The sequence below is a fragment of the Dermochelys coriacea genome, chromosome 26 (genome assembly GCF_009764565.3).
Source record: "Dermochelys coriacea isolate rDerCor1 chromosome 26, rDerCor1.pri.v4, whole genome shotgun sequence".
NCBI classification, from domain to species: Eukaryota; Metazoa; Chordata; order Testudines; family Dermochelyidae; genus Dermochelys; species Dermochelys coriacea.
In genome coordinates, this window is record NC_050093.1 from 11,511,414 (window position 1) to 11,583,068 (window position 71,655).

Genomic DNA, 71,655 nt, shown 5'->3' on the forward strand with positions numbered 1-71,655 from the left:
AATTATGCCCAGCGGGAACAGATTCCAATCTGTTGACCACTGATTCTGAGATGGCTCAGGTGATTTTACCTCTGTATATGGCATTAGTGAGACTGACACTAGAATATTTCGTCCAGTCATGGTGTCCACGTTTTTAAAAAGGATGCTGTAAAGTTGGAGAGGGTGCATAGAAGAGCCATAAAAATTATTGAAGGGCTCAGGAAATGCTGTCAAACAATGCTATCAGCATCTAGTTTGTCACACAGAAGATTGAGAGGTGACTTGATTACAGCGTCAAAGTATCTTCAAAGACACTTTAATCCAGTGTAGAAGCTAAACAAATTCAAACCAGGAATAAGGCACACATTTCTGATCAAGTTTCAGAGTAGCAGCCGTGTTAGTCTGTATTCGCAAAAAGAAAAGGAGTACTTGTGGCACCTTAGAGACTAACAAATTTATTAGAGCATAAGCTTTCGTGAGCTACAGCTCACTTCATCGGATGAGCTCACGAAAGCTTATGCTCTAATAAATTTGTTAGTCTCTAAGGTGCCACAAGTACTCCTTTTATTTCTGATCAAGAAGGTGATTAACCACTGGCCCAAACTACCAAGAGAAGTAATGGATTCTCTGTCTTTTGATGTCTTCAACTCAAGACTGGATGCCTTTCTGATAGATATGCTTGAAGTCAAACACAAGCGAAAACAGGTGAAATTCTATAGCCTGTTTTACACAGGAGATTAGACTAGATCAGCGTTTCTCAAATACGGCCACTGTGGCCACATGTGGCCACAAAGGGTTTTTCTTGCAGCCACAGCCTCCTGGGCAGTGATGAGGGGGTGCCCCTCCCCTCCTGGGACCACCAGCAGGCCCTGCCCCCCTGGAAAGACAAATACCAGAGAAGCAGGCAGGCACTGAGTTCCTGGAGGCGGTGGGGGTCAGACTTCAGCCCTGGGATGGCAGGCAGCAGGCTCAGGCTGTGGGACTCTGGGCTCTGACCGCGTGGTGGCAGACTCCCGCCCCCAGGTGCAGGGCTTCGGGCTCAGGCCTCCGGGCTCTTGCCCCAGGGCTCATCCCCCTCCCATCGCCCCTTCCTACCCCCGCTACCTTCCTACTCACCTCCCGATCCAGGGCTTTATTTGTCCCTGGTCTTGCCGAGGCTGAGTAAATCTGCTGTGAAAAGTGATATCTGTATGTTTGTTAATATCCCTTTTCACAGCAGAGTTAGTAGCTAGCTGGAAGGCTGTCGAAGATGATATTAACATACAAATATCACTAGCATGTTTTAGAAAAAAAACAACTCAAAAAGCAAAAGAAACAACAAAAAACCACAAGAATGTGCAAAGCATCTTATTTGTGTTTCTATTCTGTTTAGGTCCAGTAAAGAATAGAGACAACTGTACATTATTTTTATTATTGAGTCTTCAAAAAAACCCTATATAAATAAATTACAATGATTTGGACATGTGTATGTCCATACTTATTTGTTTTTCCTGCACTTAATTAAGTATTTTAGGAAAAATTGTCAGAGCGACCACCAGCAAGAGGTGGTGGCCGCACTTTGAGGCCACCAAAAAAATGTGGTGGGGGAACCTCTGGACTAGATGATGGTCCCTTCTGACCTTAAGATCTATGAATGGTCTAAAGTGCTTTGAGATCCAGTAGGGAGGAGAGTCAATGTGGCAGACAATTCATTCATGGGAGAGCTACACTGCATGAAACTGGTTCAAAGACTAGTCTAGTCAGTACATTTTGAGGGCATTACTCAGTGCTTTAGCTTCATGAACCTCATTGGGTTTAATGAGGATGACATGGCTCAAAACTCTGCACAGTCATTTGAGACGTTTATCTCAGAAGTTAAAAGGCGACTATACTGATAGGCCTCGGGGATAGAAATATGTACCCATAAATAGACAATGCAGCAACACAGCCAGTGCCCTGACCTTTGGCATAATATTTATCTTAACCTAAAATCATACATTAAAAAAATAAACAGGGGAACTTCTTAAAACTCCATTGGTTGCTCTAGACTGATTGATTTTTTTATTCAAGGTGCAAACCAAAAAAATCTAGCTGGCTTTTTTTGTGCAAGAGATTGGTTGGGGGGAGGGGGTTAGAATGAAAAACTCAGTGTTTTTGCTTTTCCTCATTTTCACATTTATAATCCAAAATAAACACACGGCTGGAGTCTTTTATGTTGGGCAAAAACACACAGCTCCCGTGTTAAGTGCTGCTTGGCTACAGAGTATAGACGGACTTTTTCTTTTCCTGCCACTTCAGCATATTTTAAACACAGATTACAGGGAGTTGTGTCTTATGGAGGATAGGTCCATCAATGGCTATTAGCCAAGATGGTCAGGGATGCGACCTATGCTGGGGGTGTCCCGTAGCCTCTGACTTCCAGAGTCTGGGACTGGACAACAGGGGATGGATCGCTAGATAATTGCCCTGTTCTGTTCATTCTCTCCGAAGCATCTGGCACTGGCCACTGTCGGAAGACAGAATATAAGGCTAGATGGACCATTGGTCTGACCTAGTATGGCCGTTCTTATGTCATGAAAATTGAGCAGCCGATTGTCTTTGAGGGTTGGCTCTTGTAAAGGGTGACATTCACCCATGTGCTGAGAGCCAGCCCCACGGCACTGAATCACGTCAATTATATGCCCTTAAGTGGAACTTAAGCAGCGCATAGGCCTTGTGGTGCAAAGAACACAAGAGAACAGTCAGAATAGGTGACATTTAGCTCATATCCTCAACCCCCCCTGCCATTAATTTGATGTCTTCTCACATGTGCAAAGAAGCAGAATAATATCACTCTTACCTCCACATTGATAAATCCCATCTGATAAGGTTTAAATGATTAAGGCATCTGTCTGTACAATTGAGCAGAGAGCAGTTTAGACAAAATCTTGGCCTCTGCATTATTAATCTCTCTTCCATATGAAGAGAGATTAATAAGACTGGGACTTTTCAGCTTGGAAAAGAGACGGCTAAGGGGAGATATGATAAAGGTCTATAAAATCATGACTGGTATAGAGAAAGTAGATAAGGAAGTGTTGTTTACTACTTCTCATAACACAAGAACTAGGGATCACCAAATGAAATTAATAGGCAGCAGGTTTAAAACAAATAAAAGGAAGTATTTCTTCACACAATGCACAGTCAGCCTGTGGAACTTCTTGCCAGAGGATGTTGTGAAGGCCAAGACCATAACAGGGTTAAAAAAAAGAACTAGATAAATTCATGGAGGATAGCTATTACCCAGGATGATGCCCCTAGCCTCTGTTTGCCAGAAGCTAGAAATGGGCGAGTGGGGATGAATCACTTGATGATAACCTGTTCTGTTAATTTCCTCTGGGGCACCTGGCATTGGGCACTGTCGGAAGACAGGATATCGGGCTAGATGGACCCTTGGTCTGACCCAGTAGGGCCATTCTTATGTTCTTATGACTGTAATTAGTATAAGACTCCAGAGAGGCCCCTTACTTTGGACATAGAGTAATTGTCACCCGATAGCAACTTTGTGGGGAATGTCTCCTTAAAACTCTCCAGAGCAAAGGAGCCACCCCCATTCATTTCAGTATCCAGTTCCCCATCTGTGAATTGGAGGTGATACTACTTCCTTTCCTCCACCTCTGGGCTATAAAGATTGTATGCATTTCCAAGCAAGGAATTCCTCTTGCCACGTGTATGTACAGCACCTAGTGCAATGGGGTCCCAGACTCAGTTGACGCCTCTAGGTGCTACTGTGATACAAGTAACGAATCTCATCATTCTAAAATTGCTTTCCTTGTTTTTTAAACTCTCTGGGGAGAGTCATGGGCTCACTAGACAACAAGGTGGCAGTTACTTTTGGTCTCAAGTTTGTCAGCATTGAAATGGAACAAACCTTTGAGCTAAGTAAACTTTGTCCTTAGGTTTTCTCTTACCTGTTGAAAAGTAGTTGCTTGAACCAAGAAACAGGAACAAACCATGAACAAAGTCATAACTCTTTGGGAAGAAAGCTGAGATTGCTTCTAGCCTTTCAGTTAAGACTTGCCAAGAACTGGGGAAAACAAGTAAATAATTGTTCACTGCTTCATAATAGTCGGAAATTGTAAAAATCCAAAAGAAATGTAAAAACTAAAAGGACTGCTCAGGTAATCAGAGAATCATAGAATATCAGGGTTGGAAGAGACCTCAGGAGGTCATCTAGTCTGACCCCCTGCTCAAAGCAGGACCGATCCCCAACTAAATCATCCCAGCCAGGGCTTTGTCAAGCCAGGCCTTAAAAACCTCTAAAGATGGAGATTCCACCACCTCCCTAGGTAACGCATTCCAGTGCTTCACCACCCTCCTAGTGAAAAAGTTTTTCCTAATATCCAACCTAGACCTCCCCCACTGCAACTTGAGACCATTGCTCCTTGTTCTGTCATCTGCCACCACTGAGAACAGTCTAGATCCATCCTCTTTGGAACCCCCTTTCAGGTAGTTGAAAGCAGCCCAGTAATGGGCTACGGTGCCTTGAAAGTCTTGGTCTCTGGGTCAAAGACAACCCAGACTGGTACTCAGTCAAACTCAGGCCTTCAGAAGCTTTGCAGAGTCCAACATGCAATAAATCAGTAGTTTCAGTTCAGTCCTGAGCAGGAATGTGTTAGTGTCAGAAACACCATCTCCAAAATTGGCAGGCCCAGCAGAGAGACTTGAGTGTAGGCCATGGAGCCTGAACTTCCCTCTGTTTCCCACTCTGCCACTGACCTGCTGTATGACCTTGGGCATGAGCGCTCCCCTGCCCCTGTGCCTCAGTTTCCCCTTCTATAAAATAGGACATCTGATACTTACCTTTTGTAAAGCACTGAATGCATCTGATGAAGTGAACTGTAGCTCACGAAAGCTTATGCTCAAATAAATTGGTTAGTCTCTAAGGTGCCACAAGTACTCCTTCACCTTGAGATCTGTGGATGAAAAGTGGTGTGTGAGAAATAAATATTATGATTTACACACACAGACAGCAGCTAGCTTTACAACACTTTCTGCCCAATCAAAGCCCCATTCAACATATCATTCCCATACTGTGGAGGAGGGGGGGATGCTTTCCTCATCACTGCTGGTTATCAAGATATCTCCCCCAGCCCACCCCTCCAAACAGCTTTGCTAATCTGCCCTGATTCATTCAGTATTGCTCAGTGATTCTGAGGCCGCAACAAGCACTTCCGTGAATGAATCAGCCCAAGAGAGGGCGGCTGATTGCAACGGAGGAAGCTTCTATTTACAAATAAATTGTGTGGCAAGCGGCATGTGTGAGAGGGTAGGGGCTGCGAAGGAAATCAAGGGGGAAATAACATAACGGTGTTTGCATGCGTTTTAAATGCTGTTACCAGGGTGGTTCTTTGGGCTTGTCTGCCAGTGGCTAGAAAGTTGAGCATCGGTTGGGCAATCCAGCACAGAGACATTTCATATCTCGGCACTGCCTGGGGTTATCTCAGTGGCGTAATGGCCACACTGTTATCAATGTGGAGAAACAGACCGTGACACAGAGGGGACTTCCTTGGTATTGGTAACCTCCAAAGTCGCCCCCAGCAGTCACACCTTTCCTCATGACTTGTGGGATTTCACCAAAGGAAGAAATGGAACACGGCAACATACTACGACTAATAATAATTTTTAAAAAGAGGGTGTAGGGGTTGGAAAGCAGATCCTTGCAATGGGAAGTCATAGGGCCAGCCCCCCAATGTTTCAAAATTCTGAGTCAGGCCCACAAAGATCTCGAATTGGGGGAGGGAGGATTATTTGCCTTCTAGTTTCTGAGACTTAAGGGTTCACATTTACTGGCTTTTCTGCATAGCCCTGAGGCCTAGAAACTCTCTTTATTCTTTATTTACATGAAAGCTGAGATTCTCTTGTAATCACACGATTCTAGGGGCTGAGGCATTAAGAAAAACACCAAATATCACAAGTTTTGTCAGAAAATGGCTGGAGCTGGCCATGGCGTGGAAAGGAGGTTTCTCAGTACCCCGCATGAGGAGCTGGATTCACACAAGATGAGACAGGCCAGCATGGGGCACCCCAGAAGAGAATTCACCCTTCATGGTGAGGGGGGTGAAGGATGGTACTAGCATTGCTGTTAGCAGTGAAGTACTGGAGTTAAGGATAACTACAGGTTTACCCACTTCTCATTTGGGGAATATGGAGGTTAGGTTAGTTTACCTATTTCTTTCTTTTTTTTTCTTTTTTTACCATTACGTCACTGCAGGTGTTACTCCTGGACTGTCCCCAGGAGAACATACTCTTGGGGGAACATGCTGAACCAGCGCATCCCCTCCCCACGCCGGTTATGCCCTTTTTTTCCACCAGCACCATCCAGTTTGGGAGTAATGCAGGCAGCCTGCAGGGCTCCCTGACCAAGGGGAAATTGCAGCTTCTTTTCACTCCTACAATCTCTCAATCCAGCAGGCATTTCGGATGGACTTTGCTGCTGGAATCTTGTAGCTCCTGGGCTGAATTGATCCAGTGCTGGATTTGCTATTTGCCCTGCTTCACTAAGCTGACTTAGATATTATATGCTAGACAAACACAGTCTATACCAGGGGTGGGCAAACTTTTTGGCCTGAGGGCCACATCTGGGTATGGAAATTGTATGGTGGACCATGAATACTCACGAAATTGAAGGTTGGGGTGCGGGAGGGGGTGAGGACTCCAGCTGGGGGTGCGGGCTCTGGGGTGGGGTCAGAAATGAGGAGTTCAGGATGCGGAGGGGGCTCTGGGCTGGGGCAGGCGGTTGGGGTGCAGGTGGGAGGGGGTGAGGACTCCAGCTGGGGGTGCGGGCTCTGGGTTGGGGTCAGAAATGAGGAGTTCAGGGTGCGGAGGGGGCTCTGGGCTGGGGCAGGGGGTTGGGGTACAGGTGGGGGGGATGAGGGCTCCGGCTGGGGGTGCAAGCTGTGGGGTGCAGGAGGATGGGACCGAGGGGTTCGGAGGGCAGGAGGGGCATCAGGGCCGGGGCAGGGGGTTGGAGTGCTGGAGGGGGTCAGGGGTGCAGGCTCTGGGACCGAGGGGGTGCAGGAGGGTGGGACCAAGGGTTTTGGAGAGTGAGATTGGGGCAGAGGGTTGGGGCATTGGAGGGGCTCAGGAATGCAGGCTCCAGGCAGCGCTTACCTCAAGCAGCTCCCAGAAGCAATGGCATGTTCCCCCTCCGGCTCCTACGCAAAGGCGCGGCCAGGAGGCTCTGTGCCTTGCCCCATCTGCAAGCGCTGCCCCTGCAGCTCCCAAGGGCCACGGCTGCCAGCCAGCGGCAGCACTTGGAGCAGGGGCAGTGTGCAGAGCCCCCTGGCTGCCCCTACATATAGGAGCCAGAGGAGGGACGTGCCGCTGCTTCCGGGAGCAATGCGGAGTAATGGCACACGTGGAGTGGGGCAAGCCCCTGACCCCCCTCCCCGGCAGGAGCTCGAGGGCTGGATTTAAATGTCTGAAGAGCCAGATGTGGCCCCCGGACAATAGTTTGCCCACCCCTGGTCTATACAGTGGGGAGGCAAGTTTTAAAGGTAACTTGGGTTTGCACTGCTCAGAGCTTTGTATGTCGTGAATTTCACCCAGCAGTCAGTTGTCAGCCAGTAAAAAAAAGGTGTATAGATGATAGATGGCTCATCGACCTAGGACACAAATGTAAAACCAGATCCAGGGGCTGGCATTTGAAGCTGGAGAAGTTTAAACAAATATTTAAGAGTGAGGGTCATTAACACTGAAATAACGTACCAAGGGCTGGTGTCTTCTCCATCACTGGCAATTTTTAAAATCAAGATCAGATTCTTTCCTAAAGGCTAGGCTCTAATTCAAACAGGAATTAATTCAGGGAGGTCCTAAGGCCTGTTTTACACAGGAGGTCAGACTAGAGACATGTCTACACTTAAAACACTGCCTCCGCATGGCCGCACCAATATAGCTGCACTGCTGTAGTGCTACACTCTGAGGCTTTGTCTGCACTACAGACCTCACAGTGGCACAGCTGTACCGCTGTAGCTATATCACTGTAAGGTCTCCCGTGTAGCCGTTCTATGCCGGCGGGAGAGATTTTCACCCCCCTGAGTGACGTAGGTCTGTAATGTAGACCTGATGATCACACTGGTTCCATGTGGCCATATAAGCTAGGAAATGTCATGCTCTTGCCAGCCTGCCCCACGCAGAAGGAATGCAGCTGCTTTCTGACCTAAATCCGAGCTTCCAGGTGGCTTTCACGGCTAGGGCCAGCCCCAGCCCATTGCATTAGAGGTAACGAAGGCGTGGATTGCCAAGGTAAGAGCTGCCTCTGAGAGGAAGGGGCGTAGTCACTTGGCCAGCCCAAAATGAAAGAATGTTCTTGTGGCTTATGCAATCTGGGAGGCTTAGATCCGTGATACATACACAAAGGGAAGGGCTGCTCCCTGGTTTCCTCCTGATCCCCACCTCCTACAAACTAATCACAGCCCACAGAGGGCAAAGCCCTTTCAGTGCATACTCTTTTTCTAAGGACATTTGATTTGCAAGAGTCCTGAGCAAAGCTGAGTGTGATAGCTTCCCAATAACACATGCTTTCCTGAGCCAGGCTCATGTTGCATTTCTTATTTATACTCAGCGACTTCTGCATCTAAAGCTATGGTTTGTGATTAGAGCTGTGGCTCCTCCTTGTTGCAAGAGCATCATCTACCTTTTGGCTTTGAAACACCGTAGATGCATAAGCTTATAGCTCAGCATCATGAATATTTATTTGTATTACTGTAGTGCCTGGAAGCCCAGCCAACCTCAGGGTCCCATTGTGCTAGGGGCTGCACATACAGATAGTAAGAGACAGCCCCTGTTCCAATGACCTTACAATCTAAACAGACAAAGGAAATGATTTCTATTTTACAGACGGGGATCTGAGGGCCAGTGAAATGGAATGACTTGCACAAGAAGTCTGCAGCAAAGCAAAAAACTGAACCCAGATATTTTGAGCCCTGGTCCCGTACCCTAACCCAAAGAACTTCTTACCTCTCATTTGGTAATCTTAGCCCTTCATTCTTTGTGCTTTCTTGGGGGCCGGGCGCTCTCTGTCAGCTGCCATTCCCTCTGACCCAGGTGGACTTTCAAGTTTTCAGAGCACTTTCTGTAAGAGAGATGTAGGGTTTGTCTCTAGGCAAAATTTCCCCTCCACCCCACCTGTGCAATGTGTTAGGTGGCGGCTGGTTGCCAGAAGTGGCTGCATGTCTGTATATTTGCCGTGAAGCACGGTGAGATCATTCAGGATGAAAGGTGCTGCAGCAATGGAAGATGTGCTAAGATGAAGAATACTTGGAACGCAGTGGCACAATCAAAGCGGGTCAGTTTTGAAACTACAATTCGACAAATTCCATTGTCACTGAGCACCAGGCAAAATGAAGGCATGATAGTTATTCCTGTGATGAGTTTGCTAATACAGGGATATAAAGGTTGATATGTTCTTTGAAGGATATTTCAGGGAGGACTCATTGATCCCCTGACTCTTGTTTTAGGTCTCTATTGACATGTTAATGGTAAAAATCAATATAAAATCATTTTTACAACACTGATTTTATTTGTACACATCCGAAGAGATCGGACGTATTGGAAACCGCATTAGGACCTGCAATTCGCCAAGTTCAACCCTTCTAATTCTCAAACCTTAGGATGCATCCACGCATGGTTGGCTGCGGGTGAACCCCCTAAACCCTCTTCCAAAGGAAGGTGAATCGCCCATGTGCCAGGGCCAGACAGGTGGCAACACAACATTTTGTTGGCGGAGGCCAGACACTTTAACGCCAAACCGCTCACGGTGATCTGAAGTGTAGACAAGCCCTTAGATAGCCAGGTGATAAGTGCCTTGGCCATTCTAGATAGGCCCGGCTGTCAGAAGAGGGAGCAGATGAGAGGAGGTGAACATTTCTGACCCTCTCCTGCCGCCTAGAGTTCACGGCAGGATTCAGAGAGAGAGAGAGAGAGAGAGAGCTCTCGGGCTGATCAAACCATAGTCTTGAAGGCCCAATCCCAGCTACCCACAGGGGTCGTGGGAGGCAGCTCCCAGCTGCTCCTATCTGTGGTGTAATGGCCAGAGAGGCCGTGGGTGGCAGGAGGGGGAACCACTGGGAAAGCGATCACGGCTGCTAAAAATCTCCATGGGCTGGGCTCGCACAGCTGCCGGCCCCGGAGTTGCTGAACTTTGGGGCTCGTGGGCTGGCGAGGCAGCCCCGCTCGCTCTCATCCCGGGAGGGACCCGGCGTGCGCCCTAGCGCGCTGCGCCCCTGGGGCTCCCCAAGGCGGAGGCGCACGGAAGCCCCTGGGCGCGCCGCTCTCTCCCCCTTCTCCAGCTGCTAGCGATGTGGGGCCGATCTCCCTTCCCTAGCTAGGGCATCTCCCTGCTCCCCGCACCCACCCACGTCTCCTCCTCCTCCTCCTCCTCCTCCTCCTCTCCCCCGGCGCCTGCCCCTTCCCGGGACTCCACGGAGCGTCTCCAGTAGCCGCGGGTCCCGGGCGCCCCCCGCGCCCCTCTCGGAGGGGGCAGGAGGGTGATGGTCGGCTCCGCTCAGGTCCAAGTGGTTGAAAGGTGAATCCGCCTCCATTTCCGCCCGGCGACGGAGCCCTGCCCACCGCAGGGAGCAGAGGGAACCGGCGCACCGCCACTCCGGGCGCAGCCAGGCTGGGGTACGCCTGCAAAATGGTCAGCTCCGCCGGGGAGATTGCAGTGGTCGCGCTGGGTAGGTCGAGCCCCTTGGCGCTGGGCGCCTTCCTCTGCCTTTTGTTCTCTCACTTTCTCTCCTTTTCCTCACTTTCCCTCTCTTTTGCGCCTTCCCTTCTCCCTCGGTCACTTTGTCTCCCGCTTTCCCTCTCCTTCGTTCTTCACTTCCCCCTGCTCCTTCCCTTTCCCCCTGCTCCTTTACCCTTCCTCCCCCCCCCCCCCCCAACCCCGTTTGCTCGCTGCTTTCCAAACTCCCTTTCTCAGGTGGCATGCCCCGGTCCATGCCTTCGCTCCTGCATAAAGCCATAAACACACCCGCTTGCTTTGACTTTTCTCTGGTTCCCATGGAAAGAGAACTCTGACCCCAGCCTATTCAACTGCTACTCTTTTAAGGGGTGGGGGTGGTAGGGGGATTAAATGAATCAAGGGGACTTGTGGGTTAATTATATAAGCAGGAGAACAAAATTAAAACCTTGCTGGGGGGACCCAAGCTTTTGGGGGTGTTCTCATTTGTGGGGGGAGTGTCTCTCCCCCTCCAAATCCTGGAATTGCTGAGAGATGGAATATGGTGCTTGCTAATCACTCTATCTAGAAGCTCGAACTTTTTCTCAGCTAGCTACAATTTCCTTACCCCTCCCCTGTGCCCATTCAGCACCCCAAACCTTTATGTTCAGTTTGCAATGTGTGTCTCCGGTTGATGGCTTTTAAGAGTCTTCTCCTAATTGTTTTCTGACAAGGCTGAATAAGGAGGCTGGAATATCAGTCCAGTGTGTGAGAGCCCTTGTGATTCCCCCCCCCCCCCATCCCCCAAGTTTGTGCTTGTCAACAAGCAGTTGGCTGAGAATTTAACAATGCAAATACCTTTAGGTATCTTTTGCTTGCTTATTTATTTCCTGTGTGGCTTGCCCCCGGCATGTTTGCTCTCCACTGGGTCTGGTTGGCACTAGGTGATCAGCAATGTTAGTTTAAAATTTAAACTAGGTGTGTAACGAGCACTGGGCATTAAAGCAAGATCATGACACAAAGTTTAGTGTGTGTGTGTGTGTGTGCCACAAGAGGAGAGTTTTATATATTGAACATGATTGGTGTTGGCCCTGCTTTGAACAGGGGTTGGACTAGATGACCCTTGAAGTCTCTTCCAACCCTAATATTCTGATTCTGTGAACTGAAGCATGTGTTTCCTATTGCATTGGAAACATGTATGTATGCTTCCCTTGTAACTGAAAGAGAATCCCTGTGAAAAGTGGACTGTTAAGGTCCCAATCCTGTAAAGGGTTAACCCTATGCACGTTTACACTGCACAAGGAGTTCCTAGAAGTCACCAAAGCCTGCTCTTTGTTTGACTAGCGTCAATTGGGATTAACTGTTTTAAATCAGTGGAGTTGCTCAGGTATAAAAACACTGAACAGACTTGAGCCCAATGGATGTTCTGGCCTGCACTGTAGTCAGTGGGAGCTCTATGCATGGGTGGTTTCAACATTATGCTCTTAAAGGGGGGGAAAGGGGTCAGATTTTAATAGCTAGAGCTGTGTTCTTTGGCTGGGCCCACGCTTACTGAGGGTGAGTGTTCACAGGGGTTTGCGTACAGAAGGTGAAACACTGAGGAAATGCACGGGCAGGTTGGTCCCCATGGCTCAAAAACATTGCAAGTTAAAGCTTATCGAGTGGGTATGTGTCCTTCCCAGCAACTGCCTCCTGAGCAGAGCGGGTGCCTCAAATGTCTTCACAGCCATTGCACCTGCCCTCCTCTGTGGCAGGTCTTTGAAGGCTGAGGATAGACTGTGCCTAGAAGTCCACAAAGCCTGGAAACCAAGCTGTGGGCTGAGTGCATCCATCTACTTCTCCCCTAAGTGGGCCTGTAAGCGCTGTGATTCCCTGGCTGCTGTAGGGAAGGTGTTGTCATGGAAATTGCTGATTTCACACTGGGAAGAACTTTTCAATGAGTTGCTGCAGTTTACTTCATTCTTTTTTAGAAAACCTGTGCTTGTCAGGAGTTGAAATAACTTTCTTGCTCTGCCGAGGAGAGAAGTATTGCTTCTTATTTGTATTACCCTAGCACTTCAGAGCAGTAGTCGTGAACCAGAAACCCTGCTATGGTAGGTGCTGTACAAACATTGCCTCAGTTTACTTAGCTGTGTTGGGTTTTTACATCCTCTTCCTTACACAAGTGTAAATTGTGAATAACTTGACTGAGGTCAGTGAGGAAAATCCGGATCAGAAGCCTCTATGGACACTGTGTCAGATCTTGATATCGCATTTTACAGTGGTGTAAATCTGGAATAATTCCAGCCCCTTTAGGTTTTATTTCTGTGTAACTGAGACTTTGTCTACAGGAAGGATTTTTGTACCAGGGTAGCTATATCTCTGCAAAATCTTTGCGGTCAAAACCACGTCAGTGCAGAGTCTAAGCTGGACAGACTGTGGCTTTTGCTTTGATGATTTATCAAATAAGTAAATAAATAAATAAATAGCCAAGTGGTAAAAGGGGGACCTGATTTTTCCTCTTACTTGAGCTGTTGTAGGCCAGCGGTAATGGAGTTACACCTGACTTATACAGGGTTGAGAGAGAATAATTAGGACTGCTGTTTTGAGCCTGAATGCCAGTTCTGAAGAGTACTAAACTTAAACTGAGCTCTATTAAAATTCTGGGCGCACAATGAGGCGATCTTGCTTTCTTCTGAAGAATCAAGTATTGCCTTGATGGGTCAGCAGTTTGATCCAGGCTCCCTAATGATGTTTTGGTCGAGACTGGTTATTCAGAGGTGCTGATCGCTGGCAGCTCCTGTTTACTGTCAGTAGGAGCTGCAGGTGTTCGGCCCTTCTGAAAACCCGGACCCCTACATAGGGACACCTCTCTAAGGCCGTGCTCTGGGCTTTGCATGTTTTTTATAAGGTACATTGTGTAAGGATGGAAGTTCAGACCAGGCATCCATGCAATTGATAGATTGTGGTAGCCTTGTAGCAAGGAAAGCCAGCTAATAGGGTGACCAGACAGCAAGTGTGAAAAATCAGGACAGGGGGTGGGGGGGTTATAGGAGCCTATGTAAGAAAAAGACCCAAAAATCAGGACTGTCTCTATAAAATTGGGACATCTGGTCACCCTACCAGCTAATTAACTTTCTTTAAAAGTGGAAGAGGAAGAGGATAGTGGTCTTAGAACTCTGTTAGCAATCTGATTGGTCTGAATTTCCTAGCCAGAGAAACTCTCTTGCTCCTATTAAAAGGGACCATGAACTCTTCTGGCTGAGAAAGAGGAGCTTGATTCAGCCCAATGAGACTGTAAAATACATCCCATAACCATTCTGTCAAGCATGCAGTGTGTGGTGCTTCAGTCCACAGCTCTCTCTGCTTGTGGTGGCCAGGAATTTCCTTTGCACCTGCTCTGAGAAGCTGGTGTCTCCCTAAATGTGTTAGCGTTCATTTATCTTTCATAATTACAGCTGCTGCCAATGGGGCTGTGTTCTCCGGAGCTTAAAAGTAAAAATAGAATGGAAGCTAAAAAGAAAATCAAAGTTAAGTAAGTTTACCTGCATCCCAATGTATGATTAGTAGAATTACCCTTACAGATATTAAGGCTGCGTGTCGGAGCAGCGGGTCTAGAGATCACCCAGAGCAATGGAACCTCAGAGAGGTGCTGGCAATTAACTGAATAGCCTAGCAGCCACAGCCAAGGAGCAATTGGAGGGTTAATATTTTACCTTTAATCCTAATTGCAAAACAACATTCTATCCTCTGCCTCAGCTCAATTAGAGCTCAGTCTTGTGAGGTCCTGCTCAGCTTCCCGCAATTGAAATAGGAAATGCAGGGTATTCAGCATCTTGCATGAGGGAGCCCAGGCTAAGCTATGGAAAGATGGACTGTTTCAACGGGAATTTGAACTGTTTGTTTACCAGGGTATTATATGCAAAGTATTTCAGTTCTCTGGGGAACTTCAGGCAGGCGGAATGTGATTCTTCGCATTACAGTCTGGCTACGATCGAGGCTTCCTCACCCCTGCTCTTGTGAAAAGTGCTGTTGGTTCCTTTGGACACCAAAAGAGAGCCTTGTAATGCAAGTTTACATGCCTCTGAGGGAGAGGCTGAGAAACATCTTTCTGTCGGAATAGGTCTTAAATGCTACAATTAGAATTGTAGACTGTGATTCATAGAATTCATTCTAGTCCCAATTCTATAAGCTAAGTAATCTCCAAAATGCTGCTGTCTGCTATATTCTTATAGCACTACCAAAAAACGTGTTCCTGCTCAAATAAACAAGAGTTGTAGTATTATATTTGTCCACCGCTTTATTGATATAAACTTAATATAGCCGTTGCCGCGTAAGAGAAATCTTTCTTGAGGGTTAACCGCTAATTTAGACCCCATCATTTCAGATGTATCATTGGGGTTCTGTTTTCCAATATGTTACTTTGCACTTTACACTGAATTTCATCTGCTGTTTTCATTGCCCAGCCCCTAGTTCTGTGAGATCCCTTTGTAACTCTTCGCACTCTGCTTTGGACTTAACTATCTTTCCAAATTTTGTATCATCGGTAAACTTTGCCACTTCATACATGATCAGGAAAAAGAAGTAAACATTGAACAGTACTGGTCCCAGTACAGATACCTGGGGGACTTTGTCTCAACTCAGCTGTATTCCTTGTCTTCTATATTTTTCACCCTCTCATTTTAATACTTATGGAAGGAATCAATTTTGTACTGTCACCAATACTGCTGTTTAATGAAACTTAGGAACTAAAATTACAGCACCAATACACTGCTGTACATATGCCTGTAACTGATTGATTTTTCTTTTACTGTGGTGTATACTAAATATATAATAACTGAACAATGCACTTTCAAATAAGTAATCTGTAGTTCCTTAGGTTTAAGACCCAATAGAGACTTGGCTTCAGTCCCTTTCTGGGTTATTTGCTCAGCCACTCCTTGCTTGCAGGGATGGTCTTTGATGATGGATTGCTAAATAGAACTGCCACTCAGACTCTTAATTCATTGCAGTGCAGATTTAAATTAATTAGGGGTTGTTGTCTGCTTATAATTAAAAGGACAGGATGTTAATATCATGTTTCTTTACATGGGAACAGTAAACATGTTGGAATGACACTGTTTCTAGACTGTATCTGTATCTTCATCTTGAACTGGAGGCATGAGGTCTGGTCCAATTTCCACGGAAGTCAGTTGAAATACTCCTGGGCCGGGAATCCCCAGAGGTATTTTAGCTCCTAACTCCCATTGAAATGTATAGAAGTTAGGAGCCCAAATACCTTTTGGCTGTCTGGGCCCTGCTGATTTCAGTGGGATTTAGACTGGATTCTGAGGGTTTTGTGCTGATCTGCTCAAGGGTGAATTTCACCCTATGTCCTACTAAAGTTCGTAAAGATAGGCTAATGTTTTAATAAGTCACCCTTAACAAGAGTCGGTGAAATATGAAGTAAGAAATGGAGAAAGATCTTTTTGGTCCCCTGTTACTTGAGCTGCCTAAATACATAGCTTTATTACTAATCTAGTATACTTCTAGAGCAAGATTACCTGTGCTTGGTAAGACTAGGGCTGTGAGTGGGTTGACCCAAAGGGCACCAACCACTGGTGCAGGAGTAATCTAGAGTTCACCACATTCTTTCCTGCTGTTACCTCTTTCCCCCAGCCCTGGTCCTCTCCTGTATCCTGTCGTCCCTTTTTCCCAAAGAGGCAATACTCTTGTCTTAAATGATGGGGCCCAATTTTCAAAACCACCCAATTTAAAAGTCAATGGGACGTAGACTTCTAAGCCACTTGTTTTCTTTGGAAAATCTTAACTGATTGCTCTCACTTGTGATAGGGAAGGTAGCTCAAGCCAGCAAGTGGCTCTCTGCCATTTATGCTGAATGGAGGGAAGTGCCTGATTTCTGAGTGGTGGTTGCATTTAATTTCTTTGCTGTTTTAATAATCATTGTCCACAAGGGAGCTGAGCTCTACACTGGAGGCAAGACCCTTTCTAATGAGCTAGGCCTCTGAGAGTATGTCTACATTAGAAAAACTACAGCTTCCCTGCTGTATTACACACCCTTCCTGCTGCAGTTGCAGAAGGGGTTTTCCTGTTGCTCTCCAGGCGGCGGTAGCTAGGTCAACAGAAGAATTCTTCCATCCACGGTGCTGTCTATGCTGGGGCTTAGTCAGCTTAACTATGTCTCTCGGGTGCATTTTTCATACCCCTGTGTGTGGTGAAAGTTAGGTCAACCTAGCTACTAGTGTAGAGCAGCCCTGAGGAACTTCTTTGGGACTCGAGCTTAGTTTGGTTGTGCAGGGACCCCTGTAAATCATTCAGTAAATGATAGGTTGGGCTATTCATGTGCACTCACTTAAAATGGAAAACATAAGTGGATGCAAATAGGGAACCTCCTTTGCACAACCAATGGTGGCTAAGTCATAACATGGGGTTCCTCTTAGACCCCTCAAATGATGAGTTCTGGGGAAGGTGGCCTACCCTAGTGCACATCTCACTTGGGACGTATGTTCTGAGGGCCTCACCAATGGGCGATAGTCTCAGTATATCCCTAATGGCCATGTATCTGTGGCATCTACTTATTGCAGGTCATCAGTGAGGACCAATCCCTTCAGGACCAGAAACACAGGTGAAATTACTCCTTTGGCTCAAGTTGCAGAGACTTGTAACTTTGAAGTTGTAGGTCCTGGGTTCAATCCCAGCTAGCAACCAGCAGTGAGAGTTTTGTGTTGTGAAACTCAGTCTTTGTCTTGGGAAAGCTGCAGATTTTCCGCAACGATTAAGAGTGTTAGGTAACCAGATCCCATTTGAATTGAATATCCCGTTAGGCTGCTTTGAAAAGCCTGGCCTTGGTACTTTCAACTTTCTATCTAATGCCGATGTCCTAGCTAGGTGACTCTCTGCATGGGAAAGTGTGAGGATCCCACAGTAGATTGCATTACAGCTAGCACAGTGCACGCACCTAAATTCACTACCCTAGCTGCCATGTAGTCGGGTATGTTAGCCATAGTTTGCTCTAGGTAACCTAAAACCTTATTTACTCAGCTGTCGGGCTTCACTTGTGTGAATCGCTGACCTCAAGCAATCACAGGGTGACTGAACCTAGGCAGTCTGTGGTTAGTGAATGTAAGCTTTTGGATATTGAAAGGATAAAAACCTAACTTGTGGGAGGAAGTTGGGAAAAGTCCATCCTTTAATGAGAAAAAGGAACCTGTGGCCCAAGGTAATGGAGTCCCTGGCAGGTCCATTATTTGAAATCCTGGATGAGGTGTATTTACATCTCTGGTTACCAAGAGGGATTTGGTGTCAATATGGATAACAAGAATGTCGACAATTAGAATAGTGCTAAGCTTGTGCTGTCTGCCTTGGTATATTTTCAGCAAGGTGTGGCTCTGAAGCAGAGTGTTAGGGCCTGATCCGGTGAAGCACACACTTAACTTTAAGCACTCCTTGATTTCAGTGCCACTTGGGCATGTGCATCAAAAATTAGAGGTTTAGAAACCATGAGCTCTGAGGAAAAGCAGAAAGAATTGGCCAGTTTAGTCTGGGGGTGGAGGGGAAGAGTGGGGCTGGGGAGATGTGATAAGTCTTCAAATATGTGAAAGGTTGTTATAAAGAGGATTGATCAATTGTTCTCCATGTCCACTGGGGGTAGGGCAAGAAATAATTGTCTTAATTTGCAGCCAGGGAGATGTAGATCGGATATTAGGAAAAATCTTCTACCTAGAAGGATAGATAAGCACTGGAATAGGTTACTTAGGGAAGTTGTGGAATCCCCATCGTTGGAGGCTGTTAAGAACAGGTTAGACAAAGACCTGTCAGGGATGTTCTAGGTATAGCTGGTCCTGCCTCAGTGCAGGCGGTTGAACTAATTGACCTCTTGAGATCTTTTCTAGCCCTACATTTCTCTGATTCTATGCATAAGTGTTGTCCTGGATTGGGATAATTTTTTCAATTGTGGCTTAATTTATTTTTTTAGCTTTGGGGGCTTATTTTCAGTGTTTGTACAAGGGGCATACATAAACTTTGTGTCCTTAATGTAACTTGCAAGTACATCACAAATAAATAATGAAGCACAATACAATTTGGTAGAACCTGCCACCATCAAGCCAGACAAGTTAAAAGCTAACAATTCCCCACTTTTCCAAACCTGCTCAGGTTTCCAGCAGCTGTGGGAAAAGATGTGCTTTGTGACATGCCTCAAAAGTAATCATGTTGGGGCTGTTTCAGATGGGGGGGGGTATAGAATTCCAAAGCCACAGAGAATCTCCCACCAGTAGCCCCCTCTTGACTTTGAGTGGAATTGAGATGAGAAAATCAAAGCTGGTAAAAGGAAATATACTTTTTTCTGAACGGGGTAGATTGTGGAACTCATTGCCACAGGATGTTGTGGAGGGCAAGACTGAATCTTGCTGAAGAGGGACTGGGCAATAATATGGAGAACGAGAATGTCAAGAATTGGAATAGTTCTAAAAAGAGTTTTGGAAGGGATGTGAAACTTCATGCTTTGGGATTTAAACTAATCTTTAACTTCTAGTGATTAGAATGAGAGCATATCTTCCTGCTGTGGAATTTCTAGCACTTTCCTCGACAGCAAGTGGTCCTGGCCACTCTCAGAAATGGATATTGGTCTGGATGGATTATGAGCCCAATCTGATTTAGCAATCCCTATGTTCCTACTATCAAAGGGGACTATCACCCCACCTAATTGAAGAGTGGAGAGAGAAAGTGGGTGAGGTAATAGCTTTTATTGGATCAGCGACTGTTGGTGAAAAAGACAAACTTCCCAGCTACTCAGAGCTGCTCTTCAGTTACAAGCTCTGCATAGCGGGAGAGCTTGTCTTTCTCCAACAGAAGTGAAGGTGGACCAATAAGAGTCCCTCTCCCACCCGGTCTCTCTAATATCCTGGGACCAACATGCAGATACATACAACAACGCTGCAAACTGTAATTAAAGAGCAGTCAGTGGCACAGTGTTTCAAGAGATCACTGGCTGTCTAACATCAAACGTTTTTGGGGTGTGCGTGTATTCAACTGCCTTACAAAACTCCAGAGAGAAGCATCTATTTGAACTAGGTGGGATGATCAATTTTTAACAGGTTCCAACACCTGATCTAGCTAATAATTTTTGCCTGTTTATATTTCCTCATGGGAGTTAAAGCCCAGCCAAGAGCTCTGAAGGAGCTCCTGTCTGTATGCCAGCTTGAAGCTGAAGGACATAGAAATCCTTCTGCTCTTAAGTCTGCACCTGCTGGTGGCCTATCTCTGGGTCACAGCTCGACTTAGCTGGAGGGCGACTTGTGGAGTTGTTGGTCTATGAGCTAGTGTTCTCTCTTGCGCAACTCCATGAAACTTGCGCCAGGGTGAATTAGGCCCTATATGTCAAAACATAGGCACGTCCCCAAGACAAAAAGCAGAATCTATTGGGAAGCAAATCATGCAAAGGTGGTGCTGGAAAGGTTCCCAGCTGAGTTTGGCTATGCTTGTTGTTAACACTCTGTGTGCTGTCACTGGGAAGTCCAGCAGGCTGCTCCATCTAGCTGAAATTTGGGGAAATGCCAGCATTCCCAGGGCCATATCTTTAAACAAACATGTGTAACATCTAGGTGGCGGAGTGAGTTGCCCTTATCCTCATACAATTGTTCTTTGAATCTCTGCTTCTGTTTTTGTGGGTGCAACATAGCTCCAATCTCAACTTGGCAGCCGAACGTTCATAACTGGGCACCTGTTTGCGACGTTCCCAGCTTATCTGACGTGTGTTTTTCATTGCAGACCTAGTACTCGGCCCAGTCTCGCTAAGGGTTATGAGCCCTTTGAATGAGCAAGAAGCATTGAATGGTTTCTGGTGAGAGTCTTGGTGGGTTTGACTCCAACCAGCCGCACTAACTGGCTTCAGCTGAGTGTTGGTTTAGGTTTGGGGTTTGTTTTGACCCAAGACTCAGGAGGGTGGGGTACAACTGCTGCATGAACCGAAATCGAGAAAAGGTTAGAGAATCCTGCAGACTGGAAATGGTTGAGTTTCACATGGCTCTGCTTAATTAGGGCCCAAACCAGGACCTCCAATCTAAACCCCTTAATTTCAGGAAGAGGTATTGGCATCCCGATTTCTGGATCCCAGCTTGCTGTCATGGCCTTATTTCCAAGAGAGATTAAAAGGCAGTTCTAACGCTTTTTAAGAAAACAACTCCTCCCAGATGGGTTATCCTTGCAAGGAGACCCATCTCTTGATCATGTGATTCACTATTTAACCTTCTGCCAAATGAGCTGATCTGGTGAAATAACCACTATTTCAGCCTGAAGTCTCACAGCAAAAGCTCCCAAATCATGTAAGCCATCCAAACCATACCCCCCTCTTCATCCTCCGGCCTGTGATCTACAGGAAGTCAGACTCGATGATCTGGTGGCTCCCTTCTGGCTTTAAGTTTGATGGGTCTAACCAGCACTTCAGCCTGAACAAAATCTGGCTCCAACCTCTGTCTTTCCCCGGCTCAATGACCCGTCTTATTAGAGCAATGAAACCTGGCTTTGCATTTCCACTCTGCCTGCAGTTCCAGAAAGTTGAATCTAAATTAATCCTAATTGTTTTCTGGATTTGCTATTAGTTCTGCTTCTGGTGGTCAATTTCTTCCTCCTAACTCTCGGCATGGAAAAAGAATGACCTTCAGAAATATATAGTGTGTGTAGCTTTCTCCTCCCCCTTTAAATCCTCTTAAAACAAGGATTGTTTAGAATCCTTCCATTATATTCAGACCCATATGGCTCTATAGGCTTCTTGTTAGGATAGTGCTTCCATTGTTACCACCACTTTGCCTTTCTGGTGCACATTTTATTCATTTTTATGAACAGTTGTTTACAACTGGTAACATAAGAGCTGGAACTCTACTTATCTCAACAGAATTGGGGAGTGTGGAATTCATGTGATAAACTGGGTTTCAAATAAAAGGCTATTTAATTTAGATGGGGAATCTTTGGATAAGAGGGCTTACAGTACACACAGTTCTTTGTGTTTGGATAGATTTGAGCCACTGGTGGGAGCTGGGAGTCAGGACTCGTGGGTCCTTTTCCCAGTTCTACAACGGACTTGCCCATTGACCACAATGGGCACTGGATCAAACCCTAGCTGTGTGTGACCTTAGGCAAGTTGTTTAACCTCTGTGTGTGTCAGCTTCCTAATCTCTACCTGGATATTAAAAAATACCATGCAGGGGTACTGAGATTTAATATTTAAACCTGCTTTGAGATCCTAGGATGAAAGTTTTCATGGATGTTCAAAGTATGATTGCTGCTCCTACTATACGTTTTTGTTGGGAAAATACTTCCATCCATCAATACATGTATAGATCAGGTGTGTGTATCGATTGCATTATACATAAACTTGGATATCTTGGGGGGGGGGATGGGTGGGTGTGTGTGTGTATAAAGAAAAGGAGAACTTGTGGCACCTTAGAGACTAACAAATTTATTTGTTAGTCTCCAAGGTGCCACAAGTTCTCCTTTTTTTTTTTTTTTTGCGAATACAGACTAATGTGGCTGCTACTCTGAAACCTGTGTGTGTATAGTTGGAGATAATCCTTTCTGGCCTTAAAATATATGGATATGTCCCAAAAGCCATTGACTCATTTAAAAACCTGTAGGTCTCCTGCATCTTTGACTCTGCCCCTGCAGCTAGAAACTGAAAGATCTTCTGTGTCTTTTTTGACTGTTTTAAATCAATTTTTTGCTTGTTGTGTTGTTTCTGACCTGTATTTGAAATTTTTCCCTAGGTATTTTACTAGCTGTGTGCCATGCCTTGGAGAACACAACATCTGCCTTGAGTGGTAAGTTCACTGATCTAATGTATTTACCTTAGACCTTGCATAGTAATTTCAACCATATCTTCTGCATTCAGAGCTCTGAATTAGCTCTTGGCCACCCCTTCTGGTTTTCCTAATCATGCCCAGTGGTCCCCACAGATGTTCTCATCATGCCTGTACCCTGTTTCCTGGCCCTCTCCAGTAGTCCTCCAACTCAGATGTTTGGAAAATGCCTCAGCCATGGTGTTGAGATCTGTGCTTGAAAGTGCAAAAAAAATCTAGAAACATTTCTGGGGTTATTTTACTGCCTGTAATGTTGGCCTCTTCACCAGGGCATAACTTGATTCTTGTTTAATGCCCTACCTTCAATGTATTATTCTTGGCCATGTTAATAAGTGGATAGATCACATGTGTGATTTGGTAGGGCTGGTTTAAAAGGACCATGTGGAAGAGAGGTCATTTCTTTTCTCTGCCTTTCATTCCATCATATTGAGCGTGAAGCCATTGTGAGAGCAATAGTGGAGACAATTCACTTTAGTCTTGTGTGCTGCTTATCCAGCCCATGAAGGTCTTAGCTTCAGCCTGCTGCTAGCCATTTAAATAACCAACAGACAGAATAGCCTTTTCCTATGCCCTGGCTCATAACCATGTGCTGACTTGTAGCGTAGTGAAATAGGGTCTTCTCCAGGGTACGTGCTGGTTTGTACCCATGAGCAAACAATGCTGTTGCTAGCTCTTTGGAACCATGGCTGATGTATTTGTACAACACCCAGCACAATCCCAATTGAGGCTTTTGATAGCTACTGTAATGTTAATTACAGGGTCCATGCAGAGCCTTGCTGATCAGTGTGGATAGCATGCTAGTAGTTGTGTGTGTAAATGATCCCCCGGGATGTCACCTTATTCCATCGTATCTGTTTCTGGGGTGGGGCAAAGACGGAATTGGGTTGTACCTTCTTTTACATGAATGCATCTTTTAGTGGGCTGGCTAGTGTGTGTGTGTGGGGGGGGGGGGTGGCGGCGGCGGCTACCCTCTGGTGGATGGAATCATATCTGCTCAACTGCATGTCATAGTCCTCATACTGCAAACAGATTCTTCATGGCTCAAGCATTAAGTGCCTGTGTCTATATTGGATTTTAGATTTATACACTGAAACACTTGGGACCTGCTAGTGCCATTCCTTCACAGCCCTTAGAGTGGCTCTGAAAGGGACTGAGTTGTCAAGTTCATATCTGGGTCTGAACTTCCTCCAAGTTCTGGTGGAGCGTTGGATCCCATCTCCTGGGTCCAATACTGCCTAGTAGACCAGGATAACCGGTACATGGGAGAAGTGCCGCAAGCTACAGCTGCGGTTGTATGCACGCATGCAGTGGAACTCTCGAATGTGGTATTTTTGCAACACCTATTTTGCCTTGCAAATATGTGGAACGTGGGCCAGCCAGACACCAGTCCCTGTGTGTGAGATACTCTTGCTCAACAGCCACCTTTCCAAATTCACGACAACTTCTCCATTCCATTCTCTGCCTGGCTTTTCTCCCATAAGGCACTGGAGTTGTGCTAAAATTAGAAAGCTTATCTCTCTTGTGCAGGTATGTGTTACCTGCTCCCAAATTGCCGTGCCCTAGATACTAAGTGCATTATTCTCCTTTGTACTTCATTTTTTATCACCTTGACTTCAGTGGAGTTGCCCTCTATTTTATACTGGCGTGAGAGGGGAGTCAAGCCCTACATTGCTCAAATTGTCGTACCTCTCTGCTTTGTTTGGTCTCAGGAATTTGGAAAGGAAGCGTTTGGTGCCGGTTCAGTTGGTTGAATAAACCTCTTCTTTCATTCCACCCCGGCGGAATGGCCCAGGGATGAGAATGAGCTGTGGCTTTAGAATGACAGGGCTGTCCAAGCCAAATCAAAACTACACCCATGGTTTTTGTGCCGAATTCTAATCATTGGCCCTTCGCTTCTTTGGCTGTCCATGTGGGGCTCTTCCTTTCCCTTTACGGGGTCCCGCAGTTGAGGTGGGCGAGGAAGGAGAGAACTTCCTGTTTAGATGTTTGAGTCCACTATTACTTGTGTTCCCCCGTTTGTGGCATCCTCCTGTCGTCTTGATCCTGCACCTATTGAAGTTGGGGCAAAACTCCCATTTTAAACACTTTAGGTCAGGCATGCCTCTCGTTATATGTGTGTACAATGCCTAGTCCAACAGGATGTTTCTTGGGGCCTCTAGGCGTTACCATGAGGCAAATAATAAGTAATTTGATATAGAGATTCAAGGATCACTTATCTCTGAATGACCATTCATAATTATGGGCTCTATTCTATCTGAGAGCACCCTTTGCATGGCCCCACAACAGAAACACATACAGTGCAAAGGGTGGACTTTGGCTCTCAGAGGTCACCACGGGTGCGAGATGAGGTGGTGATTTGTTGTAAAAGATTTCCCCTCCACCTCCCCATTTGTAATGACCTCATTCTAATCACTAGGGAGTCCCGTCTGTGTCTAAGTGGCTGTTTTTTTTTTTCTGTTTCTGGTTAGCCTGACTTTCCTAACAGGGACGTGAGAAGCCGTGAAAGCCTTTAGAGTCAATAATGGCACAGAGATCAAAGCCCAGATCTAACATGCGAGAGGTAGTTTCTGGGCTCGCTTGGTAATAATCCAAGTCCCAGCCTTTTCTAACGAAGCTGGGGAGGGGAGGTGCAGATCTCATAGCTGTTGTAGTCATTCATTGTCTACACAATAGCTACGATCCTGCAGGAGATCTCAAACTGAATAAGCTGATTTTTTTTTTCTGGAGTTAGGATCCTGTAGATTTTCATATGGAGTGGAGGCAATTTGCCCCAAAAGAGACCAACCATCCATAGATCTCACCTGCCTGTGATTTGAAGCAAACTCCAAAATTTACCGTTTAACAAAACAACAGAGAGCCCCTTAAAGTTTGTGACAGCCTGATGCAGTCAGCACAGGGTGGCTGATAGGCAGCCGGCAGACTTGGGTGCTATTCCTGGGGTGAGTCACAATGTCTGTGCCTCTGTTTGCCCTTCTAGCTTGTCTGTCAGCTTCTTGGAGCAGTGTCTGTACAGCGCCTCGCACAGCAGGGCTTTGATCTTAGTAAGGGCTTCTGGGTGTTACTGTGCTGGAAGTAATAATTTAACTTGGGAGAAATGCCCTCTGGTGCATGGGCAGCATTTGGTCAGAAGGGAAGTTAGACAGGGCATCAGGGAGTCAATTCTATAGGCTGAAATTCTATTATGGGGGCTGCCTTGCAAGGATAAGGAGCATTGTACTTGGGATCCCAAGTGACTTAAGGTATGTCTACATACCCAGTGGCCGTCCCAGCCCAGGTCGATGGTGATGTCAATGGCTCGTCAGTGCCAAGTCGCTTTTGAAAATGAGACTTGTCCTCCTATGTCATTTTAGAGGCTTTTGAAAATTCCACCCTGACTCGCTCAACACTGCCACAATATCAAGGGAATGCAGTAGGAGAAAGAATTTTGTACCTTACCTGCCCTACTAACTCAGCCATAGCTTATTAAAACTGAAGGGATCTTAAAAATCCCAACCTGCTCGCTTCCTGTAGAGGTCTGAAAGTGGACATCCAGAACAGACTAGTCAGATTCACCTGGTGTATTGTCAGTTTCTAGTCCACTTTGTTTTCATTTTCACTAAACCAGGTCTGCAATGTTGGGCTGCAGAGGGACTGTTTTTGGCTTTAAAAACAAATGTTGCCACTTGAATGCAAGAAGAGTTTTTATGGAAATATCCCTCCCTCCTCCCCATCCCCCCCCCTTTTTTTTTTTAAATGTAAGTAAAAGTGTAAAGGCCTCATCCTCGCAGCCCCAACTTGATTTGTAGGTAAAATTAAATTGAACATCTTTCCTTTAGTGTGTGGTTTTTTTTAAATCTCTCTTTAAATCAGCATCTCAATTTTGAACTTAAATATTTTAGCATTGGTATTGTGGTAGCATCTAGAAGCTCCTGTCATGGCCTAGATCCCATTATTCCAGGTGCTGTACAAACCCAGAACACAAAAGATGGTCCTTGCCCCAAGGAGCTTGTTTTGTTTTTATTTAGCTTAAAAATTCTGAAGAAACCCTACAAACAGGGTTTGTTGTTTTTGGGTAATGGATTAGTAGCATTGTTCAGGAAGGGTGACAATTAATAGTAACACCTAGTTGTTACATCGTATTTTTCTTCTGTAGGTCTCAAAGCATTTTACAAAGGAGGTCAGTGTCCATATCACCATTTTACAGATGGTGAAATTGGGGTAGGGGGAGAAAGTAACTTGCCCAAGGTCACCCAGCAAGTCAGTGGCATGGTTGGGAATAGAATTCAGGTATACTAAGTCCCAGATTAATGCTCTATCCACTAGGCCATGTTGCCTCACCCCTCTCAAGAGCGTTTAGTCTCATGAACATTCTGGTCTGGGTTTGTCCGTAGGCTGGGAACGTAACAGTCTTTTAAAAACTGGTGTGTTGTTAAACTTGGTATTTTAATAAAAAAAAAAAAAAACCCATACACAGAGCTTGCACAAGCCCCACTGCTTTTCGGTCCTTCCAGAGCAATCTCCTTTGAGCTGCTCAGCAGACTTCAGATACTTTAAGGGACAAGGCACAGGTAAATCGAATCCTGACTATCCCGTTTTTAGTGTGAGACTTGCACACTCTGGATTTCAAGTCAGAATTGCAGGGGAGGGGAGGCTGCTTAGCTGAAATTCCCAGGTTTGGAAGGTTTGCTCATCCCTCATAATAGGTCACCAACAGCTATGCATAGCTAACAGCGATTGCAGTGTGCCGCCACCACCACCACAGACAGCTAGTGAAACAGCTTCCTTCGTTTAGGGTCAGGCAGGCTAGCCACAGGAAGTGCAAGTGGGCACAAGGTGTTCAGGGGTGGTTTTGTATTAATTTAATTGAATCCTTATGCTTAAGAATTGGAATATGAATCCGATTCTCCTGTTGTGCAACACAACTGATTTTTTCAGTGAAGCTGCTCCTGGCTTACACCTATCTACCTTACAGTGTGTTCATGTACACTTCAGCCACTAGGAATTCTTGCATCCCCAACCCCAAAAAAATGTATAATCCTTAAACTGTACCCAGTGAGTGGGGAAATCCTCATTTCATTACAAAAAATTTCACAAAGCATGTAAATCAGTTCCCTCCCCCTCCCCACCCTAGCAGAGACCTAATTTGAAGTGGTGTAGCAGCCTTCCCATCTGTGTGGTTTACCCCAGTTTGAAACCAGCATGAGCTGTGCTGGCATCTACACTAGAAGCTTGCGCTCGTACAGCCACCCCAAGAACTGGGAGCTTGAGACGAGCAAGGCCCAAGAACCAAATTCTACTTTCAGTGTGAGTCGAAAGCAGAGCTGGGCAGTAGCTGGCTTCACGGACTCGCCCCAGGCTTCTGAGCGAGAGTGAGTGAGTGTAGATGCGATCAGGAAATATGCAGAGCAAGGCTAAATGGACTTATGAGTAATCAGGTAAGGAAGGGGATAAAAATACAGCCAAGATTAAGACCATGTTAGATAAGGCAGCTAGTAAACACTGGCTGAGCGTGAGCGGTGATTAGAAAAGCTCTGCTTATGCAGAATACACTTTTTTGCCTGCCTGTACCTTTCTCCTGACACTGGAGAACAAATGATAGGACAGAAGAAATCCTAAGGGGTGGGGGGGTGATATTTTTCAGAGGTCCAGGTGGCCGGTAGGCCTCCAGTTCCCATTGGTGGCCAGTTAGGCACCTTGAAAATCTCCCTTATCAATCATTAGGCAAGACTAAGAAATCCGATCTCCCCAAAGATGATACGTTACCATGCGTGCAATTGGAGATCCCAAATTGAATGTAGGAAGGACCATATCGGATCAGACCAGGGTCAGTCTAGTCAGTGTCCTGTCTCCAGCAGACACTGGTTCTAGCTGCTGCAGAGGAAGGTGTAAGACTGCAGTAGTCAGTTTAGAATAACTTACTCCCAGGGGAGTTTCCTCTTGACTCCCAATAGTTGCAGTTTGGCCTGTGCCCTGATGCATGAGAGGTTGTGTCCTTTCTGCAACCTCAGTGTGTATTTTTAATGTTTATTCTTATAACTAGATAGACCATTTGAGGGCCATTGCCCTTAACTCTTTTTCCTGGGGCATGAAATCAAACACTTTATAATGCCTGTGGGTGAACAGCAGAAATATTTTTTTGTCTTCCGCTGCTGAAATCAGACTTTCTGTACCAGGTTCTGCAATGGGCAGTGTTTCGGAGCAAACTCAGTCTGGTCTCTGAAGATGGGTATTGGAAGCAGGGTGGCCTACTGCACAGAGCACTGGATTGAGACTTGGGAAACCTAGGTTGAGTTCCTGGTTCTGCCACTGGCCTCTTCGGTGACCTTGGGCAAGCCGCTGAACCACCCTGTGCCTCCGTTTCCCCATCTATAAAATGGAGACAATGATTCTTGTTTCCTTTGTAAAGTGCTTTGAGCTCTGCTCATGAAAGCTCTAGGTATTACTGGTTCCATTTCCTTGGCTTCCAAGACTGGGGTACATAGACATTATAGATAAAAAAAAAAAAAAAAAAAAATCTACTGGCCCTACTGAAGTTGATGGGAGTTTTGACTTCTTGGATATCTATCTCTCAAAATACTGCTTTCTCAGTAAGGAAGAAGGCCTTATAGTTATCAATTTGGGTCCCCAACTGGAGATACCATACAGGGCTCTGAATTTCAGAGAGTGAGTGCTGAGCACTTTCTAAAAACACCCCAAGCGTAGCCAAGCTGGCAAAGTCTAGCCATACGGCACTGCAGAGGTGCAGCCGTACGATACAGTTGCAGCACGTCTGGTGAAGATGCTCTATGCCAAAGGGGAAGAGCTCTCCTGTCGGCATAAAGAAACCCACCTCTGCGAGCAGCATGAAGATGCTACCTTAGGTGTAGTTAATCCACCTCCACACGAGGCAGTAGCTAGATGCACGCAAGAAGCCCTCCCATCAACATAGCATTGTCTACGATGTGAGTTAGATCAGTATAACGGCTTCGCTCTAGAGTGTTACACCAACGGACATTTGTAGTGCAGGGTCTTAAATTGAGCACCCACAACCACCAGTTTCTTTTGAAAATCATGGCAGCTGATTTGGTATCCACTGCCACCCTAACCCCTTAATGCGGCTGCCAAAGAACAAAAGCAAGCCACAGTGGGGAATGAATCCTCTGCTAGAGTCTGCTGTCTGCCTGCTTGCGATGCAGCTGAAGGAGGATGACACTGGCTGCCTTTTTAGGGAGAAAAGGAAATCTCTGTATAATGACCTGGCTCCAAGGACTGAATTGCTAGCCGTAGGATGTTGTGCATTAAATGCACTACGGCTCCTGCACGGTCTTAGTTGGCAGTGCCGATTTGCATTGTAACAAATCAATTTATGCTAGGTCAGTTGCTTCATTCAAAAAACTGCTACAATAAGCTGTGAAATCCAAAAACACTAAATGATTCTTTTCTCCCCCCACCCTTTCCCATTTGACAGAACCTCAAGTGGGTTTTATGAATGGGCTGGAGTAGAGTTTTAAAAGGGCTACAAACATGTCAACGCTTTCTCTTTCTGGCATCCTCTGAAGCTTAAGAAATACAGCTTGTGCACAGAGCACATGTGTAGGGGGTTTGTCCTGTCCTTTGGCCAGAATGATGGAGACTTAATGAGCTGGATGTCGTCGTCGGGTTTTTTTGTTTTTTTTTTTCATGGTTTACTTGTGTTCAAAGCCTGGGGGGTGGGGGTGGACTCTGGAGGGCTTGTAAGGGGCCAATTCATCCATACCTGATTATTTATCCAGTGCCACGTTGAAAGGCATTTGTGTCTCTTGGAAGTTATATTTGTAAATATCACTCCTGGCTGTGGAATAAAACCTCCTTTCTAGGCTGAAGGGATTGGGAGTCCAACTGAATGAAAAGTGTGTGTAAAAGGAAACTCTGTGCTCTGAGCAGAGGGGAGAGCTTGCCCCTGAGTTTACGTAGCCTCACAGTGAAATCTCACTGTGGGATAGATGTTGGCAAAGCAAAAATTTGAATCTCACTAAGAAAACAGTTTTTAAATTTTAGAAAGAGGCATGAACCAAATTTTAGTTTGGATCTGAACTTCACAGCTCCAGCCCTTCTCTGATATGGGTTGATCCAAAACCCTTTTCACAGATTTCCTTCTGGCCTCAGGCCCCTGTGGTCATTCAGTCTGACCTCCAGCGGAACTCAGGCCATAGAACTTCCCTGAATTAATTCTTGTTTGCGCTAGAGCAGAGCTCTTAGGAAAACATCCCATCTTGATTTAACAATTACTAGTGATGGAGAATCCACCAGGAACCTTTGTAAATTTCTTATCTTTAAGTTCACTTTATTAATGGCAATAAGCATGGAGTGGCTTATGTTGTGGAGTGGGAGGTTGTTCCTTTTACTCTTTTTTTAATATAGCGATGCTAATCTTAAAAAGGGGCGGGGAGGGGGCCTTGTGAGTAAGGCACTGGACTGGGACTTGGGAGACCCAGGTTCAGTTCCTGGCTCTGCAACAAACTCCTTGTGTGACCTTGGGCAAGTCACTTCACCTCCTTGAGCCTCAGTTCCCATCAGCTGAAATCAATAGAGCTGTGCTCATTTACACAGGTTGAGGGGCTGGTCAAAGGTAGTTCTGAGGTAATTGTTACTTCATCAGGAACCTGAGAGAGCCAAAAGAATGATCGTGTAGTTCCTGTGCCAGAGTTAGTTGCATGATGATAAAAGCCTAAGACCCATTCTATTCTAAACCCTGCAATGTCTCCCTTTGCTCTTAATCACAATGCTAGGCTCATTAAGAGCCTCTTCCATCTGAGGAACTCAAAATGATTTGCAAGCAACAGGTTCATCCTCTCCACCTCCATGAGTTAAGTAGTAATATCCTCTGTTGTACAGATGAGGAAACTGAGACACAAGAGCCGTGATTTGCTCAAGGTCATAGTCCGTAGCAGAGCCTTATGGTACCCATCTGGCAGAGAAACCATGATGTGTGCCACTTTAGGTGCCTCAGGATCTTAGAGGAAAACTGGTGAACATTCAGCTCTGATTAAATCTTTAGACAGTGATTTCTCCATATATGCCCCTTTGGCACTATGCAAACAATGTCAGTCATGGGAAGCCCCTTTGCAGTGTTGAGCAGATGACTTGAGGAAATCCCTAAAGAGGGGAAGCCATGGAAAGGTCTTGAAACTGCATACAGCAAAGTGGCCTGTTGTAAGATGTGTTGCATTGATCATGCAACCCACAAAAAATATTCAGGAGGGGGGAGAGAGAGAGAGAGAGAGAGAGAGGAATCCATTCCCTGACTGAGAAGTTATTGCAGAGGGGGCTAGAGGCAGGGATCAGATAGCTTAGAACTGAGGACTTTTCCTGGCTGGCCTCCATACAAGCAGACTGCTCATGCCAAGGATTTGTGATTTTAGTTTTGAGCTGGCAAGGAGGAGTGGGGTTTCCACGTGGGGGGAGAGGGAGAGAAAGAAGCAACGTTAAGCCTATTTTGGTACGCTGAGTTTGAGCCACTGGAGCCGGAGATGCGAGGGATTAAATGGTAGATTTGGGAATTGCCTATGTGGAGGGGTATTGGTGCAGATTGTTCATTGTGAGTAGTATCAGCCTTCCTCTGAAGCATCGGGTACCAGCTGCTCTAAGGCAGCTATTGGACTGGGTGAGCTATTTGACTTTATTCTAGTGTGCCAGTTCCTATATTGCTATGAGTAGCTTAAAACTAAAGGCGCAAACGAGGTCACCAAAGTCCTGATCCAAAATCAGTGGAAGGAGTCCTAGGTACTTCAGTGGAGTCTGGATCAGGTCCCAAGAAAGGGCATATTACCAGCAAAAGAAGGGAGAGGACCCAGCCAAAGGGGAAGGTGAGGGCCCCCTGGGGGGGACTTGAAAATAGAAAACTCAATAAGATCTCACCACTGTAAGGATCTTCCCCAGACTCTGGGAATCAGCCATGCTGTGGGTCAGCTGGAAAGGGGAGAATGAGGAGGGAGGAAAATTAAAAACAGGGACAGAAGGGAGGTCAGAAATGGGTGTGTGAAAAGCAAAGGTGGTTGGGAGCTGGAATACATCCCAGTGATGTTCCTCCTGCTGCTGCTGCTCCTCCCTCTCATAAGAGATGGTCTGGGAACGCTGTCAGCTGTGGGTACCTGGAGTAGGCATGCTGATCTCATTTTGCCAAGGGTGCAGGCTCAACGAGGCAAAGCCTCTTATTTACTCTTTCCCTGGCTGCAGCATTCTTGTAACACTGAAGCATCAAGGGCAACGCAAACGTTACTACACAATTGCAACAAACTGTCGGTCGCTGATGCGATTGCCTAGTATTGTTTGTCAGTGGACAGGCTGCTCTTTTGAGTGCTGAGCCAAAGATCCCTTCTCTGGGCACCTTTTCTATCACAGAGCACTTTGCAGCATCTTCAGGTCATAGAGTACTTTCTAGAGAATGGGCCAATTGTAGACTCCCCAGAAATTTGGGAGTCGGCAGCTGAGCTTTGCTTTTGGTTCTTCCCAATATATTGGGCCAATCCAAAGCCCTGGGATTTAGTTCTGCACCCTGAACTTTGGGAAGGTTTTAGATCTGGATGAAACTTTTGGCTCTGGCATGTCTCTGATCATTGCACCAAAGCTAACACCATGATTGCAGCCTGGATTCAAACCTAGTTTGACTGCCTAGCACAAGAAGGATCAGGTTCTGCTGGAACCATACTGGGAAGCAGGGGAGGGGGAGAGGTGATCTGAAACGTTTTGGTGCCAATCACACTGGCAGCTTGACCCACATTAGAACCCAGTTTGACCACAGCCTGGCTTACACCTCACTTCAACACTGCTGTTTTAAAGGCCGGTGTGGACAGCATAAAATGGACATTAAGGCAGGTTGACTCTTCTGCATTTCCCTGATCGAGCCCTTGAGTCTCTCTGTATTTAATTAAATTTCCAAACTTGTGGAGTCAGTGCCTAGGAGAAGTCTGTCCTGGCAATCCTCTCCTCATCCATGCCTCTGTGTGGAGGAGAGCAGAACAGAAGAAGATGAAAGGAGGGGGGGAATTACAGGATGAAAGCGTGGAGCATGAAGTGAAGGACAAAGGAGAAGATCTCTATTCTTTTTGGACCTATGGCAATGTAATAGCTGCTCTGATCTCTCTGCACCTCTAATTTCTATGATGCCGTAAGTATTCACGGAAGTAATGTCAACATTGCAAAAAAAGACCTGCAGCAGCGAGTCTCCAGGCCTTGATCAACTGTCTCAGGCTTGTGCTAGCGGGCTAAAAATAGCAGTGTAGATGTTCAAACGTGGGTTGGAGCCTTGGCTCTGAGCTCCACCCCTCCCAGCTTTGACGGGTGAACTTCTGAGTGCAGAGACCTCAGAAGCAGCTGAACCCCTGCATGCCAGAGGGCCCCAAGTGGGGGGAAACTTAAAGATGAAAATGAGAGAATCTTCACAAACACTGAAACGTGTAGACTTCCTGACCACACACAAGGAGGTGTGGAGGGCAACTGGTTCAAACTGGAGTCAACTTTGCTAAAAATTGCTCCTAGGACTTCATGTGCTATGGGTCTAGTGCTGGGAAGGATAAGAACAGACTTGGTGGTGCAGTCTTTGAGCTAAAAAATTTATTTGGGGGGAAGCAGAGCAATAACTTTTGGAAAAATGGTAGGCCAGTGGCTTCAGCAGTGATAAGGTGGCATACTTGGAGGCAAAGTGCGTTGTATGGCCTGTGATAAGCCATGCAGACTAGGAGGACAGGAGGGAAAGACGACCATCTGTAGACTCACCAAGGTAAATGAGAAAACAATGGGACATCTGAACGAGTTTGCTTACATTCCAAATGAATATGGTTCTATTGCAAACAAATGGTGACTCAATCAGCAAAATAATTGTTTTGGAAGAGGGATGAATGAGCAGAACCCAATGGAAGAATTAAGGATATATAAGCCAAACTGGGTCATGACAGTTTTCAGTCTCTCCATTTCCTTAAATGCCTCTGCATAGAAAGGAGGAAGCACCAGGGCCAGATGAAGCAGTAATTGGAAAAGGAAGGCTTCAAGTATCTTACAAGTTTGTTCAGTGTTCTTAAAGGGAAAATGCTTGATGGATTGGGGTAAAAGCTTGGTGGTGCCTATTTTTAAACATAAAGGAGATATTAGTGTGCTAATCATCCAGTTGAGCTGATGTTGCATGTGATGAAAGTATGGGAGAAGATTATTGAAAAGGGTCTGATCGGGATGGTTGAAATTTGGAAAGGTCAGGATGGATTCATGCAACTTTATGCTACCAGTCCTCATAGAGAAGTTCAGGAAAAAAAGAGATTGAGACCATACCCAGCCGCAATCTGCACCACAGCCAGGAATACAATCATGAGCTTCAGAAGAAGGCTATAAAAGTCGCCAACCCCACCCAGGGAAGTGGCAAGAGAGATTCTGGAGGGTGCCATACAAATTCATTTCCCTTACACCAGTCAGTGATGTGATCACACTGATGCATGTGGATTAGCCACTATAGCTCATTTCATATTATTGTGTTCATACTGAGTGTTTTGTGAGCAGTGGCAATATACAATTGCCAAAGGCTTAACGTAGTTCCTTGGCTTTGTGTGGAAGAGGGCAATCTCTGAGTGATTATAGCTTTCTGGCAACTGTTTTTTGTGGCTACCAATCTGCAATTTAGTCAATAAAACGAAAGCAGATGGTAGCTTCCATCCTACAGTCAGAATTGCACTGGTGTATCCAGGCAGTTGCCTGGGGTCCCAGTGAAGTAATGGAGCATTGGACAGAAATATAGGTCTCCTTGCATAGATGGCAGGATTAGGACATTCTCTTTTAAGAGTCCATTTGACAAGCTGCATCCCAAAATCCTTTACAGGAGAGCTGGGGGGGAGAAGGAGGCGGGGGGAGAGAGAGAGAGAAAGTGTGTGTGTTTCACTGCCTTTGTAAATGGACAAAAAAGCTGATACTAGACAAGCAAAGGGGAGCAGGAGAAAGACAGATGATGGGGTGGAGCTGGGATGATGTGCATATTATACCAATTATATTTATCTTGGGGGAAGATTTATATTTAGAGGGTTTCTTTTTGTGTTTTGCTCTTCAAAAGTTTGAAAAATCTTGTCTTGCAATTAACTGGAACACTTTTTTTGCATAAAACGTTTCCCAGTGGTGGGGATTTAGAAAAGCATCACCACACGCTTGCATGTCTTGCTGCATCCACAGCTGTTTGAACTGGTTAAAAGGGGAGCATTTCCTGACGCTTCAGAATGCTGTCTCCTTGCTAGCCGAATGTGTCTGGAATCGGACTCTGAAACTGTCCTGGCAGCGCCAGCTTTAAGCACATCCGAGCAACAGAAGTGGAAGATTGGATAAATGACCAGGGAGGAGTATAAAAATATTGCTCAGGCATGCAGGAGTGAAATCAGGAGGGCGAAATCACACTTGGAGTTGCAGCTATCAAGGGACGTTAAGAGTAACAAGAAGGGTTTCTACAGGTATGTTAGCAACAAGAAGGTCAGGGAAAGTGTGGGCCTCTTACTGAATGGGGGAGGAAACCTAGTGACGGAGGATGTGGAAAAAGCTATTGTACTCAATGCTTTTTTCACCTCTGTCTATTAAAGTTGATTTAGTTGGGGATTGGCCCTGCTTTGAGCAGGAGGTTGGACTAGATGACGACCTGAGGTCCCTTCCAACCCTGATATTCTATGAACACATTAGACCATTGTCCGTCTTGCTTTCCCAAGGTCAATAGATGAGTCTTATCCCCATTGGTTCCTACAGAGGCATGTGGCAACTACCTATGGAATACCATTTGAAAGATGGTAGACGAGAGCCTTGCAGCAGGCCCTTGTTCCACCACTCGGAACTACCAGTCTGCAACACGGTTCAAAAGAATCCTGAAGCAGTTGGTCAGCGAATGCTCATGGGGAGACTGTTCTGGTGCAAAGCTGGTGAAGCTAAAATAGAAGATTAAATGGCTTGGTATATGGATGGTTGTAACTGGGATGGGAAAAGCTCTCTGGTTCAGAGGAACAGAAGAAAAGTCCCAGCCTTTTGATGCGGGCTAGTACAACAATAAAAGTTTGCAATTGGTGCAGCTTCTTGAGGCAAGGTCGTAAACTGAAGCTGCCCTCAGTCATTAACTTCTTTGTAGGAAACAAAGGTCCATTAGGGGAAAGGTGTCCTGGCAGGGACTGCTCCTTTCTTGCTCCCATTACGCACGGGAGTAGATGTCCTGGAGTTTTGTTTGGAGGAGGGTGGTTACATTTAATCTCCATGTGCGATGTGGCTCATCATTAAGGGGGTTGATGGAGATGGCTTAAAACTGGACCCGCTAATTTTCCCACCCCTTTGAGGGGATCGGTGTAAAATGACATCCAGGTCTGCATTGCCTGTCCTGATTTTTTGCTAAACCAGGATGCTACCATCAAGGGAGACAGGAGGCTCTTGTGGGTAATGCAGGGAGAACAGAGTGGAGGGGACAAGGGTTCTCTTCCCAGCTCTGCCTCGAACGTTCAGCGTGATCTACAGCAGGTGACTTAGGCCTAAATTTTCCCAAGTGGCCACTAATTTTGGCTGCCGAACTTGACATTTTGGGCCTAATTGAAAGGTGCCGAGAACCCACAGTCCCCACGGATTCACTTAGCACCTAAAGGAAATAGGCACCTTAGAAAATCCTAAACTCTAAACTGGATAGATCCACAGTTGGCATAACTCAATGTAAAACCTTTGATGTTGATGCTTCAATCGAGCTACGTTACATCAACTGAGGATATGCCCCCCTTTGCTCTTTCACACCTTTCTAAACGAGAATACTTTTTTTTAATTGATCAGTCTTTCATGAGATGTCTAGGCGGAGAACACTGTAGAAGAGGACAAGATTTGTTTTAAATGCCTCACTCCAGTGCCTTATCTGACAGAAAAGAAGCATGACAGATTGATTAGCCTAGATCAGCTTCAGAGAAGCATCCAAACTGCAAAGGATGCTTGTGCTGCTTTGAGGGTCACGCATCTTAAAACCTAGTGCCCTGTTGTAATAGACTGCTAGTCATTTGAGAAGAATCCAGGCCACAGTGATGTTAAGTATTCTGCTGATTCACAGTCTATTTAGCCTCTCATCCTTTTGGGGGGAGGAGAATTTCTATGGTGATTTAGCTGGTGTTGGTGTTGGTCCTGCTCTGAGCAGGGGGTTGGACTAGATGATCTCCAGAGGTCCCTTCCAACCCTCATCTTCTATGATTCTAATACAAATAGCAATAATAAAAGTGTGTAATGAGCAGAGTTGGGCAAGAACTGGATATTTTGTTCTGCAGGAAAATCCCTGATTTCAGAATCTTGTTTTAGTCTGAAATGGAATTTAAAAACAATTTTTGAAATATTCCCATGAAATGAAATTTCAGGTCAGTTGAAACATTTCACTTAGATAAGTCAAACATTTCACTCTGTTTTCATGTTCTATTATATTAAAGATTGTGTCTTTATTTTTGACATGGAAAATTGAAACGTTCTGTTTCAATCTTTTTAAAAAAAGCTTCCCCCCTCTCTTTTCTTTCAGAAACTTTTTTTTTTTAAAAGTTCTGCTTCCAATGAGTCTACACTTACACACACACACTCCCTCCCTCCACTGGAAAATTTCTGACCACCTCTACCAATGCACTTTAGTTCCATGCTCCTTTTCTGAAATTTCAGTTCCATGTTCAGATGTTCCCGGGGGTTGGGGGTGTGTGTGTCTGAGCCCGTATTAGAAACAGTCAGGCTTCCGTACTGGCTGGGCCATGAGAAGGGGGTCAGTTTCATCACATCCACTGTTTTTGTTTTTGTTTTTTGTTTTTTTTAGTTAAGAGGCCAGGCCAGTCTCCATTCAGAAGCCCATTTGTGCTGCTTGCTGCTCAGTGAATTGCTTGTTGGCAAAAGCTGCTGGTTTGACTCTATAAAGTCCTCCATTTATCCAAAGAACTGTTACAGTATAGTCCAGGCCATTCATAGAATCATAGGACTGGAAGGGATCTTGAGACGTCATCTAGTCCTGTCCCCTGCACTCATGGCAGGACTAAGTATTGTAAGCTTCACTGTGCCATTCCAGTCTAATTATTATTGTATGTGTATTATGGCAGTGCCTTGAAGCCTTAATCAGAGATGACTCCACTGTGCAAGGTGCTGTACAAACACAGAACAAGACAGTCCTTGCTCTGAAAATCTTACAATCTAAGTAAAGTTTCTTCCCTCTGACTGTGTGGGGCTGCTTCTGAGAAGTCCGGTACAGTGGCCCTTTGCCTGCCAATAAGGGGTTTGCATTTTTTAAAGAAAACCCTATTTTATCATTGGTTACATATCTTACATTGGTTATGTATCATAACTTGCATGAACTTTGCACACCACTATTAACAGATCTCTGTCCTAATCTGTATGTAGTACCTTCATAAGACCCATTTGTGTTTGATCAACCTCTTATCTGTGTGTCTTTTTTGTTCAGATTCCAGAAACGGTAACCAGCTGTCGTACAATCTACTTGATCCTGATATGAGGCTGGCTGGCCTTTGTTTGCTTTCTATCTAAAGGCTTGCCCATGCTTTTTCTCCATGCCAGTAAAGTTGGGGGAGATCTGTCCCTTTTGAGAAAATCGGCTGTCACTGTGTTGGCTGCTAGTAGCAATGGAGTTACCAGTGGCCCCTTCTTCCGAGATGGGGATGCCCCTTCCCTAAAGCAGTCACTCTTGCTCCTTAGCTGACTCCTCCCCAGGACTCAATGAAGGAATTACTAGGTGGAATTCTGAGGACTGTGTTATACAGGAAGTCAGACAAGATGATCATTTTTGGCCCCTTCTGACTTTAAAATCTACAGAGAGCTTGTAACCCGTGTAATGAGACAATCTGGGCTGGAAATCTGATCAGTGTCTCCAACATGGCAATACTGGCCCACTGCTGCTCAAGTACCAAATCAGGCTGCCTGCCGCCACCTCGTGTGACTATGTGATTTGAACAAAGCCTTTTCTTTGCACAATATCCTTGATTAACACTCTAACTTGTTTAAAATCTCCCTGGGACCTGGAGCTTTTGAGAGATGTGGATTTAATTACCATGCCCGCCATAAATGTATGGAAACAGGAACCCGAAGCGGGCTTTGAAACAGAGATCAGATGTGCTTTCTATGAGTGCTAATCCAAAAGCAGGATATTGGTTTTCAGTATCAGCTGTGAACGATGATTTAAAACAGCACAGGACAAAATGGAAAACAGTGTAGCAATTAGGAGGGGCAGGAAAGCTTTTGTATTCTCCGATGGATTCTTGTGTCCCACTTCTCTTCCTCTGCTCTGCTTTGTCCTTACCACTGAGACTTTACTTCACAATGTTTCATTATATAGAATTGCCAGCACTGAGTTGGCTGTGTTCATCATGCTTGGCGGAAGAGGTCCCCTTTAAAGCAGACCCCCTTTCTTGTGAGTGTCTTCTATCTATATAGAACATCTCTGTGACATGCTCTTGTGGTGTTGGGTGATTTCGTAGCAAGAAAACAAATGGAAGAGTGCAGTGGGTCTTTGGCAAATACTCTCTAAATGCATGAGTCGTTGATTATTCATCAACTTCATCTAGGCTAAGAATTTTAAGTTTTTTAAGCTGTTTAGTAAATTCTTCTAGTGCCATAAAGGCTTATTTTGTGAGTGTATCAAAAACGATCCACTTTGGGCCCCTTAAACATATCTGCTGCTTGCCTCTGATTTTTCGTAGGGTTGGAAGAACAAATCCAGCCCCCACTCAATGGATAATCTCCTTTCCCTTTGGGCTCTCCTGACTCTCTTTTTTTCTCCCCCTCAGCCTGCAGTCTCGATCACTTTCATTACAGCTTCTGGGCCAAATTCAGACTTGGTGTCACCAGATGCAGCTCCTTTGTCCCATCTACACCAATCTGAATGGCAGGATTGCAAAGACCTACTTAAAAATCTAAAGCCTGCAGGGCTATTAGCGAGGTGTCTCTGGAAGGGGAAATGGAATTTTCTCTTCTCCTGCAGAACTCTTCCCTTCCTCCATGTTTCTAGGAGTCTATGGAGGAGGGTGTCTGTTTGGCTTAAGGGATTGGTAAATAGAGGCAAAGGGCTCAGCTCTCTAAGTTACCCACTCAGACCAACCTAGCGGTGCCCGAGTGTTCCTCGGGTGACATGCTGTCCTGTGTGAAAGGAGATGGGGAATTTAGTCTGGTTCTCCGTGGGTAAGCATCCTTCATGGAGAACGACCACCAAACCGTCGCTAAAACGCACCCTCTGTTGGCCACCTCAACAAAGAGGCCAAGAGCTGGCTGGGCCATGAAGACTGAACTCCCCTCTCATCCCAGAGGTGGGTCCTCCAAGACAGACTTGAAGCACCTTGGCATGAGAATTTTACTCTGCTCCAGGCGGCATCTCTCTTGTGGCTCCTTGGAGGATTTCTCTCTCTGGTGCTGCCAGTTGCGAACCCTGGTTTGTGTGGCCCCTCCTTCATTTGGAGGGGGGGGCATGGGTTTCTTCTGGTGGGCTCACTCCCACCCTTCCCCTCACCAGCACTAAGCTAATCTTAGAGCTCAAATCACAATGGAGGAGTCTGTTTGTGCAGTACCATGCATAATGCGATCCTGATATGTTACTAGGACCCCTAGATGCTATAGTAATAGAAATAAAACATTAGTAATAAGGGTCCTGCATGTATGGGAGAATTGCTTAAAGAGAGACACTGGGATTATTTTAAGCCACCTAAAGGATTTGGGTGTCCAGTTTCCATTAATATTAACAGGCATCTGGTATCTAAAACTCCTGGACAGCTTTGAATATGTCTAGCAAAACCAAGAGGGTTCTACAGAAATCTTAATCTTAATCTTAAACTCTTAATCTTCAGTGCCTAATATGGTTTTCTGAACTATAGTGGTGGTCCCCTTTTCTATCTGGTGGAATTCTGTGGCAGGGATACAATTATCTATTTAAAGTTTAGAGGATGGTTTGGGGTAGAAAAAACCCCTCCTAAAGAGGTTAATGCTTTTCTAGTAAACTCTTTCGGGCTTTACTGTATGGGTTATGAACGCTTGTGTGCTGTGCCCCTGAAACTCTGCATCATGCGAAATCTAAATCATTGCTGAGCACAACCCTATGGGCAGAGAATTGTCTCAGACTTGGCTAATGCACGTGTAACGACGACAGATCACAATAGTCAGCGGGTGGGATCTAACCTGGGGCCTCTGGAGCTTAATGAGTAAGCCTCTATAGCATGAGCTAAAAGCCAACTGACTCTTAGCCAAGGCTGTAGAGCAGACTCATTTAACTCTCTAAGTGGTCTCGGTGCCACTAGAAGGGACAGAACGCCACACCCAGAAGTTGTGTGCGTTACACCTGGAGTTAAAAATGTATCTTTGTTTGTTGTCCACCCCATCTAGGTCCCCCAGTGGCTGCCGCAGTCCGTTCCCATTTTAACGACTGTCCTGACTCCCACAGTCACTTCTGCTTCCACGGGACCTGCAGGTTTCTGGTGCAAGAGGAGAAGCCAGCATGTGTGTAAGTCTCTCTTCCTGTAACAAAGCGTTTTTTGTTTTTGTTTTTGTTTTTTTGCTTGTGTGAGCACAAGTGAAACTGAAGAGAAAGTGATCCACTGTTCCTCAGGGCAGCAGGCCTATGATAGTGCCCATTGCATTTCCCTTGGGATGAGAACTGGCACATATAACTTGTTGCATTATCTTTGGAGTCACAAAGAGGAAACACAGGCTGGAATTTTGAGCGAGAATGGAGTACCCACCTCCCCTTGCCCTTCATGGCACAAAGGGGGGGGGGTGAAAAAGTCAAACCTGGGTGCCTAAAGTTAGGCTCCTAAATCCACATTTAGTTATCTAAGGGCCTGTCTACACTGCAATTAGACACCCGTGGCTGGCCCGTGCCAGCTGACTGACTCACAAGGCTTGGGCTGCGGGGCTGTTTAATTGTAGTGTAGACATTCCCGAGCTCTGGGACCCTCCCACCTCACAGGATCCTAGAGCCTGGGCTCCAGCCTGAGACCAGATGTCTACACGGCAATTTTAAACAGCCCTGCAGCCCAAGCCCCGCGAGCCCGAGTCAGCTGGCAAGGGCCAGCCGTGGGTTTTTAAACTGCAGTGTAGACATAACCTTAAATTACTCACCTGATCTTCAGTGGTGCCCCCAGCAGGTCCCATGACTCAAATGGGTATTTGCAGGGGCTCAGCATTCTGAAAATCCAGCCTAGATAGATGGTTTTTGGAGGCCTGAAAACTTTGCCAAGGAGCTGCTGGCTTAGTATGTGCTCAGGGCTTTACCTTGCAGTTCTCGATCAGGTACAGTTTACTTTGACTTCAGTGGGAGCTTTGCCAGAGTAAGCTGCAGAACCAACCCGTTAATTGGCATTTGAAGTATTGCTAGCCTGTCTCTGTCCCGCTCTTTACTCTCAGGCTAGGGGACTGAGGTGGTTGACTGACTGACTGCCAAATGCCTTTTGAGAATCCCAGTGACTGGATCGTTATTTCTTGGGTGGGGCTTTTGCGCTTTCTTTTTTAATTCTCAGGTCTCTCTTCCTTTCACAGCTGCCATTCTGGGTTTGTCGGGACGCGATGCGAACACGCAGACCTCCTTGCAGTGGTAGCTGCCAATCAGAAGAAACAAACCATCACTGCCTTGGTGGTGGTTTCAGTGGTAGCATCCGTCGTCCTTATTGTGGCCTGTGTACTAATACAGTAAGTCTGCTTTACACGCTGTTGTGCCCCAGCTTACTACTCCTTTACTGGGTCTCAGTGAGATTTTGTTGGTTTGTCTTAGCTGTGCATAAGTATCCACACAGACTCGAAGTCCCGTTCCGCCACGTGTTACAGAACCATGGAAACGGGGGACTGGAAGAGACCTCGGTAGGTCATCTAGTCCAGTCCTCTGCACTGAGACGGGACTAAGTATTCTCTAGACCATCCCTGCTTGTCTACCTGCTCTTAAAAACCTCCAGTGATAGCGATTCCACAACACCCCTAGGTCATTTTTTCCAGTACTCCACCACCCTGATAGTTAGGAATATTTTCCTAATGTCTAACCTAGATCTCCCTTGTTGCAATTTAGGCCCATGGCTTCTTGTTCTGTCCTCAGTGGTAAGGAGGAAAATGTATCACCCTCCTCTTTAGAACAACCTTTTACATACCTGAAGACTGTTATCAGGTTCCCCCTCAGTCTTCTCTTCTCCAGACTAAACAAACCCAATTTTTTTCAATCTTTCTTCATAGGTCATGCTTTCTAGACCTTTCCTCAACTTTGTTGCTCTCCTCTGGACTTTCTGTAGTTTGTCCACGTCTTTCTCAAAACATGGTGTACAGAACTGGACACACTACTCCAGTTGAGGCCTAATCAGCATGGAGCAGAAGAATTACTACTTGTGTTTTGCTTACAATACTCCTGCTAATACATCCCAGTTCCATATAAAGCCTAAATTTAATTCTCTTTCAAGCAGTCTTTAGTTGTTTCAGAGCCATGGTTGGGAATTGGGATGGGATGGACCCAGGGTATTTATACACAAAATAATCTGAACCTCATAATGGTGGTTTACTGGTAGGATGTTTGAGTGCAGTGCTAGGGGAAAAATTTCTGTCTGAAAACCTGCTGACTTCTAAGGCTGTCTATTTAAATGGATGAACTGAAAAGCTAACTTAAAAACTAGCTGTTAGGTTCTTAACTCTATACCAAAATATGGGCCAAATTTACAGGTATGAAAGGGGGGGGCTGTTTACATCGGTAAACGGACATAAGGGCATCTATACTGTGTATCTTGCATACTACAGGACTGGAAGAAGCTGTAGGTTACATTAACTAGACTCCTTCAGGTTCTTCTCTGAACAGGCCCTATGCATGTAGACTGTGAAAATGGCTTCCATGGCAGCTGCTGACTCTAGACCTGACCCTGCGTGGTGCTGAGCCCCTGAATAGGATTGGACCTCGTTTTTGTTTTTGTTTTTTTTTCCAGCCAAAGTTGATGCCATGACTAACGCGCGAAATAGTGCATGAGATGAAGCTCGCTATTCTGTTTAATGTGCTAGTGAATGGAACTGTTTCAGGGGAAATGCAGACAGCTGTACTGCACTCTTAGAGGGCACAAAGCTTTCTGGTGGCTATTGTGATACAAGAAACATTATTTGTGCCAATGCCCGTTTCTGTGAATAACTGAAGTTCCACGGAACAGCTCATCCCTATTGATGTAAATACTTCAGTGTTAATTCTAAGGGCAGGTGGACAATATACTCGTGTTGCAACATGAGTATGTTAAGATAACAATAATGTCTTCACTGTGTAATTTAAAGGAATAGGTAAGTGTTGCTGTGGTTGATTTCCCAACTCAAGTGTCTTGTGTTACGAGACCTATTGCTTCACAGTCTCTCTGCATGTCCTAACTCTTCTTTCAGTTAGCTCTTAACTCTTCATTCATGATGGGATCAAATGAACAAACCAGTCGGTACAGCTGCAATAAGCCAGAGTGTTTGTCTTGCCCTAATTGTCATCTTCTCACGGCTGATATATACTTAAATGTAAATAAATCTTTCAACAGCACATCAATCGGTGCTATTGGCCGCTGTGTACAATTTGTTCCAAATTCACTGAGGGTTTTTATTCTCTCCAGTTGTCTGAGGTCTAAACCAGAGTTTCTGAGCACTTGTGGTTTATTTCTCTGTATTAAAGTAGCCCCGAGAGGCCCCAAATGAGATCAGGATCATACTGTGGTAGGATCTGTACAGATGCATAGTACCAGTCAATTTCTTACAATCTAGATAAAGGGTGAGAGAGAAGTAGTATCATCACCCCCATTTCACAAATGGGAAACTGAGGCACAGAGGCCCTGATTCAGGTGAGCATTTCAGCATATGCTGAAAATCAAGCACATGCTTATGTGCCTACCTGAATAGGGGCCAAAGACCAAGTAGGTGACTTATATAAGATCGCACAATGAGTCTGTGGCAGAAGTAGGAATTGAATCCCAATCTCCTGAGTCACAGACTGGTGCCTGTCAGGCTGTCCTTCCTCTCTAGATAACCCTTCCTGTCTAGACCAGATCCTGAAAGAGCTCGTGGCCCTTTTCCTAGGAGTAGGGCTTAGAGTCTCCAGTGTCGGGTTCAAATTCCAGATCTCTGGTAACTAACCAGATCTAAATTCATTCCTGTGCATCAATGGAGCTACACCAGGGGTGAGTGTGTCCCATTTTGCCTATCTTAAATTCCCCTGTTGCTTTGCAATTATTAGGCATTTCTTTTGTCCTTGCATCAAGACACTCTCTCGTGGAGCGTTGTTGGTGCTGTAGTAATGCCTGTCATTTCCCACCCCAGCGGGGGAATTGTGTTTCAGTGCTAAGTGAAGTGAATGCTGTATGATTTTTTTTCTCCACTTCTCCCCCCCCCCACACCCCTTGATGCTTCCCAAAGGAGCTGTACAAATTAGACTTCAGCACCACTATTCTCGTTAGCGTAAACAGAGGCAATGGACCACATACTACTCTTTTAGTCTGCATTGGCATCTTCACTAAAGTCAATGGAGCTTTCTGGGGGTAGCTGAGAGCAGAACTAAGCCCAGTACGTTGCTGAACAGTATTGCTGAACAATATTGATTATTGCTGAACAGTAAAGACATCTTCATTGTTGGTTTTTTCCCCTCCTTCACTGTGCACAAGCTATTTGCCTTGTCTCCATCCTAATACCCCTGCCCTAAATTGCATTTCAGTTGCTGTAGGATAAGAAAACATTGTGAGTGGTGCCGAGCCTTCATCTGCAGACACGAGAAGCCCAGCGGGCTCCTGAAGGGGGGAACTTCCTGTTGCCATTCAGAGACAGGTAGGAGGAACAACTGTCATAGCAACAGCTTCCTTCCAATAGTTAAATTGGTTGGCCGTGGAGATGAAGATCCTGCTAAGGAGCTGAGTTCTGTTTAGCTGGCATCGGTAGCAGGCAAAGTCCAAATAGATTCATAGATACTAAGGTCAGAAGGGACCATTCTGATCATCTAGTCCGACCTCCTGCACAGCGCAGGCCACAGAATGTCACCCACCCACTCCTATGAAAAACCTCACCCATGTCTGAGCTATTGAAGTCCTTAAATCATGGTTCAAAACTTCAAGGAGCAGAGAAGCCTCCCTCCAGTCAACCATGCCCCATGCTACAGAGGAAGGCAAAAAAACCTCCAGGGCCTCTCCAATCTGCCCTGGAGGAAAATTCCTTCCCGACCCCAAATATGGCAATCAGCTAAACCCTGAGCACATGGGCAAGATTCACCAGCCAGATACCCAGGAAAGAATTTTCTATAGTAAATCAGATCCCATCCATCTAATATCCCATCTCAGGGGATTTGGCCTATTTACCCTGAATATTTAAAGATCAATTACTTACCAAAATCCCATTATCCCATCATACCATTTCCTCCATAAACTTATCGAGTAGAATCTTAAAACCAAATGATCCCTTGTCTATTATTCTTTAACTTGTATCTCTCCATACCCATGGATGATGCATGAAGCCTGGCAGTAGCCATTATCAGATGCATCAAAGGAAGGTCCAAGGAACCTTGTGTGACATCCACCATCTTGGTCAACACACTGGGGACTTGAACCAGGGACCTCTACAGCTAAAGCATGAGCTGCTACAGTTTTTTGAGCTAAAGAGTCAAGGCTGCCTAGCGCTGCAACAGGCTCCTATCCTTGGTGGATCAGGCACAAGGGCGGACCTATGGTGGGATTCCCTCAGAGACCTTTTTTTTCCATTCAGCTTCTCAAGAACTCAGTTTGATTCCAGATTGTGTCGCTCGGGTCTCTTTATTTGGCTTCCAGCAAAGCTGTGCTGAGTTGATCAGATTCAAGCATAGGGGATGGGTATAGAGCATACCACACACCCGAAGTTACACAGAAAACCTCTTCCTTTTTGTATACATGTACACATGATGTTGCATTTACTGTTTTGGGATTGGCTTGGTTACTTTAGAGGTACCAATCCCTGTACAGTATGCTCTAGACACACACTGTCCATGTGTGACTTTTTTGACTTCCTCTTTACATTCCAGGCTTATTTTGTCCATTTTAAATGGCCCCCTGGGTGTTCCCCCCTCATTTTAGCTAGTATAGACATGGTCTCTTATCTTGCTGACCCATTAACCTATCTTAGTTTTAGCATGGACATTCTGTTCCCAACCTCCTGTTCCATTTACCTCTCTAACCTTGTCTCCCAAGAAATGGGGCCTCACCCATGTCTAATGACTCATGTCAAGCCAGGCCTACAACCTGTAACACACTTACCAGTGGATTATATCTGCAGTAGGCAGTTATGAGAGCAGGATCAATGGGGTCCTTTTGGAGATCACATACGGTAATGTGAACATCAGTACACTTCATCCTTCAGCGTCCTCTATTAGAATGGTCCTGTTTACCCCTTGGGATGCATCTGAGATCAACCTTTCATGCATTTACTTTTTTTTAATTTCATTCCTACCTTTTTTTGTGGAGGGGTGGGGTGGGGGGAGAGGAGGCTGACTTACCGGGTAAGTTAGAACTGCTGAGCAACTTTGCTTCTTAAGTGAATTTAGCTAGCATTTACAAGATGTAGGGTGATACCTAGCTCTTGTATAGCAATTTTCATCCATAGATCTCCAAGCTCCTTTGCAAAGGAGGTCAGTATCATTATCTCAAGTTTACACATAAGGAAACTGAGTCACAGAGAGGGGAAGTGACTTCCCAAGGTTACCCATCAAACTAGCAGCAGAGCTGGGAGTTGAACCCAGATTCCCTGAGTCCTGGTTCAGTGCCCTACCCACTAGGGAACACTGCCTAAGATACAGTGAAATAACTTACTTAATGTTGCCATATAAAATTCAGATTTTTAAATCCCCAAAGCATCAAACAGGGTGATGTAAAACAGTATTGGTGTAACACTGAATCAGGCCCCATTGGGTCTGGTCATGTGAGTAAGGATTGCTGGTTTAGATCCCATGCTGAGAGAAATGCAAATAGTGAAGATCCTAAAGAGTGAGAAGTAATAAAATTTAATAAATTTAGTCAACTTTAAGTGAGGGAAGATTTCAAATGTGCAGTGATAGCTAACCAACCTTTGAAAATCTCCCCATAAATATATTTCCCCAGACTCCCTTTTTATAGACCATCTGAATTTATAGTACATCTTTTGAGGGCTGAGTGATTTTTGCACCCTTTTAAAATTGATTTACAAACCATTTGGCATACCTACTTAGAGCTACAGCATCTGCGTGTAAACAAGTCCCATTGTGGCACTAAATGAGCGTTATTTGCAAGAGATTTCCAATGACACTGGAAGAAATTGCAACCTCTTTTAGCATCTCTGAAAATCCAGCTTCTGTGCTCTTGGCAATTTGGTACAACATATTCTTTGTCAGTGCTGGGGTTTTTTGCACCACGCGTTGCCATAAATTCAAGGTGACATATGACATACCGTCTAGGCAGGGGCCAGAGCTATTCTGGAGCTCTTCCTGTTTTTCTTTAATTTTGTCTCTGCTCTAATTATGCATCTTCGTCAGCCTGACTTATTCATTGTGCTCACGAAGGAGACTGAGAATTCTGTAGAAAGCATGTTCTCCTCATAGTTGCTTTTAGATTATGAGATCCATTTGTAATGGCAGCTAAGGTGCCTTTGTCCTGGCTTTATATAGTGATCTCCTGACTGTTTGTGGCTATATCAGGTGCTTCACATTGTACGGGAGGTGTACTTTTCATACAGTGAAGGAGAGGATGCTTAGACTTCCATAAAGAGACAGGGAGCCCTTATCCATAGATCAGGCACTGAAATGGCAATGTCATTTGAACGTGAACTTTTTTGAATGAGCAAGAAGGAAAAACGAGCTATCTACTACCTGCCCTAAATAGTCAAATTTGACTGACTAAGGAGTGATTTTTGGTTGCCCAAATTAAGCAGCCTGATCTTCAGAAAGTGCTGAGCATCCACCCTCTGAAAATCAGACTGTTCTTAAATGCCATAAGTTAGGCATCCAAAATCGTAAGTTATTTAGCCCCTCTGGGTTACTGCTGTAATGGAATTTCTAATGTGTTTAACCATGGAGGACAGGTCCAACAATGGCTATTGACCAAGATGGTCAGGGATGCAAACCCATGCTCTGGGTGTCCTTAAACCTCTGACTGCCAGAAACTGGACAGGGGATGGATCACTCAAAATTGCCCTGTTTTGTTTATCCCCCGTGAAGCACCTGGCTCTAGTCACTATCGGAAGACAGCATACTGGGCTAGATGGACCATTGGTCTGATCCAATGTGGCCATTCTTATGACTCACTTGCCTTCTGATGCTAGACCAGAGCCAAATTATGCCCTTGTTTGCTCCCATGGAAGTAGGTTAACCCATGTGGTGTTTGTTTTTTTGTTTTCTGCAGTGGTCTGAAGGAGAACTGGATCTGACCAATATATTAATTGCCATGGCCAGATGGGACTGCTGCAGTATAATAAAGGAGGCCTATCCCATTCCAGAGAAGAACATTTTTCCATGGAAGAAAATGCTCTGATGGGGGATTAGTATCAAGCATACACTACATTACCTTGACTCTTCATATGCATCCTGTATTATAGGCTGAGCTTTCGGAACCTTGCCAAATCGAGGGCACCATCTCCATGGGGCTATGCAATGTGAAGCCATGAAGGAATGAGTAGACCACCTCTCAACCACCATGGAATCTTAAACTGTTTTATGAGACTTCAGACTCGGACACAAAAGAACGGCACGTGGGTCAGCTTCACGTTTACGTAGATGTGACGACTTTGGGGGGGGGGTTTGGGCGGGGGGGTAGGTTTGACACCAGTGATTGGGAGGGGGGGAAGCTTACTGGAACTGTCTGTCGTTATCTGTCCTGCTTTGAGACTTTATGAAACCTACCTGAAGGCTGGGTCTTTGGTTCATGCATTTGTTACATATTTGACTCTTTAGGAGGAGCAGTTGCAGGTCTCTGTTTTTCAAAAGAGAGAACGCAGCCCTTTCAAAGGAATGTCCTATTTGCCTGACTGCGATTTTTTTTCCTTTGTGCTGCCGGGGCCATTGGGACATTCGCCCTGCCAGATGAAATCTGGGGTGGGGGAAATACAGGACGAGGTGGACTGGCCAGGGCTATCCTTTCCTTTTCTGATGATATTCAATTCTTCTTCATCAGGAGACAAGTTGCAAAAGAAAAATGGCAACGCGCGAGCCAGTGTGGCGGGAGGTGGAATGTGTTCAAGCCCCCGCAGTCCTTTGCGTTTTAAATGTGATGGCAGAAAATATTACAAGTTTTTTGAGGCAGAAAAATGTGTTTGCGGATTAAATGTCTTCGATGTACTTGGAAAGCTGAAAAAATGGAGCATGGAAATAAGCATAACAAAATGGCAGCCATTGGGGTGGTGGCAATCTGGGCATTTAGAGCCTGATCCAAAGCTTATTAAAGTCTTTCCAATGTCTGTAATGGGTTTGGATGAGGCCCATAGACATGTGGCTTTTTGCATTTCTTTATGCTCACTAGGGACTGTTCAGAAAACTTTAGGAGTTGCTATGTTATGACAGCAGGAAACCTAGGGCCCAATCCTGCAAACCCTTCCACATGGGAATAGAATAAACTCATGGGGTCTGATTTTGATCTTGCTTACACTGGTGTAACTCCATTGGTTACTCCTAGTTTACTCTGGAGTGAGATCAGAATCAGGCCCTCTTAAGTAAATGGGACTATTCCCTGGAGTATGAATTATAACTTGTAGGTAAATGTTTGCATACCCCTAGTCCCTCTTTGAGTCTGAGCGGATAAACCCACACCGTACATGATGTAATTGGATAACAAACTTGACAGTCCCACCTATGAAATATTCTTCTGAATGTTGATCTGAATTTTGCTTCCGGATCTGCCTGGCAAATACAGTCCTAGAGTCAAATTCACTACTATGGGCCTAAGTGAGACCTATCCCTCCACTGATGTCAGTGAAGTTTCCCCTGCTTACACCTGTTAGGAATTTGGCCCTAGGTCTGTCCTGATGATTGAAGAGCAGAATTTCACCCTTATTTGTTTAGAAGCAAAATGTTATGGGAGGAATGCTTGCAACTTTAACCCAGATCCATAGTAGGGATGATAGAAACAACGTTTTTCTTTCCCATTTATCTTGTATAGAGAAACCACTACCTTACTTATTCATTTTTCAAACTCTTACCTAAAAGAGACAACAGTCTTATGAACTTTTTCCTATAATACAGCAACCTAATGACTGGCACCAGAGGAAATTTTGAAATAGATGAAAGTGATGGTTTGTTCCATAATCTTAATTGTCAGAGATCAGCATGTTTCAACCCTTTGCTGGACCTGCACCTTGATTGAGTCTGACGCTGTCTTACAATGGCCCTGATTCTACACCTATTAAGTCCACTCCCCTTGATTTCTTATGGAGGCAGATTGACCCCAATCAAAAGATGGCTCTTGTCAATCTCTGCCCTTGATTTTTTTTCCTGCCCAACTCAGTTTAATTCTTTTTTGATTTATTTTTAAAGCTGATTTGAAAAATTTATTTTAAAATAGCAGCATCCCTGTGCCTGAGAGATCAATATGGATTATTGCACTTGGCAGTGATGCGGCAGGCACTTCGTCTTGAGGGTGTGGCAGCGTGGGGTATGGTCTGGTCAATTTCTGAGCTGTATGTGTGACTCCGGCAGTGATGCTAGGAGTCTGTCAAAGAGGAAAAGCCCAACGCATCTAATGTCCTGATTCTGTAAAGCAGCCCTGATCAGCAAAGCCCTTAAGCGTCTGCTTAAAGTTTAAGCAAGTGCTTAAGCACTTTCCTGAATCGGGGAGTAATTGCTGACTTACCCACATTTCTCTGATATCTTCTAAAACATCAGAGTACCCTCTCCTCTGTTGGCTCAAAACAACTGGAGAAGAAATATCTGAACTGAAGTACCATTTAACTGCCCTGCAGCAGGTTAATAGTTCTGCTCCGTTTCTGAGATCCCTTAAATCTTTTGTGTAGGGAGGGACCCTATTGGTCTGTTCTTGGTTTCTGAGCATTTCAGGAAACTTGGGGCCAAATTTCCTGCTGGCATAAGTGGCCATAAATTCTATTGATATCAGTGGCACTCTGACCATGTCTGTAGGTGGCAAAGTCAGCCATTAAGATTGAAGCGGTATTGCTGATGGCCATAATTACAAGAGCTGTATAAATTAGCTTAGTCCTGCTTTTTACAACATAGGCTTTAACCTCTAACCTAGGACTCCCAAGAAAAGTTCAACCTGATTTTTAGTGCCCTTTTTCACCTTAGAACATGCAGAATGCTCCAGCCATGAGGAGTGGGGACTGTGGTTTTTAGCATAGTTTTTAAAAAATCGCGTTCAAATGTCTTATGGAAGCTGTGCATTTTGGGCCCAATTCCACAAGGAGCAGAGTACCTTATAGTGCACTCTGCAGGATAGTGCTTTCTCTCTTTTTTTGCTTTTTATATGGGAATAAGACTAAAGAATTGATTTCTTGTAGCCTAAATTATTTAGGCTTCTCTTCACGCCTTGATGCACGGGCCCATTGGGGCGGTTATGCTTTATTTCACAAGCCTTGTTCCTGTTACAGGACCTGACCCTGCAGCCCGTTCCAACATCCATGAGCAGAGGGATCGATCTTGTAACTAACGGTTGGGTCATTAGTTCTCTGACCGCCCCACCTTGTCCTCAGACCTTCCAGGGAAGTTCCTTCTCAGGAAGCTGTATTGCCATTAACGCTGGGTGCACCACGAGAAGTTCATAGGAATTCATTCAAAAGCCTGGGTCAGATTGACTGTGGATGACGTTCTGACACTCTTCACCCCTTCCTAATGGTGGTACGGTTTTAAGCCTGTCTGCTGCTTTAACATCCCAACTCAGATGTTTTGCATGTTAAGGTGGCACTAACACACAGGTATCTGATACTCAACTAGGCATGTCTCAGCTAGGGGCAGCTCTGTCCCTCCATATTACTTGGAAATGTATTGATAGGCAAGAAGCTCACACATGCCTCCTGAGTTGACCCACTCGTGAGAATGTTCATGCAGCCACTAATTTGACCTTTTTAAAAACAAGGGAGACAGATCCTCAGCTAGTGTGAATTAACACATTTCTATTCACTTAAATGGCGCAATGCCAATTTACACCAGCTGAGGATCTAGCCTAGGCTTTCTGGCACTGAATCCTTGCTTCCTCCTGCCCCGCCACCCCGATTGCACCCTACTAAAGAGCAATTGGAAAGGGCCATGTGTATAGTCTCTCTCGTAATCCATTCCATGATCTGCTCCTTGCAATATTTGAACTTCCAGGATCTGATTTTTAAAATGGCAATGCTTTTAAGAATATACCTGGATATTTGACTCAGAAAGTGGGATCACATTTCATTAATATGGAATGTACTTTAAAAAACAACAACAAAAATTGCCTAATTGAAGAGGGATTGGAAAGGACAGGGAAGAAATAAAGGTTCATGTGACAATGGGTATTGGGTTCAGAATTTAAAATGAAGATCTGAATTCCTCTCCTTTCCCCACAATGGCTTTTTCCATACACACAAGTATAGACAGTCCATCCTGTGCCAGGTTGCAGGCTTTAAATTAATTGAAACTGTTTCAGGATAAGAGATTTAAAATTATGCTACAAGGTGCCACAGGACTCTTTTCCGCTTTTACAAAATTATGCTTGTTACTCGACTTTTTCTTTACTGTTAAAGTTGCAATGCAAGAAGAGGGAAAGCTAGGAGATCAAATAAATTGTGGACTTTTGACGGTAGGAAAACAAAAAGCTGCGGGCTGAATCCTTGCTGTCACTGAAATCTATGGAAGATTTGCAGGTGACTTCATTGGCGCAGGGATTCGGTACTATGGTTCTAAGGCAATCTGGAATTGTCGCAAAAGGGTCTCATTGAATGTAATGCTTTTCTGGTGACTCAGCATATGAAATCCTGGCCCCATTGTTTTGCCATCGACCTCTGTGTAGCCAAGATTAAGTACAAAAGAAGAAAGCATGGCCCAGATTGCGCTCTGTTAGACGGGTGTGAATTCAGAGGAACTCCGTTCATGGAGGAGACATTTTAAAATCAATGGGGTTAATCCAGATTTAACAGCAAAATTAGGGTCTATCTAATTTAACTACAACAACAAAAAATCTTATTAGAGCTGGCATTTCAAGATCAATAAATGTGATTGTCAGTGGGGGGAGGGGGGAGGGATTTTTAAAGTCACAAAGGATGGATAGGTGCCCAATTTCCACAGAAAGTCAGTGGGAGTTGGGCACCCACTTCCACAAGTGCCTTTTGAAAATCACCCCACTTTCTTTTTGAACATGTTTGCACCCATAATGTGTGCTGTTTCACCCAGTGTCCCTGATGTTCTGACAAATTGCCTGAAACTTGCACTTCCCCCGAATTTTGTATACTTTTCCCCAAAAACCTCCTATAAGAGTGCTGTTCAGTTTTTAAAATCACACATTTACTCAGTCTTGAAATTTTATGGTGCTAGGACAGAAATACCACCTCATTGCAGGGGCCATGCTCATCTGAGACAGATAATCTGTATTAATAATAAAATCAGCTTTAATTCTAGGAAACTTCCTCTAGCTGGTACTCTAACCTCCAGTTGAATTGTTAACCTTTTTTAGTCTCTCTCTCTAAGTTTATTATAAATAACCAACCTGAAGCTTTTTTTAGTCATGGTTACTCTGTCATCTGTATATGTTGCACTGAAAAAGTTAATATTTAATGTTTTAATTTATTTTGTGTGGTTAAATTAATTTTGATTTCTGTACTATGTTGTGATTGGCTGTTTTCTCTTTAATACCTGAATTCTAGTTACTTAGAGTGATAAAGTACACTTTTTTCAGAATTTTTTTGTCGCATTTTTATTGCTTTGAAGAGAGGTCCAGCAACCTGAGGATTACTTGAAACCTTGGCTATTCCTTGATCCAAGAATGAATGGATTTTCTTCTGTGGTATGAAAATATTAAAATTTGCTGTGAGGTCTTATTAGACAAGAGAATCATGGAGATAAGAGATGCTAAAGCTCTTTATCAACTTATCAGTCTAATGGTTCTCAACCTCTTCCTTGCTCTTAAGCAATGTTACATCAGTAAAAATAGCTTCAAGCTCCCATCTAGCCATACAGAAAGTGAGTAGCTCTAGAATTCCTCTTGAGACTTCAGAGCCCGTAGTCTAGTCCACACGCCTGGACAAAGCAAGATTGATCCCTACCATATATTCCTCCATGCTTCTGTTCACTCCAGGTTGAAGTGACCCAATGTTACTTCACCATTTCGTCCAAGACACTAGTCTACAGTGTAAGGGCTCCATCCTACAAGCACTATTGGTCATAGCTCTTTATACCATGAGATTTTTAGGAGTCAATAAAATTATTCAATGGGTTACATTCAACCATATAAGCATTTTTCCATTTAAAAAAACAAAACTCAATTCAAAGCTCTTCACAAAATTAATTGAAAACAGGTCTTTTTAAAAAAAAAAACACCCCAAAACCTTTTTAAATATGAAAAATGTTGACCAACTCTAATAAAATCTAGCAAAGCAGAAATTTGGTTCAGCAGCTGCTCCATGGGGCCATCCCTTTTGGACGTTGGTTCATGTTTAAAGGCAAGCTAGCTGTGAAGGGTCTACACTCTTTGAGATGCAATCTGAACAAGCTCTGTATTTCAATTCGATTTAGGTGAAGGTTTGGGGGTGGGATTTATTAGAGCCAGTTTGCAAAGGCTGGTGCAATCCCTTGGAAGATCGGTAAAGCACTATTCAAACACTAAGGGTTTTTATTCGCATATCCCTTGATCAGAATATGACGGAGAAGAAAACATGGATGGAGGTAGCTGTATGTAATTCTAGGATCATTACCTTCCTACCATACCATCATTCATAATTGAAAATCAATTAGTCCCTGGCTTAAATTGGGTCTAATTCCACATCTAATTCCACTGCTGCTAGTGAATGAGTGTCACAGGTCCCAGGCTGTGCCTATCCACAGAGGATATGAGTTTGTTACAGCCCGCAGGTAGAAAACCTTGGCTATTTAGGCTAAAGTGTAGTAGTTTATGCTTTTAGCTCTAGAGATGCCTAATTCAGTCCCTTCTGAATCCGCTATCATAATTGCACTGGCGTAACTGAGCGCAGAATTTGGTGCACAGAGTACAGGCCACTCTTACTGTGACAAAGTGGGAATGTTCTTTATGCTTTCTCTGAATACTGTGTGGGTGCCTCAGTTTCCCCTATGTATTTCTTAAGTATCTAGGTCAGGGGATAAGGGTGTGTGATTGTTGCAGAGCCTGAGAGGGCCAGTGTGATGGTGTCTACATAGAGAATGGCCAACACCCTGTCTCCTGGCAACTGATAGCCTGGGCCCCTCCCCTGTAAAGGTGCTGACTGAAGGTATTTGAGAACAAATAGATCAGGTGACCTCCTGGCCAGGGAAAGAGACAAAGGCAAGACGAGGGGCTGGAGAGTTTCAGCTTGGAGCTGGCTGGGGAAATGGAGGGAGGGCCAGATGGACCTGATTGAGGGTTCCTGTTCTCTGTACCTTAAAATCTTATCTCCTTCCTCATCCACACACTCCAAACGGGATTTTGAATGGGATCACATACAATCTGATATTAACGAAGAGCAGAGTTTCCATCTTTCTATACACCTGTAATGAAAAGCTGATCTGTTTTTCAAAGGGTACAGTGACACTGCAGCTGGGCCCCCGCTTCCCAGCTTAGGTAGACAACCGGCGCCAACTCTGCTCAAGCCAGCGCACTAAAAATAGCGGAGGCAGGGGTCACGTGGGCGTCAGCTTGGGATAGCTCTGGGTGGGTTTGTACTCAGGTAACTAGCCCTACCTGCCAACTGTGCTACGTGGCTATTTTTCATGTGCTAGCACAATGAAAGCTAGCATGCGTCTCTCTTCCCAGCTGCAGTGTAAACGTACCCGTAGTGACTTCAGTGCTGGTAGAAGGTGGCAAATGACCCCAGAGCCTTGCAGGAGGGAGTCCTTTGCTTTGCTGTAGTGTAAGTATCAAGGCCATAACTGCTTCTTGGGTCGGAGTGGATCCTTTGGGAAGATAGCCATTCTTCATTTAGAGACTCATTGGAATGGGGAGCCCACCACACCCCACGCCACAAAGGCAGGCTGTCAAAGTGAGAGCCACATGAATGGGAGAGATCTGAACCCAATGCATCCAAAGCAGGACCATACAACTTGGCCACCGACTCACATGTGGTGGAACTTGAGCATGTACCATTTGGAAAGCCTTCCGGTCCGGATTGAAACACTCCAAGCAACAGAGACTCCACCACGGAAGCAGGGAGCCTCCTTGATTGTCACTTTGAATACACCTTGTTACTAATGGTTGTCTACATCAGGGATTTTGGTCTCAGGATAGTGCAAAGCCCCAGGATAGGTGCAGTGCATGGGCCTAGCTGGCCCAGGGAGGAGTTACATTGCATCATTTGTACTCTACAATGCTGCTATGCTAATGTAGGCAAGCCCTTATGTCTTTCAGTCACAGGCTAACCTACGATGGCAAATGAAACAAGGACAGCCGCATACATTTAGATCTAGGCTGGGGGCAGGTTTGTAGCTAGAGTTCTCAACTGGTCACATCTTTAAAACAGAGACTAGAAAACAGCCTGATTTGTCACAACAGTGACTTTTCTCAAGTGGCAAAGCCAGCCCGTGGCTCCGCAGGAATTCTGCTCAATCCCACCGGCAGTGACCTGGGTCCTTTCTAGCAGCGCAGCATAGCAGAAGCTATGGGGGGGCAGAAGGGGGAGGTTTTTTTTTTTTTTTTTAAAGAGAAATTGGTAACAAGCTGTCCCTCTCCACAATTACAACCCAGAGCTTCCCAGCAATGGGGGAGGCCTCTGACATCAGAATCTCCCTTTGTTGCAAACAGTATCATAATTGTTCCTCAACGTTCCTGGCTGCTCCTGCTGAGACAGCTCATGGAAACTGGACACAAACAAAGCAGGGCAAAGATTTGCTGCTGCTAGTCTGTGGCTCCTCCTTAGTTATCGTGGGCCCGAAAGAACCGGAGACGGGCCAGAGAATCACACCAGCCCCGGGAAGAGGCAGGTCTACCTGATCGGTGACTCTCCACTAAGTTACATCACTGCATATGACCCAGGTAATTGGATAGTTTGCTCTTCTTCCCATGGGAATCAATGGGGAGTATTTTGAAATAATGGATGCAGGATTGGGCCCTGCTTCGGCAATGGTACTTTAGCCCATGCATTTGAGCAGATGTCTAATGCTAAGCATGTAAGCAAGCCCCCCCCCAAAGTTAATGGCGGTGCGCAGGTCCCTAAAGTTGGATGCTTGCTTAAGTACCCGATTGACCCATGGCCTAATGCGGTGAAGTGCTGAGCATACATCAGCCCCTGTTGGACTCCACCCCCCACCCAAGATGATGCCCCAATTAAGTTCACCCTTTTAAAAACAAAAACAAAAAATCTAAATGCCTGGCCAAACTTGGCTCCCTTTTATAGTCACATCAATGAGCTCATTGCAGATAGACAGAGTCTCATAAGCAGTAGCAAGAGATCCCTGCACCCAGCTCGGAGCTTGGCAGCCTTTTTAATTCCCCTCCCAGTGGAAGGTTGCCCTACTTTCTCTTTGTGTGCGTTATCAGTCAATAATTTGCATTATTGTCTAAAGTGCCAGCGAATGGAGCCGGTGGGCCGGGTGCTAGAGTCTGTTAACTCACAAGAGAGCTCGTTAGCATTGATGAGATGAGAAGAGCCACTGAAGCAGAATTACACTGGTTCCCGCTACCCCCCGGCTGGCATTCTGTTGCCATGGGGAGTCCAGGCCTAATGATGACAATACCATCCATATCAAGTGTACAGAGTAACATACAGGGCAGAGTTGTCTTTCCCTTGAGACTCTAAAAGAGACCCTGGGGGTGGGGAAAAGAAGAAGCAACTTTTTACTCTGTCAGGCGAGAGGCTAACGATGGGGGACTGGCTGCTGACACATTTACAACCAGAGAGCGACTAGGTGGGAAATACATTTTGAATCTGGTTAATTCTCTGCTGAGTAAGGCCCCTGTCATGCTACTGGCTGTCAGATGAGAAGCTGGGGGTGAGGTTTGCAGTGCCAGGGCACGGAAGAAGATAGGAACCAGTATGGATGCTGGTTTGTATAAAAAAAAATCTAAAAGGGCTGCAGTGACTTCACTTGAGCGACTCTGGATTTTAACCAGTGTAACTGAGCAAGAAGGGGGAAAGGATGATCCAGTAGTGAGGCAGTCCTGGGTTCAAACTCCTGTTCTGCCTCGGACTCCCTGTTTGACCCCGGACAAGTCACTTGGGGTAACGTCTACACTGCAATCAGAAAACCTGTGGCACCCAGGCTCAGATTTACCTAGGCTCAGGCTGTGGCGCTAAAAAGAGGAGCATAGAGGTACAGGCTGGAGCCTCGGCTCTGAGACCCACCCCCTCCTCATGGGGTCTCAGAGCCTGGGCTCCAGCCTAAGCACGGACATCTACACTCCTTCTTCTAGCCCCACAAACCCAAGTCAGCTGCCTCGGGCCAGCTCTGGCTGGGCTGTTTGTCTTTTATTGCAGTGTAGATGTATCCTTAGGCTCTCTCTGGGCCTCTGTTCCCCACCTCTAAAGGGGATGTTGCGAGGATCACCGGATGCTGTGGTAATAAGGCCCATATAAGTACCTAAGATAAGATAGCGAGCAGGATGGGATGTTTGAACTGCAATATTAAAGTAGACAGAACTGAATCATCATAGACAAGTCCAGGCAAAGCTCTTATTTGTGTTACAGGTGACTAGAGGGCGCAGGTCCCCATGGGATTAGAATCCAGGGCCTGCTCTTGCTCCCATTGGCAAAGCTTTCAGGCCCAGGACCACAGCGAGAGACAGTCCAGGGGCTGAGGAGTTTACAATCTAAATAGCCATGTTCAACAAAGAGTGGGAGGGGAAACAGAGGTGAAATGAGTGGTCCAAAGGAAGTTTGTAGCAGAGCTGGGAAAAATCATAATACCTGCCTCTTTGAAGCTCCTTCCATCAGTAGCTCTCAAAGGAGAATGGTATCATCACCCCCATTTTCCAGATGGGGAAACTGAGGCAGAACGCACTACAGTAACTTATCCAAGGTCACCCAGCAGCAGAGACAGGAATAAAACCCACATCTCGTGCCCCATCCATTCGACCACCTTGTATCCCATTAGGGCCTCACTTTACAAGCATGGATATAACTGACTTGCCGAGCCCCACGCACCAGTTTTAAGGTCTCTGAGCTCTCCCTTCCCTTGCCTTGAGCCAGTCTGCATCCTTCACCTTTCCAGTTTGTTCGTCCAGATCGTTACCTTGAAGATACATTTCCTGCTCTAGCCAGGAGGGACACACGCACCATCCTCCTGCAAAGGGCCAAGAAAAAAAAAAGTATATGGAAATAAAAAAACACAAGCAGAAACCTGCAGTTTCCTGTTGCACTTTGAGAATGCAGTACTGCATTTCGGTCAGCATGCAGCGCTGTCGGAGGCTAGAAATCAGCTGTGCTCACAGCCCACGGCTGTTTGACCTTCCGTTTAGCTGCGCATGGGTTCTGATTTCTCCTCTGCTCCTTGAGTCAGCAGGGAAATGCAATGTTACAGCTCATTCCTTCTGGGAGGGAGGGCTTCCCACAGGTAGGAAAGCCCCCAAATCTCCATTTCTGTAGCCTGGTGGGTGGGAGAAGAGAATGGAAACCAACTCTGCAGAGAGGCCTTCCTTTCTACCTCTCCCTGGGTTTGCTTATCAGGCTTCAGGGCAGGGCGAGCCCAATATAGAATTAAGACCTTTGTAGGTTAATGTGCCCAGTATGTGACCTTCTCCTTCCTCCACAGGTGTCACCATGCCAAGTCTGGGTGGTGTCACGCAGGGCCAACATCTTCCGTGGTCAAGATGAACCTTGACCCAAGGCTTCCCCCCCACCCCGGCTCTGAAATCTGGAGCCAAATTGTGTGTCTTCAACCCATTCCTAATCAAAAGGCATCTATGGTCAGAGGTGGACGTCAACAGCCATAGCAAACAGTGGAGCAGAATCAGTGGCATGCCCCCCCAAGGAGCTTTGCCCTTATTGGGAGAAAGAAAGGAAAGGTGGAGGAAGCAGACGGGCTTAAGCCAAGGGGAAGGAGAGTCAGGAGCCCATAACTAGTGTAGGAGCTAAGCAAGTCAGTTATATGCATCACATGCTTGTAAAGTGAGACTCCGGGGCAGTCTCCATGCATGGGTTCTAGCATCAGGGAGGTGGGCTCTTACAAATCTGCTGAGGTCCCAGCAATAGGCTCCATAACAGAGATAGATATCTGACAGACTAAGAAAGGGGAGGAGGTGTCAGGCTGGTAATAGGAAGCATCTGTATAATCAAAGGATGACCAAGAATAGCATCCAGAAAAGGAGAGTTTCTTGTCGAGTTCCCCTTCCTTCCCCACGCGCCAATTGGTTATTATTTAAAGGGCTACACAAATATGTGGTTTAGTAAATGGTTTGAAAAGGGGCAGGGAATCCGGAATCCTGGTTTCATGTTTCATTTTTGTCACTAACTTACTCTGTGGCCTTTTGCAAGGCACTTCCCATCTCTGTGCCCAGTTTCCACATCGGCCCACCACAGCTAATACAAGTTTTGAACCTCCCGGAGAAGTCTTGTGAGATCTAACGAATGCGTGTTCCTGGATCACAATTGCACAGTGGTTTCCTGTGTTCAGGGAGGTGTGAAACCAAATCCAGATGTCTGAATTCCCTGTTGGGAGCTGAATTTTGAAGCATGGTCTCATTTCTAGCAAACCGGAGTCTAATAAGAACATAAGAATGGCCTGACTGGGTCAGAACAATGGTCCATCTAGCCCAGTGTCCTGTCTTCTGATGGTGGCCTGTACCAGAGGCTTCAGAGAGAACAGGATAGGGCAATTATTGAGTGATCCAGCCCCTGCTTCTGGCGGTCAGATGCTTAAGGACAACCAGCGCATGGGGTTGAGCCTGTGACTATCTTGGCTAATAGCTATGGATGGATCTATCCTCCATGAATTTATCTAATTCTTTTTCAACCTAGTTATACTTTTGGCCTTCACAACATCCCCCAGCATTGAGTTCCACAGGTCGACAGTGCAATGGGTGAAGTACTGGATAATGTTTGTTTTAAACCTGCTGCCTGTTCATTTCATTGGGTGACCTCCTGGTTCTTGTGTTATGTGAAGGGTATTCTAAAAGGCCTCTAACCCCAAAATATTGAATTGTGATCAGCAACCCAAAGCTGCAATGAGCCAGCGAGGGTGAAGCAATTTGTTTTTCTCTGTCACTGATTTTTTTCCCCTTCAAATTTTGCAAAGGATGTGGGTTTGCCACTTTCGTATGCTTATGTGACTAAGGACCAGGGATTGTTGTAGGTGTGATCAAAGAGGTACATTCCTTATCTATGTCATTAGTCACTTTGATCTCATCGTGTACTTGGGAAACGTGAAAAAGTCATCAACAGCAGGGGGGGGAAAACATGTTGATGCTGCATTCATTTTTGACTTGTCACTGGGAGATGGGACTCTGGATACACCTTTCCAAAGTATCGGTCGCTCTTGATTCTGGATGCTGGGGGCTATGGAAGAGGCAGTGTGATTCAGCGGCTAGGATGCTAGACTTTGGTGGTCAGAAAAGTTTTGTTTCTGGCTCTGCTGCTGATTCACTGTGTGGATTTGGGCAAGTCACTTTGCCTTGCTGTGCCTCAGTTTCCTCATCGGTAAACTGGAGATAATGATACTGTCCCACTGCAATACAGCACCTTGGATAAAAAATGCTAACTAAAGGATAAGTAGTCATGCTGTGATGACCTGTGATTGCTACCATGCAGGTTCTGTCAGTCTGAAAGCACTTCCTAGAAGGCTCGAAGGAACATCAGCAGTGCAGCCAGGGGGCTCTGAATGGCAACTCATGTAGACGTACTCACACTAGTGTTCTCCAGCTAGCTCTCTAAAAAGATAAGCCAGGATGCCACAATGCAGGCTTCAGCGTGGACTGTGCAAGCAAGTATGTACCCAGGGGGGTGGGGGGTGTCAGGCTGGAGCAGCCCATGCTGACATACCTCTTTTGGCTTGGAGTCAATGGGAGCTGTGGGCTCTGGGCCCCTCTGAAATTCAGGGCCTGAGATTGCGTACTCTGCATTTCAAACACAGAGCAATGGTGCGCAGACCGTGTTTGTGCGGCCAGAAGAGACTTACGCAATCAGTGGAATCCCCAAGGTGCTGTCTGGACTCATGTTTGTTCCTAGCAGAAGGCGAAGGAAGGGCAGCGCCTCTGAATTCTTTGCCCCGTGTATTACTTGTTCCCTGGGCAGTGATTCAGCAGTGAGGGCAGGATGCGAGAGAAATGTGAGCTATGTGCACAGCGACTTCTCTCTTAGGACCATTCCCAGTGACACTCCACCTGCAGGTTCACTAAGGGACATGGCCCAGAACCTCAAAGGTCATTAGGTGCCTAACTCCCATTGGTTTCAAAGGGACTTAGGTGCCTAAATACCTTTTGAGGATCTGGGCCCACATCTCTAGGCCCTGGGAGAAGAGAGTGAGAGCTAAGAGTAGGGCTGAGTGAACTGCATTGATCCACAAAAAGAACAGGAGGACTTGTGGCACCTTAGAGACTAACACATTTATTTGAGCATAAGCTTTAGTGGGCTACAGCCCACTTCATCGGATGCATAGTCTCTAAGGTGCCACAAGTACTCCTGTTCTTTTTGAGGATACAGACTAACACGGCTGCTACTCCTGAAACCTGCATTGATCCAGGTCCTTGAAATTCATAGAATCATAGAAGATTATGATTGGAAGAGACCTCAGGAGGTCATCTAGTCCAACCGCCTGCTCAAGGCAGGACCAACCTCAACTAAATCATCCCAGCCAGGGCTTTGTCAAGCCGGGCCTTAAAAACCTCCTAGGATGGAGATTCTACCACCTCCCTAAGTAACCCATTCCAGCGCTTCACCACCCTCCTAGTGAAATAGTGTTTCCTAATATCCAAACTAGACCTTCCCCACTGCAACTTGAGACCATTGCTCCTTGTTCTGTCATCTGCTACCACTGAGAATGGCCGAGGTCCATCCTCTTTGGAACCCCCCTTCAGGTAGTTGAAAGCAGCTATCAAATTGGGTAGCCCTGCGATGGTGGTTTGTGGGCTTGGCTAGAACACTCTGATTTCAGTGACTTTTTGAAGCTTTGCTGGACCTTTCTTACAGCCCTGGCTGAGACGTGGTCAGTGGGAACCATGGTGAGACTCCCAATCAACTTTCCACAGTTCATCTGCTTCAGAGCTTTCCTGAATCAGGGCCTCTGTGGTTCAGTTCCACATGTGTAAAATGGGGATAATCATACTTCCTCTGTCTTCTCTATTTAGATTGTAAACCCTCCAGGGCAGGGACTGTCTCTTAACATGTGCATGCACAGCACCTAACACAGTGCGGGTCCCAGTCCTGATTAGGGCCCCTTACTGCTAGTGTAAAACAAAGAATAGCAAGTCACTACTTGTCTGATGGGGCTGGGAGCCAGCAGACCATGTGTCTTCATATCCCTGAGTCACCAACGCCCACATTTTGGGGGTAGTTAATCATAAAAGAAAGAGCAATCGGGGGTAGATGATCGTTGTGCATTCTCCATGATGTTTACATTGGAGGACCAATAAAAACAGAGCTAGCAACAGGCAAATCTCTCTGATCTCTCCCAGGAGCAATAAAACCTGAGCTTATAACCGTGTTTAAGGGAGAACACTAACAGGATAATAAAAAAGTTATTATTTAACACCTATGTTACACTAGCACTTAAAGCCATAACCAGGTGGACCCCTGTGTGCTAGCCGCCTTGAGAAATGACCATTTGAGCTGGTCAGAAATATTGTGTCAAAATATTTTTTTAGATGAAAAATGCCATTTTCGTGGAAAGCAGCGTGTTTTACTGAACAAGTCGATTGTGGCAAAATTTTTTTAAAAAGAATCTTTTGAAAAGGTTCAAACTTTCCGGTTTGACATCTTCTGACGTCGCATTTTTCATTTTGAAACACCATGGATTGTTTTTCATATTAAAAAAGCATTTTTAAAAAGTGTTCACAGGTGGAACAGGAATGGAAACCCTTCAGCTAACGGAGAACCGGGCAAAGAAAAGGCTAGATCCTGCTTCTGAGAGGCAGCGGCATGGCACAGAGGCATGTGGCTGGGCCAGTGCGGAGCGGATTTTACGAGGTGCATACCAGGTGATCGGCACACCTGTCGCCAGGTGGGGCCAGAACAAGCCCTAGTGCTTGCAAATTCTGGTCTCCCTTTAATAATTAACTCCCTCTCATCCCCATCCTCCATAAAGCACATGTTGATTGGCCATGGAAAAGGTCCAGCGCACCTTATCTGGCAAGGCTAATGTGGGCAAAACTCCCTTTGCCTTCTGTAGCTGTGTCGTCTCATTAAAAGCATCAGGAACAAGCCTTAGCATCAGGATTGATCAATTGCACTTTGCTTCTGTAGTGTCTGTAATCAGAGTTCCTTAGCTGTCTGGCCTGCGTTTGCAGGTCCAACTGGGTGATCAGAATGGGCCCTTCTGGTCTTAATATCTGCAAAGGATACCTCTGAATTAATGGCGCTTCCCATTCGGCCAGCGCCAAACTCTACAATGATGCAACGAGAGGGCTCGGGGACACCTTTCTCTGGTCACCTTTTGTGCCTCTGCTTCCCATCTTCCTCCCACTTTGCCATTTTGATGCAGCCTGAGATATTGAGAAGGCAGGGGGTGGGGCAGCGAAGTAAGGATTGCAGAGTTCTCTCCCTGGTTCAGAGAGACAGTGTGCTCAAGTGGGCAAGGCAGCAGATTGGGGAGTCAGGATGGCCGGTTTGGGAAGGGAGACTTGTCTAATGCTCCGAGCAGCAGAAGTGGAACTCCAGGGTTCTAGTCCCGGTTCTCACTTCAGAGATCATCATGAGCCCATCACTTCTGTTTCCATGGGATGAGACGCACCTCTAAGTTACTTGGAGAAAAAGCCCCGTGCCCAACTTATTGTTTATGTCCTTAGAGTAAACAAGTCTTCACAGCAGCTTGAGAGAGAGAGGAAAAACCGATTATCTAAGGATGAATGACATAGCAGTGCTGTTTCTCCTTGGGCAGCATTATTCACATAGCTCAGCATAATAAAACAGAGATGTGTCGCAGATATTAAGGCAATAAAGATAATGCCAGAGCTATGAAGAATGCCCGTTTTACTAAAAATAGTAAGTGAAGGGGGAAAGCAGGTCAGATCCTAGGCCTTACAGAGAGTAAAGATAATGGAAATAGGAAGAATGTGTGTTGTTCGAACAACAGATGCTTAGGAACCTGCCAGGTGCGCCATAAACTCGAAACCGAGCAATCTAGGCAATTCAGAGCTAGTCCAGCAGTTCCCAAACTGTGGGATTTGGCGTTGTGCCATCAGGGATGCGATTATGATCCCAACTGAACGAACGAACCAAATCTGAAGGCATCCGGACCGGCTCTACCAAATGGTGTTCCCCGTGCAGCGCGACCTGGCGTGTACCGTATGGGCAAGGTCACGCCACGTGGAGGAGGCTGTTTCCTAGAGCTTGGCTTTCTGTCGGAGGCCCGCAGAGGCGCTGCATATGGTTCAGCCTCCAGCAGTCTAGCGATGTCATGATGGAGTCATGGGAATCAAAGTAGGGTCAGGCCGGCAAAAAGGTTGGGAACCGCTGGGCTAGCCTAACACCAAATAAACACAAGCCTGGCTAATAGCAAAGGGGTCTTGGCTGTGGCTGGCAGGAAAGAAACACTGCAACTGCCCTAGGTACAAAGTCTAAATTGGTTCTGGGAAGAATGTGCTCAGACATATTCCCTTAGGGCCTGATCCAACTCCATTGTACTCAATGAGCGTCTGTGTTGACTTGAGTCATCCTTTTATGCTACAGTTCAGTACGTGCCTGCAAAAATCACCTTGCTGCTCAGGACCAAGATTTTGTTGGGAGTTTCTCCTGAGGGAGAAGTATCAGATGTTGCGCTGCGTCGGGTCTTATACTACACCCATCCCTATGGTATCAGAATGATTTGGGTATTTGCATGAGGTCCTTGGGATTTCAGCTACCAGGGTAGTTGCCCTGTGGCAAACTCCACAGCTATACTATTGTAGCTAAACTATTGGTTGAAATCCTAGTGTAGCCAAGACTGACATCTCTACTTAGGTGGACATCTCCATGGGACCCAGGCTTATGGATTCGGTGTTTCCAAGGCCATGCTCTGGTGTCCACATTGCATAGTAAACCTGGGTTTACAGTTGCTGGACCTGGCTCTCCCACTGTTCTAACACATCCATATTGCACTACACAGACCTTCTGACTCGGGTCTGCAGCTTGAGCTGCATCCACATTGCAGAATGGCAAGGCTCACACCCAAAATGCAGCAGGGCTCAGGCTCTGACCACCCCCACCAGCATAGTCCTTGGATTCGGGTTCTGAATGCTTGCTGTCCTGAGTCAGACTGATTTGTGTGTGGACAGAAGGGAGGTTTGGGTTCAAACCTGAGTCAGAGTGCAGGCCCAGTGTACAGTGTAGACATAGCCGAAGAGGACGCAAATACACTGGTTGTGCTTAAAAACTTTCCAGTGTTGTCTTGGATAACTTTGCCTGTGTGTTTTGCAGTTTGCCCCATGTTTCCCCAGACAAATACTGCAATCCTGAAGCAGTGTCTTTTAGGTATCTAAAGCAAGTGTTTGGGGAGGGATAGCTCAGTGGTTCGAGCATTGGCCTGCTAAACCCAGGGTTGTGAGTTCAATCCCTGAGGGGGTCATTTAGGGATCTGGGGCAAAAATTGGGGATTGGTCCTACTCTGAGCAGGGGGTTGGACTAGATGACCTCCTGATGCCCCTTCCAACCTTGAGATTCTATGACTCAGTGTCTAAGTGATATTCTCATAGCTTCATAGATACTAAGGTCAGAAGGGACCATTCTGATCATCTAGTCCAACCTCCTGCACAACGCAGGCCACAGAATCTCACCCACCCACTCCTACGAAAAACCTCACCTATGTCTGAGCTATTGAAGTCCTCAAATTGTGGTTTAAAGACTTCAAGGAGCAGAGAAGCCTCCCTCAAGTGACCCGTGCCCCATGCTACAGAGGAAGGCGAAAAACCTCCAGGGCCTCTCCAGTCTGCCCTGGAGGAAAATTCCTTGCCAACCCCAGATATGGCGATCAGCTAAACCCTGAGCATATGGGCAAGATTCACCAGCCAGATAATACAGAAAATTCTTTCCTGGGTAACTCAGATCCCATCCATCTAATATCCCATATGTCTCATATCTCTGATAAAATTCATAGCAACGGCCATCTGGGTGTATGTGAAAGCAGGAGAGGTCTAGAGGGAGGGTCACGCAGGGGAGGTCGAAAGCAGGTCATTCTGGCAGGTACAGAGGACAGTACAAAGAATAACTCCATAACCGGAAGCTTGTTGTTGTCACCAACTGATGTCGGTAGAGTTGTCTGCTGAGACCAGGGCTGTGTCTGGGACTCTTACAGAAATCATTTCACCCCCCTGTGAAGTGCAGCCACCTCCGGGGTGAAATACGGCAGCTGCTAAAGGGCTCTCAGAGCACTTCACTAAGGTGAGTCGACACTTTACAGATGAGGAAACCAAGGCCCAGAGGAGTTCAGTGAATTGCCCAAGATGACGCAGCTGGGAATAGGGCCCAATTTCACTGATTCCTGGTCCCATCCATTGCCACATGTTGCCCCCATGTGAGATGGAAATTCCATGTTCAACTAAAACTACCAGGGGAACTGAGGTAGGCATAAGGTAATGTGATAGATAATGACCAAAGCTGTAATCTGTGCAGGACACTTAAAGTTAACCTGACTCTTGCATAAAGGACCCTAAATTCTTTTAATTTTACTAATGGTCAGGACCTCCATTTTATACCTAATCCAAAAAACCCTTCCAGTGAAAGGTTCCTTTTAAGGCTGGATGTCCATGCTCCAGGTAAAAAAGGAAGGGCACCTGAAAATCTTTTTGGTGGGGACTGTGTGTTCTGCATTTGTACAGCACCTAGCACGTGGGTCCTGGTCCCCGAGTGGGGCTCTGAGGCATTATAGTAACACAAATAGCAATACGTGTATATGTTAGGGGGTCAAACAGAATTAGGGGTCTAATGCCGCCTGCAAATGGAACATGGCGGGGTATGTCTCCAGAGGTGCTAGCAATGTCTTTGCGGGGTGTATCACATCAATGGTGGTGGTAGCCAGGTGCCATGCGCCTATTAAAACAAACACCGTCCCACCTCTCCGTGGGCGAGACTAACAGTTATCTGTGGGCCGTTAGGCCGGGGGCCTAGCCCAGCGGGTGTGCAAGAAAGCACCAGGAGACCTGGGTTCCACACCTGACTTGTGGGGTGACATTGGGCAAGTTGCTTAGGCCTCAGTTTTCTCAGGGTAGCTACTTATTCTGGTTGCCCAACTTGAGCCACTTAGGGCCAGATTTTCCCAGCACCCACCAGCTCCCGTTGTGCTCAGAGCCTAAAAGGGAGCTGATCTCTTGGAATTTTCTGTGCGTCTGTGGACCTGCACTGGGCCTGGGCAAAGAACCACCGGAATGAGAGTAGACTGGCTGCTTTCAACACTGGTAGCTTTCACAGGAGACCATGTCTCCCAGAATCCTCTGAGTCTCGGAAAACACGGTGCATCCCACCAAGGCCCTCCCTGAATCCCTATATGTCCCAGGAAGGGACGGGTCCAGCAGCTTTTCATTAGGAAGAGAGAAAGCGCCTCTGGGACATGTAGGCTGCCAAATAGCGCGAGATGCCTGGGAAACATGCAGGGGGGTCCAAACCCCTAGTACACGAGATGCTAGCCTGCAGGAGAACATGCTCAGTTTGCTCTCGCTGGCGAGTGGGCATCCAGCCAATGGGCTGTTCCCCTCGAAGAGGGGGAGTAGCCAGAGGAGGAGAGCCATGTACACATGGGAGCTCAGTCAATATGGGCTTATCAACTCCTGTATCCTGAAGGCCTTGGGGCATCAAAAACAACAACCCCCCTAAGGATAGCAAAATTGCAAATGGGCAAGGGCAGCCTGACCTCCTTTATTGGCGGCCTGTGGAGTGAAGAGCAAGCCAGTAACAAAGCCCCAGGAACTCCCCGGTGCTGATGCTAAGGGCCTGATCCAAAACCAGCAAAGATCAATGGAAAGACTCGCGTCGGCTTCAAGGGGCTGTAGTGTTTCGAGTGCAGACAAGCCCAGTGTGTTCCCATCAGAGCTCTCTAAATTGGGAGCAGCGTGTGATCCAGTGGTGTGAGCTGGGGACTGCCAAGTGTTGCTCCTGGGTTCTGTTCCTGAGTCTGTCAGTGGAGCATGGGCCTGTCCCTCCAACGCCACGTCATTTTACCCACCTGGCAAAATGGTGATAACTCATCTCTCTCAGGTGAGATCCGCAGCTGACGGGCCTATAGAAATATTTAGTACATAAAGCCTCAAATAAAACTCCCATGTGAAAGCCCAGACAAAGTCCAAGATCACCTGACCCTCTTCCCTCCTGGGTCAGACTAATATAACAAGAAATGCTCTGTGTGCGTGTGACGTTCATCTCCTGAAATTAATCCAGACAAAATGATGTATGTTGACGCTTAGAATAGTGGAACTGTCATTACGACGGGGAGGCTTCAGACACACTTCAGCTGGTGCCAAACTGGGCTTTGCCCTTCCAGCAGCAAATACACCACCGGTTTGGGGGAGCACAGTTTGCTAAGCAAAATAATCTGTGATCGGGTGACTTCATTAGACCCAGACCTCACTATCATGAGGCTGCATCCCAGCTGTTGCGACAGCTGCATCAGAGAAAGGTGTATGCTGGTCCAAATGCTTTGGGGAAGAAAACTGGAGTCAGTCTAAAGCAAGCTGGCTGCAGAACTAGTGTAGACTGGGATCACGAGGCAAGATTAGGAGTCAGGACTCCAGGGTTCTATTCCTGATGCTGCTAGCCTGATGGGAGGCTGTGGGCAAACCTCATAATTACAGGTGGCCCAAAACGAGGAATTTGAATCTCTACCCTTTCAAATTTCAAGAGCATTCAGGTTTGAAAGCCAGGTCATCAGCTTGAATAAACTGATGTAGCGCTACTGAAATCAGTGGACCCATGCTAATTACACCAAGTGAGGATTTGGCGCTCTATCTCTGCCTGTACAATTTTAATTCAAAACTAGAAGGGGCCTGTTTTCTAGTTCTGACTTGGCTAGCAAGTGAAATCACTCCACAGTAGCCTGACTGCAACATT

General features: G+C 45.8%; 1 protein-coding gene across 1 annotated transcript; it reads left to right on the forward strand.

Moving 5' to 3' along the window:
- Positions 1-9,991: 9,991 nt before the first annotated feature.
- TGFA (transforming growth factor alpha) lies at positions 9,992-55,249 on the forward strand. Its single transcript, XM_038385025.2, has 6 exons — positions 9,992-10,673; positions 22,396-22,449; positions 41,803-41,920; positions 42,955-43,104; positions 46,112-46,221; positions 49,788-55,249. The coding sequence occupies exons 1-6, from the start codon at positions 10,634-10,636 to the stop codon at positions 49,793-49,795; spliced, it is 480 nt and encodes a 159-aa protein (XP_038240953.1). The 5' UTR covers positions 9,992-10,633; the 3' UTR covers positions 49,796-55,249.
- The last annotated feature ends 16,406 nt before the right edge of the window (positions 55,250-71,655 follow it).

Excerpts from the sequence above, each read along its gene's own strand:
- TGFA (XM_038385025.2), top strand. The coding sequence starts at position 10,634 with ATGGTCAGCTCCGCCGGGGAGATTGCAGTGGTCGCGCTGG. Across the intron at positions 22,450-41,802 it reads CACAACATCTGCCTTGAGTG|GTCCCCCAGTGGCTGCCGCA; the intron begins GTAAGTTCACTG and ends CACCCCATCTAG. Across the intron at positions 41,921-42,954 it reads GAGGAGAAGCCAGCATGTGT|CTGCCATTCTGGGTTTGTCG; the intron begins GTAAGTCTCTCT and ends TTCCTTTCACAG.